The sequence below is a fragment of the Lactuca saligna genome, chromosome 4 (assembly GCF_052625555.1).
Source record: "Lactuca saligna cultivar CGN05327 chromosome 4, ASM5262555v1, whole genome shotgun sequence".
Taxonomy (NCBI): domain Eukaryota; kingdom Viridiplantae; phylum Streptophyta; class Magnoliopsida; order Asterales; family Asteraceae; genus Lactuca; species Lactuca saligna.
The window spans coordinates 269,022,516-269,094,604 of record NC_136420.1 but is presented as its reverse complement, the minus strand read 5'-3'; the positions used below and the strand labels follow the sequence as shown (position 1 = coordinate 269,094,604).

The 72,089-nt window shown below is 37.8% G+C and overlaps 3 protein-coding genes and 2 long non-coding RNA genes across 11 annotated transcripts; 2 read left to right on the top strand and 3 right to left on the bottom strand.

The window, feature by feature from the left end:
• Nucleotides 1-30,863: 30,863 nt before the first annotated feature.
• Nucleotides 30,864-31,845, bottom strand: IQD20 (IQ-domain 20). The gene is made up of 2 exons (XM_078987246.1): nucleotides 31,364-31,845; nucleotides 30,864-31,269 (listed from the first exon to the last, which is right to left on the bottom strand). Exons 1-2 carry the CDS (start codon nucleotides 31,616-31,618, stop codon nucleotides 31,102-31,104), a joined length of 423 nt encoding a protein of 140 aa, XP_078843372.1. The 5' UTR covers nucleotides 31,619-31,845; the 3' UTR covers nucleotides 30,864-31,101.
• Nucleotides 31,846-35,292: 3,447 nt separating this feature from the next.
• On the bottom strand, nucleotides 35,293-37,238 carry LOC145043597 (uncharacterized). 4 transcript variants are annotated; one of them, XR_013681074.1, is made up of 5 exons: nucleotides 36,713-37,238; nucleotides 36,552-36,630; nucleotides 35,836-36,370; nucleotides 35,614-35,707; nucleotides 35,293-35,533 (listed from the first exon to the last, which is right to left on the bottom strand). It is a non-coding gene; the product is annotated as an uncharacterized LOC145043597 (long non-coding RNA). The 4 variants fall into 4 exon arrangements; XR_013681072.1 differs by having other exon boundaries at nucleotides 36,735-37,236; XR_013681071.1 differs by having other exon boundaries at nucleotides 36,552-37,238.
• A 10,425-nt stretch (nucleotides 37,239-47,663) lies between these two features.
• Nucleotides 47,664-52,271, top strand: LOC145039128 (uncharacterized). The gene is made up of 5 exons (XR_013679746.1): nucleotides 47,664-47,721; nucleotides 48,388-48,453; nucleotides 48,784-48,853; nucleotides 49,646-50,292; nucleotides 51,084-52,271. It is a non-coding gene; the product is annotated as an uncharacterized LOC145039128 (long non-coding RNA).
• A 1,241-nt stretch (nucleotides 52,272-53,512) lies between these two features.
• LOC145043596 (protein S-acyltransferase 10-like) lies at nucleotides 53,513-57,166 on the top strand. Its single transcript, XM_078992300.1, has 11 exons — nucleotides 53,513-53,792; nucleotides 53,860-53,974; nucleotides 54,292-54,366; nucleotides 54,459-54,527; nucleotides 54,690-54,827; nucleotides 55,073-55,106; nucleotides 55,221-55,330; nucleotides 55,431-55,517; nucleotides 55,640-55,723; nucleotides 55,850-55,915; nucleotides 56,778-57,166. The coding sequence occupies exons 1-11, from the start codon at nucleotides 53,699-53,701 to the stop codon at nucleotides 56,953-56,955; spliced, it is 1,050 nt and encodes a 349-aa protein (XP_078848426.1). The 5' UTR covers nucleotides 53,513-53,698; the 3' UTR covers nucleotides 56,956-57,166.
• A 4,381-nt stretch (nucleotides 57,167-61,547) lies between these two features.
• Nucleotides 61,548-66,280, bottom strand: RNEE/G (RNAse E/G-like protein). Of its 4 annotated transcripts, none has more exons than XM_078992297.1 (11): nucleotides 66,114-66,280; nucleotides 65,285-65,554; nucleotides 64,017-65,197; nucleotides 63,173-63,490; nucleotides 63,051-63,092; nucleotides 62,845-62,969; nucleotides 62,627-62,774; nucleotides 62,480-62,552; nucleotides 62,303-62,415; nucleotides 61,942-62,214; nucleotides 61,548-61,854 (listed from the first exon to the last, which is right to left on the bottom strand). In XM_078992297.1, the coding sequence occupies exons 2-11, from the start codon at nucleotides 65,490-65,492 to the stop codon at nucleotides 61,669-61,671; spliced, it is 2,667 nt and encodes an 888-aa protein (XP_078848423.1). In that variant the 5' UTR covers nucleotides 65,493-65,554; nucleotides 66,114-66,280; the 3' UTR covers nucleotides 61,548-61,668. The 4 variants fall into 4 exon arrangements, with proteins under 4 accessions (XP_078848423.1, XP_078848424.1, XP_078848422.1 ...); XM_078992298.1 differs by having other exon boundaries at nucleotides 65,285-65,543; XM_078992296.1 differs by having other exon boundaries at nucleotides 65,285-65,540.
• Between the last annotated feature and the right edge of the window lie 5,809 nt (nucleotides 66,281-72,089).

Genomic DNA, 72,089 nt, shown 5'->3' with positions numbered 1-72,089 from the left:
TATAGTAACATTATTAGGACCTTAAATTAATTATTTGGGCTATTATTATGAGTTATATTGAGTGTTATTTAACGTTTATATAATAGTTATAATAGCTAGACTATTAATTAGTCGCGATTAATGTTAAAACTAAACTCTAGTGGTATTAATACTAGGTTTTGGTCAAGGAAACAAATTGTTTTGAGATAACGAAGTGTTATTCAAGTACCGAGTCACCACCTAATCAAGTGAGTGCGTAGTTACTTTCAGCTTAGACATAGATATTAAGTATTTTATATAAATTACGTGTTATGTGTGGATATTATCTGAATACTAGCTATGTATGTTGGATGAACGTTTTATACAGGTTTTCAATGATTTAAACTGTATATATATTTTATATCTACAAAATGTGTTGGGTAAAACATGGGTAGATGTAATAGTTGTTGTGTGACAAAATAAAATAATGAGAGGCCTCGTTATAGATGTTATTGATGATCCAGTCATCTAGCGGAGTATAGATGACGACCACGGATTATGTAGACAATCCAGTGAAACACTAGCAGGCTCGCAACCTGTAGGTGTTTATTTGAACGGTTTGTTTATTTGAACTCTGTGCTCACTTGATGTACTCCATCCCCCACATGGTTACCTTAAGGACATTTATTGCTGAGGAATCCCCTTAGCAGTAGTTTCCATCTCGATGATAGTCCTTAGACTAGGTCCCTTGTGTTAGATGTCTTAGGGACGTAAAGTAAGGATAATGGGAATGGGTAATCGAGTTTGTTTGGTTTGATAAAGTCAATAAACTTATTTATTGTGGGTTGAAAACCATATGTGCTCACCAGGCTCCCAAGCATGACCCAGTCAGTTTCTTGTATTACAGGTAGTGGCGCATGAGCATAGATGTGATGTCTTGGGATGAGAGATTAATTGATTTTAGGCATGTAAATACGGAATAATGTAGTAAGGCCTATATTGCATTGTTTATGCTTATGATCTGTATCGCACATGACATCCCGAGTCTTTTTAATGAAATACATTTCTATGGAAATGCTTTTGATAAATCTTTATCATATATTGTTTTGGGACAAATTCCGCAACACTTTTATTTAAAATATTACTCTGATTTTTAAACAAAGAATAAACAAAATCGGTCTTTTCTGGCCATGAAAATGGGGATGTCACACTTTCTTTACTATGTATTCAACTGTTACGATACTACATGAAGTCATCCGCCCCCAAACGCTTCCATCATTCTGGTTTGGGGGTGTGACAACTTGTGAATCTCGTTTGCTTGGAAATATGAACAAGTCACCCTTTACTGGTACTTGTGGAAGGGGTGAAGGTCCATTGGATCTCATACACATCGATGTGTGTGGGCCCTTCAAAACCGCCTCAAGGGATGTAGGTTGCTTCTATGTGACTTTTACTGATGATTACAGCTGATATGGCTTTATCTAATTAATCAAGCATAAGTCAGAAACCTTTGAAAAGTTCAAAGAGTTTAAGCAGGAAGTGGATAATCAATTGGGCATGAAGATAAAGATGTTGTGATCCGATCAAGGAGGAGTGTATCTTAGTATCGAGTTCCTAGACTATCTTAAGTAATGTGGAATTGTTTCACAGTTGACGCCACCTAGGACACCGCTGTTAAATGGTGTAGCTAAGAGGCGCAATTGAACCTTATTGGACATGGTTCATTCCATGATGAGTCGAGCTTCATTACCTATCTCATTCTTGGGTTATGCCTTAGAGACTGTCACCCATATCCTTAATCTAGTCCCTACTAATAAGGCTGCCAAAACACCTCACGAGATGTGGACAGGGAAGGTTCCCTCGTTAGATCACAATAAAGTTTGGGTTTGCGAGGATTTCATGAGACGCGAGACTCACGACAAGCACGAACCTCGTAGTGAGCGATGTATTTTCATCGGCTACCCACAGAAGTCCATTAGATATCTCTTCTATAGACCGAGTGACAATGTTGTCTTCGTTGCAAGGAGAGGGGTCTTCCGAGAGAGAGAGAAATCATATGCCAAGAGGACAGTGGGAGGAAAATTAACCTTGAAGATCTTTAAGAGTTAAGTGATGAAGGAACCTCAAACACTAGCACTCAACCTGAGGAGGAAACTCTGGTAGAACCAATTGACGTGTTTCTACCTCTAATGCATTGCAATAGGGTTAGTGTTCCACCTGTGTTATATGGTTTTCATATAATAGCTGAAGGTAATACATTTATCAGTGATAGCACAGTGATAAATCTAGATGAACCTAACAACTACAAGAAAGCCATGGCAGGCCCATAGTCTGCGAAATGGAAAGAGGCAATGCACAGCGAGATTCAGTCCATGTAGGAAAATCAAGTTTAGAACTTGGTTGATAATGTAACGGGTCGTAACACAGTCGGGTGCAAATGGATCTTCAAGAAGAAGACCGACATGGATGGGAAAGTACACACATATAAGGCACAACTAGATGAAAGGGTTGTACTCAAACTCATGGAGTTGACTATGATGAGGCCTTCTCACCAGTAGAGAAAATTATATATATATATATATATATATATATATATATATATATATATATATATATAAGGTTTATGCTTGCCATAGCTTCATTTCATGACTAGGAAATATGGCAAATAGATGTCAAAACCACTTTCCTTAATGGAAAGTTGGCAGAAGATGTTTACATGTGTCAGCCAGAGGGTTTTGTCAATGCAAATTACCCTAATAGAGTGTGTAAGCTTGAGAGATCCATTTTTGGATTGAAACAATCATCTCGTAGATGGAATCTTTGTTTCGATGAGAAAGACAAAGCGTTTGGATTTTCGAGAAGCAAGGATGACTCTTGTGTGTATGTCAAAGCAAGTGGGAGTATAGTTAGTTTTCTGGTGTTGTATGTGGATGACATACTACTCATAGGAAATGACATCCAAACCTTGCAAGAAGTTAAGTCCTAGCTTGGGAAGTGTTTCGCTATGAAGGACCTTGGAGAAGCTGCCTATATTCTAAGAGTAAGGATATTGAGAAACAGGAGTAAAAATCTAATAGTACTTAGTAAAAGTACCTACTTGGACAAGGTGTTGAAGTGTTTCAGCATGGAGAACTCCAAGAAAGGTGACTTACCTATCCAAAGCAATACCAAACTGAGTAAGACTCAAAGTTCGACTACATAAGCTGAGATAGTAGAGATGATTCGAGTATCATATGCTTCCACGGTTGGCTCGATCATGTATGCTATGACTTGTACTTGACCTGATGTGGCCTTTGCTTTGAGCATGGTCAGCATATCAAGGGAATCCTGGTAAAACTCACTGGACTGCAGTAAAGAACATTCTTAAGTACCTACGAAGGACTAAGGACTGGATTCTTACCCTCGGTGTAAGTGATGACTTAAGAGTGAAAGGGTATTGTGACGCCAGTTTTAGACCGACATATATAATTTGCGCTCTCAGTCAGGCTGGGTGTTTACCCTAAATGGAGGAGCAGTAACATGGAAGAGTTCCAAGCAAGAAACTATAGCTAATTCAACGTGCGAATCTGAGTACATCACGAGCGAAGCATCGAAAAAGGCAATATGGTTGAAAAACTTCATTGGAGACCTTGGAATTGTGCCATCCATAAAGGAGCATGTGAAACTTTTCTGTGATAATAGAAGGGTTGTTGCCTCAACCAAGGAACTGATAGATCATGGTAGATCCATGCATATCGACAGACAGTACCACTTCATAAGACATCAAGTAGAATAAGGACACCTTGTGGTGAACATGATATCAATCCAGCAATTCCCCTTATGAAGGGATTGAGTAAGCTTAGGAACTTGCAGCATGCAAGGGTTATTGGGCTAACAGACGGGATTGAGTAAGGTTAGGCACTTGCAACATGCAAGGGTTATTGGGCTAACAGACTGTAACACCGAGATTTTCAAGACAAATTTTTCATTTAAAATAATCATTATATTAGAACACTTGTTTAAAATCTCATTCATAATTGAATTACAAAACATAGTTTCATTCTCACTCGAATAGAAAACCAGGATCCTCAAAAATATGACTCTTTCTCTGGTGTGTACAATCGAGCCGGTGTCGTCCCGTGTTACTGAAAGAACCTGAAAACAACATAACACAAAACACTGTAAGCACGAAGCTTAGTGAGTTCCCCAAAATACAACTTACGCATATACGCCTTTCCAGGCCCTGACCTTCCGGTCCACAACACAATGCCTTCCGGCCCATGAGATAATCGCCTTCCGGCCCATAACGTATTGCCTTCCGGCCCATAACATATTGCCTTCCGGCCCATATAAACATACACAACACGCATAACAATTAACTTACCACATAAAGCACATATATCACACAACATATCCGACCTTCCGGTCACATAACATATTGCCTTCCGGCCCATAACATATTGCCTTCCGGCCCATAAACATACACAGCACATAATACATTTAACTTACCACATATAGCACATATATCATATATCATATCCGACCTTCCGGTCACATAACATATTGCCTTCCAGCCCATATAAACATTCATAGCATGCATAGCAATTACCTTACCATTTATGGCACGTATAACACATATCATATCCGACCTTCCGGTCACACAGTCAAACCCTTCCGGGTACAGTATAGTGAGAAGACTCACCTCGTGGATACTGGAAATTAGCAACTCCTGAAATCACTTGCACTTGATCCGCCGAGCTACAAGCTCCCTATAACATCATATATCTCTTATTAATACTTTTATCTTTCACGTTAACTGACCCTAAGAAATCACACACAGGTCAACTCTGGTCAACAGTCCACGGTCAACTCGACCGGACTCGGTGAGTACTCTGGCGACTCGGCGAGTCTAGTCGTCCTCCAATCCTCTAAGGTTTCCCTTCTACTCGTCGAGTATCCTCCTTGACCCGACAAGTTACTCCTGGAAGAATCGCGGGGCCACCCCGACTCCACTCGCCGAGTCTGAGGAACAACTCGACGAGTCCCAGTTATTCTTCAAGCTACTCGCCGAGTCTGCTCATCTAACTCGGCAAGTCCATGCCATGCAGCCGCTCAAACTGCTTCCTAAGGTCAGAACTGCTCCGACCATTCATAGGTCTGGCCTTCCTCGACTGGTCCATTACATAAGGTCTTCATTTAGGTGCTCATGCTACACCCCGAGACTTATAATTCACATGTTGACCTAAGGCATAAGGATTTCAATCCAAAACCTTCCTCAATTCCCGAAATGCCCAGACATGGGATATTCTGGACCTCCAAAGGTCCCAACACAGGGTTCCAATCGTTTGGGGACTAAGGTAACATTCAATCTATCCACAAAAGGGTTCCATAAACCCTAATCCTCTAAATTCATCACCATAGCAGAGTATACTCGAATTCATACCTGGATAATGTATTCTCTGTGTCCCCAATCCTCAGCATGTGACTCCCTTGCTGTTCCTTTAGCCAAAACCTTTTCTTCCTTGCACAACAACTCCTTCCAACTCACCAATGGCCTTTAACCTTACTCCAGATGCACACAATCGGTTTAGGGTTCCTCTCAGAAGGCTAAAACGAACAATGACGGCCAATGATCCCCTTTTATACGTCCCAAACCTGAACGGCTAGGGTTTTTTGCTAAACAGCGCAGACTCGCCGAGTCCCTATCTAGACTCGTCGAGTCCAGTCGCGAACCCGTGACCATGTCTGCGATCCTACTCAGCGAGTCTGGCTCCAACTCGCCGAGTCCCCCCTTAAAACACCCCAAAAATATAATTTTAACAATACTTGAGATTTCGGGCTGTTACACAGACGATATTAGTTTTAGTGATTAGATAAATATTTGAAACTTGTAATAGCTAAACTGTAATTGGCATTTGATGATTAAATAAAATGAGTTTTATTTATAAGTAAAGTTATTGTCTTGTGTCACTTATTTACTATTGTTTCACTTTTTCATGTTTTGACTTCCAGAATAATAAGATTATTCAAACTATCCATAGTCGATCATACTTTGGAAGTAGGTTATGAGGCTAGACTGTCATGAGTTGCCTTGTAGATTTTCTAAGGTGGTAGACATAGCAAAAGTTTGCTACACCATTCATGAGTGCTCCTGAAATAAAATTTAAGTATTGGATTAAACCCACTCTCACATGAATCACTTCATGGAATATGTCATGAGTGATTATGAGACGATAATATCATATAGTCTTCAAACCAAGATATATGAGTTGTTGACTACCAGTTGGTTGTGCATTGATGATACATAAACGCATAAGTAACTTGATGTTATAAAACGTATCGTTGTGCATGATTTAACGAGTAGTTAGTACAAGCATATAATGTCGAAGAACAGAGGAATATATGATCCCTTATCTAAAGGATGTGTCACTAACTAGCTCAGAGTTTGACAACGGTTTTTGAAAGCTACGATTGCTCAGTTGAATTCTGAAATTGCATTGGCAGTTATGGTTATTAGACTTATCCAAGTGGAAGACTATTAGATTTGGTGTCTAATCCAATAACTATAACTGGGATGCACTTGACCTAATAGTAGCATGGTCCTTTTGGGTTGCTTTCACCAGTGCAATTTGATAGGATGAACTTTTGAGAATAAGGCTATTTTTGATTTATTAATACATTATAAGTATAATATATTAATTGAGAAATCATATTATTTAATTAGTATTGATTAAGATTTAATTTGAAATTAATTTTGTGGTCAAAAGAGAATAATTAAATATACGGGGACTGATTAAGTAAATTAATGATTATTATAATGTGGGCTAATGTTTCATGGTTAATTAGGATGGGCTAAACCAATATGATAGTCCATGAATAGCAATGGAGGTTTAACCCATGGAGCCTAAGTAATATGAAAGGTCATGGTGCATTAGGGTTTACATGGATGTAACCCTAGCCTTTGTAACACTATAAAAGGAACCCCCTAGACCCAAAAATCAGTTGCCCCATTCATTCTAAGAGAGTGATCATTGATTTTGAGCTAACTAGCATATTCTCTCAAGTCTTCTCTTGCATTTAGTGACCGTGACACATTAGAGGCATCAGACTTGAGGGGTTAAAGATTTCAAGGCCAAGAACTTCAAACTACATAAGAGGTATTCATTAAACTATGAGTTTTATATTGTAAGTCCTCTATTGTATGCTAGATAGGATGTATGCTTTGGAAAAATGAAAAAGCATGTATAATTAGAGAAAACATAGATCCAAAGCATCTAGGGTTACATGTGCACCATAGGAGTGTTATAGTGCTTAAAACCCAACAAATTCCAACTCTAGCATAGCATCGAATGTTTCCTAAGCTACAAGGCATCATATATCAGGACAAATTATCCTACAAACTCCTAAAAGTATCCCTAGCCTTATCCTAGAATGAAAACATTCGCATCATATAACATATCAACATCTATGGGTATTTTGGAAATCACTTACTTGAGCTCAGCCGATTGCACGCATCATACCCCGTTTTTTATTTTATTTTTTTTTAATCCTTTTAGAAATTTTTTTTCCTTTAAAATATTATCATCTCCTCAGTTTGAGTTCAGTCACACCTAAGAGTATACCTAAATCTCTCAAACCAAGGCTCTGATAGTAGCTTGTAATGCCCCAAAGATTTTAAGGTAAAATTTTCATCTTTAGTTTAATCAGAAACACCAATTATCTTTTTCCAAACATTCAAAAGTATGTCGTAATAAAACAGTTATCATAGTATAATTCCAAAATCATCAAGTTGCAGAAACATGGGTGGATATGTTGCGCTAAAGCCAGGGCCTTCCATTTTCAACCAGAAGTACCTGAAATCATAACCATGAAAACCGTAAGCACAGAGCTTAGTGAGTTCCCCAAATACCGCATACCATACATATTATTGGGCCTAGCCCGTTTATTGGGCCCAACCCACCAAAATGGGCCCAACCTTACCAAACAAATGGACCCATCTCAACATACAAATCCAAGAGTCAAATTGATAGCTAGCATCCTATATAACATACATTAGGCCTATCCCTTCCCGATACATGGGCCTAGCCAAACATATAAATGGGCCTAGCCCATCATACAATGCTCCTAGCCCAACATACCATTGAAGAGTAAAAAAGACAACTAGCATAACATATCCTAGTGGGCCGAAATTAGTGCCTTCGACCCACGGGTACTGTGAGGAGACTCACCTCAATCCAAGAGAACCAAGATACACGCTTTGCTATTCCCAGAAGCCTTACACTAAACATATACGATTATCCTTAATTAATAATTAAGACAACTCCAAAAATCCAAATTCCAACCTATATTTTATTCTTCCAATGGGTAAAAGACCATTTTACCCTTCCCATATTTAGTCCAATAATCCCTGACCCAACCTCCAAAAGGCCTAACCTAGACTTATCGGGAGTACCTGTAACGCACGTAGATCCAGGCTAGTCACTTTAGAGGCAATAGGGGTCGAAAACAACTTTTCGATAAAAGATTATTAAGAATAAATAATCTCAACTAAGTTTTAGTATATGTTACAAGATTTCTGTACATATAAAGAGTGTCAAAATCCGAGTTATAACGAAGAAGTTATGACCCGTCGAAGTTACGCGACGGAACCGACACGATACCGGGAGGCATAAATTTAGATCGGTCAATTTTTAGCCAAAATAATCTAAATGATAAATTAATATATCGTTGATAGGAGTTAAACAATAAAAAGACAGTCGAAAACGGAGCTCGTATGCGAAAGATATGGACGAAGCTTAGTCCCTACTCTTCGAGCGTTGCGAATTCGATACAGTTTTGTAAATCTGAGATAGAATGAGAACTAGCCGACAGGATCTAAATGAAAGATGTAGTACTCGTAAATACCAACGCATTGATATAAAGAACGTCGATAATAGAGCTTGTATGCGAAAGTTATGGACGAAGCTTAGTCCCTACTTTTCGAGCGCGACGAATTTGATACAGTTTTGTAAATCCGAGATAGAACGAGAATTAGCCAACGAGATCTAAATGAGAGTTGAAGATCTCATTAATAGAAACTCAACAGTAAAAAGACAGACAAAAACAGAGCTCGTATGCGAAAGTTATGGACGAAGCTTAGTCTCTACTTTTCGAGCGCGGCAAATTCGATACAGTTTTGTAAATCCGAGATAGAATGAGAATTAGCCAACGAGGTCTAAATGAAAGTTGAAGATCTCATTAATAGGAACTAAACGGTAACAAGACAGACAAAAATGGAGCTCGTATGCAAAAGTTACAGACGAAGCTTGGAGACTACTTTACTATACAATTCCTATAAATAAGAGATGAACTCTTCATAATTTCCTCACACCTTCAAACCTTTCTTTCTCTCTCTAACTTCTCTCTAACCTCCCAAAACCCCTCCCAAGTCTAGGGAACCTCCCTATCATGAGAAGAAAGCCCTGGAGTGCTCGACGTCTCCGACAAGAAAAGCTTTCGGGTTGGAAAACGCTGCTCCAGCGAAGCCCGGTTTTTAATAAAAACCCGCTGTAAGTGAGTTACGCCTATACTATATTCAATATAGCTTTTATTTAATTATAGTAACATTATTAGGACCTTAAAATAATTATTTGGGCTATTATTATGAGTTATACTGAGTGTTATTTAACGCTTATATAATAGTAATAATAGCTAGACTATTAATTAGTCGCGATTAACGTTAAAACTAAACTCTAGTGGTATTAATACTAGGTTTTGGTCAAGGAAAAAAAATTGTTTTGAGATAACGAAGTGTTGTTCAAGTACCGAGTCACCACCTAATAAAGTGAGTGCATAGTTACTTTCAGCTTACACATAGATATGAAGTATTTTATATAAATTACGTGCTATGTGTGCATATTATCTAAATACTTGTTATCTATGCTAGATGAACGTTTTATACATGTTTTCAATGATTTAAACTGTATATGAATTTTATATCTACAAAATGTGTTGGGTAAAACATAGGTAGATGTAATAGTTGTTGTGTGAAAAAATAAAATAATGAGAGGCCTCATTATAGATGTTACTGATGATCCAGTCATCTAGCGGAGTATAGATGACGACCACAGACTATTCTAGACAGTCCAGTGGAACACTAGCAGGCTCGCAACCTGTAGGTTTTTATTTGAACTGTGTGCTCACCAGATGTACTCCATCCCCCACATGGTTGCCTTAATGACATTTATTGTTGAGGAATCCCCTTAGCAGTAGTTTCCATCCCGATGATAGTCCTTAGACTAGGTCCCTTGTGTTAGATGTTTTAGGGACGTAAAGTGAGGATAACGGGAACGAGCAATCGGGTTTGTTATGTTTGATAAAGCTAATAACTTATTTATTGGGATGAGAGATTAGTGGATTTTAGGCCTATAAATACGGAATAATTAAGTAAGGCCTATGCTGTATTGTTTATGCTTATGATCTGTATCGAACATGACATCCCGAGTCTTTTTAAATGAAATGCATTTCTACAGAAATGCTTTTGATAAATCTTTATCATATTTTGTTTTAGGACAAATTCCGCAACACTTTTATCTTAAATATTACTCTGCTTTTTAAACAAAGCATAAACAAAATCGGTCTTTTCTGACCGTGAAAATGGGGATGTCACAGTTGGTATCAGAGCATTAGTTTAAGTGAACTAGGAATTTGTAGGATTTCTAGACTTAAACTTAGAATGCTAAGCGATAATTGTGAGGTGTGAGCCCTAGCTTATTTTAGGAATTATGTCTAAAATGCTTTTATGTGTTAAATTCCTTGTGTCTGACATGCTATTATTTGTTTGGATCTATGGTCTGTTGCCGGCCGGATCTGGAAACCTTATGTGTTTAGGATTCTAAGCGTTTAACTATGATATTAAAACTAGCATATAAACGTTTCGGAGTGATAAGGATGATTTAAGCGTCAATCCTAAATAAAGATCTAGATTCACCTTATTAGGTGTATAGATCAAGATGGAAAAGACCCGTAGCGGAAACGTGAATGCAAATGGGAACCGATATCAGCCCCCAGTGATACAGCAAATACCAGTCGTAGTAGAAGTTGCACCCGAGCCAATCACGATGGTCGGAGTGCAAGCATTGATCCAGATGATGTTGGATCGTCAAATGGAGGAAACAAGGTGTTTACTTCAACAATATCGAGAGGAAATTACGATGCCTATTGAACAGCCCGAGCTGAATGAAGAGCAGTTTGAGGAAGGAATGACAGTAGGACCGTTGGTCAAGCTGATCCCCCGGTGATTACGAGGAACAATCATGATGAAGGAGTCGAGAGGAATGGATGAAAGTACAAAGATTTTCTAACTTGCAAGCCATCGACTTTCACTGGGAAGGAAGATCAGATCGGGGTCATGGATTGGATCTCAGAGATGGAATTGGCCTTCATGACATGTGGTTGCAAAGGCAAGCTACAGACCACGTTTGCAGTACGTCAATTCAGAGGAGGCACCGTTCTCTGGTGGAATACCCTAGGGAAGACTTTCAGCCCCAATGAGCCCCTACAACTAGCATGGGTAGAGTTTCTGGTGCAATTTAAACGAAAGTACTACTCAGCTCAAAACTTACTCGAGCTAGAGAACCAGTTCCTGACCTTGAAGAAAGGAAGCATGACAATTGATGAATACACCAACAACTTCACAGAGAAGATGGAGTTTGCCTTGCGCCTTGTTCCAGATGAGCTGACGAAAATCGACAAGTACGCAAAGGGACTTCCATGGGTGTATGCGGTGCCAGTGCGTCAGGCACCTACTCTGGAGGCAGCTATCTGGGCTGCCAAGTCTGTGGAAGATATGATTAAGGGAAGAGCTGCCAACAAGATTGAGGTTGGCGAAAAGAGGAAGTTTGAGTGGTCTACGAGGCCCAATAAGAAGATCAAGTCTGGTTCAAAGGAGTTTAGCGGAGGAGGAAACAAAGTGAAATGGTGAGAGAAGTGCAACAAGAATCACTTTGGGAAATGTAACAAAGAAGTGACTTGCTACAAGTGTGGGAAGACCGGAAATTACGCCAACGAGTGCACCGCCAGCAAAAGGGTGTGTTATGAATGCTGTGAAGAAGGGCATGTTGCTAAGGATTTCCCGAAAAAGAAAGAGGCGGCAAGACCAAACATTCCGCCAAAACCAAAGGAAAGAGCATTCCATATGATCTTAGACGAAGCAGCTGACGATGCAAGGAATCAGGAGTGAGGATGGATACATGGAGATCAAGTTATGAAGAAGCCATGTAGATAGTGTCATATGGTGTCGCCTATTAGAGGCATAATCTAGGGTGAACTTGAACACCCATGTAATCGTTTCAAGGAATAATATAAAACCATCGTTTTGATATTTTATATGTTAAGTTTCTATGTGATTTTCTTGTATGGTGACTTGGAAAACTACGGGACAATACTTGGGACGAGTATGAGTAGGTGTGAAAGGTAGTAGAGGCCTATACTACCAGAAGCACAGGACTCACACTTGGTCAGGGAAAGTCACAAGGTTACCAAGAAACTAGTAATTGATTTTGTTTTATTCAAGTATGTCATTACCATTATTTCGGTAATGACTAAGAAGACTGTTGTTATCCCGACCCTAGTGGTCATATCACATTGAGTCCGACTACGATGAGTAGGTTACGTGGTTCAGAAAACCAAGTTTGATGTAGCGTCCGACTTAAACCAAACGATTGAAATCAAAGCGATCAATAGAAGTATCACGCTCGTTGTTAAAGAAGTTGGTAGCTATAAATGCTACATGTTAAAATGTGATTATATCACATTAGACGATGAAGGAAGGCATATTCCATTCCAGAATTTGACTCTAAGATACCTGAGTCGAAGCATTGCTACATACGATGATAGGTCATTAGAATATGACACATCAGTCAATTGTAGTAATCAAATTAACTTATCCTAAGTTTGTTAAGAAGAAGAAGGAGTCTCTATGAGGTTGTGACACGAAGGTCATGATTGAAAGTCCAACGAGCAGGTGCAAGACCGAGCACCGCCTGCAGTCAAGGAGTCCAAGAGTTAGATACTCGTTCGAAGCGACATAGAAGCTACAGTTATTACCTAGGATGAAGAGATAACGTATGGAGTCATTATACAATCCTGTTTCGTTGATGATTTCGGGACGTAATCATCCTAAGGGGGAGATAATTGTAATGCCCGTAGATCCGGGCTAGTCAATTTAGAGGCAATAGGGTTCGAACACGACTTTTCGACAAAAGATTATTAAGAATAAATAATCTCAACCAAGTTTTAATATATGTTACAAGGTTTTCGTACATATAAAGAGCTTTGAAATCCGAGTTATAACGAAGAAGTTATGACCCGTCGAAGTTCCGCGACGGAACCGACACGATACCGGGAGGCGTAAATAGTGAATTTACGATAGAGCAAGATTTATCCTTAGCGATCTAAATGAAAGTTGTAATATATGTTAAACTGATAGTGTGCATAAAAAGAACATCCAAATCTGACTTCGTATGAGGAAGTTATGATTTTTCTCAGATTTAACATAGCAGTGCACAACCCGAAATCTGAATTTTAGATCGGTCGATTTTTAGCCAAAATAATCTAAATGATAAATGAAGATATCGTTAATAGGAGTTAAACGATAAAAAGACAATCGAAAACGGAGCTCGTATGCGAAAGATATGGACGAAGCTTAGTCCCTACTCTTCGAGCGTTGCGAATTCGATACAGTTTTGTAAATCAGAGATAGAGTGACAATTAGCCGATGGGATCTAAATGAAAGATGTAGTACTCGTAAATACCAACGCTTGGATATAAAGAACGTCGATAATAGAACTCGTATGCGAACGTTATGGACGAAGCTTAGTCCCTACTTTTCGAGCGCGGTGAATTTGCTACAATTTTGTAAATCTGAGATAGATAAGGAATTAGCCAACGATGTCTAAATGAGAGTTGAAGATCTCATTAATAGAAACTCAACGGTAAAAAGACAGACCAAAACGGAGCTCGTATGCGAAAGTTATGGACGAAGCTTAGTCTCTACTTTTCGAGCGCGGTGAATTCGATACAGTTTTGTAAATCCGAGATAAAATGAGAATTAGCCAACGAGGTCTAAATGAAAGTTGAAGATCTCATTAATAGGAACTCAACGGTAAAAAGACAGACAAAAACGGAGCTCGTATGCAAAAGTTACGGATGAAGCTTATAGACTACTTTACTATATAATTCCTATAAATAAGAGATGAACTCTTCATAATTTCCTCACACCTTCAAACCTTTCTTTCTCTCTCTAACTTATTTATAACCTCCCTAAACCCCTCCCAAGTCTACGGAACCTCCCTAGCACGAGAAGAAAGCCCCAGAGCGCTCGACGTCTCCGAGAAGAAAAGCTTTCGACTTGGAAACGCTGCTCCAGCGAAGCCCGATTTTTAATAAAAACCCGTTGTAAGTGAGTTACGCCTATACTATATTTAATATAGCTTTTATTTAATTATAGTAACATTATTAGGACCTTAAAATAATTATTTGGGCTATTATTATGAGTTATATTGAGTGTTATTTAACGCTTATATAATAGTAATAATAGCTAGACTATTAATTAGTCGCGATTAACGTTAAAACTAAACTTTAGTGGTATTAATACTAGGTTTTGGTCAAGGAAAAAAAATTGTTTTGAGATAACGAAGTGCTGTTCAAGTACCGAGTCACCACCTAATCAAGTGAGTGCATAGTTACTTTCAGCTTACACATAGATATGAACTATTTTATATAAATTACGAGCTATTTGTGCATATTATCTGAATACTTGTTATCTATGCTGGCTGAACATTTTATACATGTTTTCAATGATTTAAACTGTATATGAATTTTATATCTACAAAATGTGTTGGGTAAAACATAAGTAGATGTAATAGTTGCTATGTGACAAAATAAAATAATGAGAGGCCTCGTTATAGATGTTATTGATGATCCAGTCATCTAGCGGAGTATAGATGACGACCACGGATTATTCTAGACAGTCCAGTGAAACACTAGTAAGCTCGCAACCTGTAGGTGTTTATTTGAACTGTTTGTTTATTTGAACTCTGTGCTCACCTGATGTACTCCATCCCCCACATGGTTACCTTAAGGACATTTATTGTTGAGGAATCCCCTTAGCAGTAGTGTCCATCCCGATGATAGTCCTTAGACTAGGTCCCTTGTGTTAGATGTTTTAGGGACGTAAAGTGAGGATAACGGGAACGGGTAATCGGGTTTGTTTGGTTTGATAAAGCTAATAACTTATTTATTATGGGTTGAAAACCCTATGTGCTCACCAGGCTCCCAAGCCTGACCCACTCAATTTCTTGTATTACAGGTAGTGGCGCATGAGCATAGATGTGATGTATTGGGATGAGAGATTAATGGATTTTAGGCCTATAAATACGGAATAATTTAGTAAGGCCTATGTTGTATTGTTTATGCTTATGATCTGTATCGAACATGACATCCCGAGTCTTTTTAAATGAAATACATTTCTACGGAAATGATTTTGATAAATCTTTATCATATTTTGTTTTGAGACAAATTCCGCAACACTTTTATTTAAAATATTACTCTGATTTTTAAACAAAGCATAAACAAAATCGGTCTATTCTAGCCGTGAAAATGGGGATGTCACAGTACCCCCCCCCCCCGATGTACGGCCCACTGATGCACAACCTACAAGTCGTTGATGCCTGATCCCTACATTATGGATAGCGTACTTCTACCTACGCCCATCGTACTCTTAGAGGGCCAAAAATCAAAATAAACTCTTAATGGTTAAGACAAAAGCATCCAAACATAGATCTGACCCTTAAAGAGTGTCTTAAGTCATAAAGTTCTTGAGTTTATGACAATACATGGCTTAATGGGGTCCAAACCATAATCTAAGCTTCCTAATCCTCATAAAAAAAGGTCACCAATACTTGCATGAGAGGATAAAACTCCACAAGATCCAAACTTTATGATTTAATGACCATAACAAGGATAAAGTATGAGGATTAAAGGTATTGGAGTAGCTTCTACTCATAAGAACCAGCATCATGGGACCAAATCACGATAAATTACCACCCAAAATTATATCTATACAAAGGAGCTATCAAGATTGAGACTTTATGCCTCCAGAAGATGTAGAAAGGAAAACCAAGCCTAAATCTACAAGCTCCAAGCAATCCAACTTTCCTTCAAGAAGCTCCTTCTTCTTTAATGAGCACCAAAACACATGAAATCACACCAAGAACTTAAGAATCACTCTAATGGGGGCTAGGGTTTAGGGTTTAATTTAAAGGGAAGAGGGTTGACTTAAGGCCATTAAATATGGTCTAAGACTCTAAATTACGGTTTTCACCTGACTGCAGTATGCCTTGCATACTACTGGAACGCACAACATACTCAATAGGCCATTCGCGATCTTCCTACCGAATATGCCTAGCGTACTCCTATTTACGCCTAGCGTACTAGACTTATCCTAAAAACCACCAAACTTTCGAAGGCCATAACTACTTCATTCTAAGTCAGGTTTCGGCAATCCTTATATCTCCGGAAAGGTAATGAGAAGCTCTACACTTCTATCAACTTACACTTCCAAACGTTAATCCAAAGTTCATAAAAGGTCCAAACTATCACTTTACGGTTATACCCTTGGGCTCCAAAAAACAAACCAAACCCTCATATTACCTAATCTATAGTATCCACATTCAAAGGGGTCTAAACCTCTCTTTCCCCAACACCTAAAAGCCTTATGATAATTGTTCTTCGGGTCATGACCTCGATTTAGGAAACTCTTCGGAACAAGTTTTTACACAACAAAGAGTGACCTAGTCTCAAACTATCACTCAAAATACCCAAAACTCACCTAGGTCAAACTTGGTCAAAAGTCAACTTAATCAGTCTTCATGTTGTGGCTAGCCTCTAGCCACGTCGTGGGGACTATAGGACAAAACAGTCGCAAGGCTGCCATCCGCCACGTCGTGTGATCCTTCGTCATGCTATGAGGATTGTTCAGAGCAGCTTAATCCAATAATCTCTTAATCCATAAAACTAACCATTAAACCCTTCCATAAGGAATTCTCTCATCCAATGGACAATAAAAATTATTTCTTCATAGACGTGCATGTCCAATGCATGTCTTGAACTCAAGCTAGGTCAAATAGAGTAATAAGGGGCCAAGATCTCATGCAAGAGTCCAAAACTATATAAAAGTCCATATCCAGCACTCCTAACAACAAAAGGACTCTAGGGATTCATAGAGTTGGCAACATTACAGAATCCCAACACTCCAACGTGTCCCAATAGAAGAATAAGGCATAGAAACGTAGATCTATGCATAATAACTTAAAAGCATGAAACTTGGGGACTTACAAGAGTCCAGAAGATGCATAATAAGATGATGAGAAGACTTGCTTGCTGAATCCAAGTCCAAATGATACATTTTTCTTCTCCCAATCCCCAAAAATCAACACAAAATGATTAAAGAGCAAAAATAGAGGTTAGGGTTTGCTTGTAGGCTCAGAGAGTGTGATGGAGGCTAAGGGTGAGCAACCCTAGCCATCAAATTTATTTAAATAGGGGAACAACTCTGCATATTAGGGTTTCTCATTAAACAGTCGTCATGTTGTGGCCATTTACTGCCATACCGTGTCGGTCATTTAAAATATATGATACATCGACCATTACCACGTTGTGGGATTCCTTCACCGTGACTTGGTCCCACCAAAATCCAAAATACATTAAATTTAAATACCTCTAAGAATCTAGACGTTACATGTTTGTTCCAATATCCGGGTGGATACCTATTCCAACAGGTTTAGATATCGGAGTTGTGTGTTGTTTGGTTAGCATAGTGTGTCTGTTAAGTATTGAAACTTATGTATGCTTATGTTTATCATTATGATCTATCAATTTAGTTATTCATTTCCAACTTCCCTATGCCTGTAAATAGGGAAGTTATTGAAACTTATGTATGCTTATGTTTATCATTATGATCTGTCAATTTAGTTATTCATTTCCAACTTCCCTATGCCTGTAAATAGGGAAGTTAAAAGAGAAACTATCGTATTTTTTCTAGATTCTCTCTAATGGAAAATTGTTCTCAAATTCTCTAAGGTTCTTTCTAATAGAGAAGACATTTTTGGGAGAATAGTACTTTGCATCTTGTATCGAATTGTTCTCAGATTCTCTCTAATGGAAAATTGTTTTTGTTTACATTTTGTCTTCTTAATCTTTCAACTATTTCAATCGTGTTTATGAGATCAAAATAGAATCTATATTTCCTTAAAATATTAACACACGTTGTATCCCCTCCCAGGGTTGTTGTTGAAAGTCGTAAAAATGTTCTCCCTAAAGCTTCGTCTACATTGTAACTGTGTGGATAGTTATTATCTGGTATGACTCTTCCGTCAAGGTGGTAGCTAGAAACCACATGTGGGGGTGTCAAAGTGTATAGATATATACATAGTCTTCCTTGCTCGCTTAGAATTAGCGGTTATAGGTCAGGTGTCTTGCTAAGCATTACAGTTCGGTGATGAAAACGTCTTATGTAACCCATCAAGTGAACAAATCTAAATGTTTGTGTGTGTCTTAACTTTAAGCGTCAAAGTTATCAAGCAAAATTTTGAGATAGTATAATCACTGTTTAAAATTTATAATCAAAATTGACCAACAAAACTACTGCAAATGTTTAAACACGAGATTTTTGGGCAACATAACCACTACAAATATTCAAGAACCACATTTTTTTGCAACATACCCACTTTAAAAAAGTTTTTAAGTAGGTTTTATTCAAAGCATAACCAATTGAAGTTATGTAAATGAAGTTCCAACATTTACATATATCGGTTATAAATAAACACTAGTTTATTAAACGTATATAAAAATATTTTAAATTTTTAAAAACAATAAATGATATCTTTAAATTTATATAAATAAAAATAACATTTAAAATGAAGTATTATCCCCCAAAGACATTAAGGAGTTTTAAAATGGGATCATGAATGCTCACACTTGAACCGTGCTTTAACCATTGCATTTTTGTCGAAAAAATTGGATCGCGTCTAAAATCAATCAGACAAAGTTTCCTTTACGAGAGGTCGAAAAATGTCTTGAAAGTGAGTCGGAACAAATCTTTTTTGTGGAAAAACCTTATCGGAAAATTGCATAAAAACCATCGGAAACTGCTGAAAAACCGCATGGAAAACCACCAATAGTAGCAACGTCGAAGAAAAGATGGTTGTTAGAGTCGTTTAGGTGGTCGTCTGAGTAAGGGGAGGGAAGTTGCTTGTCAACGGGGTCAAGAGGAGTCGGTAGGTGGCTGGAAGTGTTGGTCGGCGACGGCATTACGATAACGGTTGGGTGGTTTGTAGTGGCTCTGACCAAGAAGAGAGAGAGAGAGAGAGAGAGAGAGAGAGAGAGAGAGAGAGAGAGAGAGAGAGAGAGAGAGAGAGAGAGAGAGAGCAGGTGTGATGGTCAATGTTGATCCTCTCTCCTATTTATAGTAGATTTTGGGTGATGTGGAGTGATAGAATTTCAACAAATGGCGTTGCCTCGAACCACGTGCCGCTAGCCGACGAAAATTGACATCTCGTGTTTTTTTCTCTAAAACACTAGTTAGATGTCTGTGAAATTACAATCCATAATATGTACAAATATTCACCTAACGAATAGTGTAACTATGTTAACAAAACATGAAACGACCCAAAAATACGATCCAAAAATTTTTTGTTTTTAATATAATCAAAACTGTAATCAGAGTATCATATAATAAAACCATGCGTGATGTATTCCAAAACATAATAAAATACTGAGCGGAGAAGTGTATCATGCTACATCAAATCAAACAACTAAATCAATCCCAGGCTAAAGCTGAGGCGGTGGTGTGTGCGATGCCGTCATCCCGAGCTCTTCCCTTTGCTTGCGGAAGTACCTGAAACCAAAACTGAAACTGTAAGCACGAAGCTTAGTGAGCTCCCCCAAAATACCACATACCATACAATAACAATATCATGTAAACACATATCGGGCCTTGCCCACTGCATCGGGACGAAGCCCGGAACTGCATCGGACCGAAGTCCGGAACTGACTGGGACCTTGTCCCCTGCATCGCACCGAAGTCCGGAACTAACTGCATCGGACCGAAGTCCGGAACTGGCTGCATCGGACCGAAGTCCGGAACTGACTGCATCGGACCGAAGTCCGGAACTGAGCATAGCATAGCATATCATAACAACTAGCATGAACACCTATACTGCATACTACATCGGGCCGTAGCCCGTAACACATAATACATAACACATAAAACATAGCTCACAAATCCTGTCTGAGCCACGAAGGCATCAAAAATACTAACTACTGCATCGGATCAAGTCCGGAAACTACTGCTAACTGGACGGGCCGGCATTGTGGCCTTAGACCCGTCCCTACTGGAAGGAAACTCACCTCGTAAACTGGCGGCTGAGTGTGTGTCTCTGAAAGCTAACGGCTGCTGCTCCTGAATCTCCTCGGCTACAAGTCCATGAACACACTCAATCAAATACTAAACACTGCACTTGGGGTAAAATGACCCTTTTACCCTTGGTCAAAGTCAACTTACTTTTGGGGCTGACTCGCCGAGTTGGGCCGCCCAACTCGCCGAGTCTCACTCTCACTTCCAACTCATACTCACTGCGACTCGTCGAGTGTGGCATCGACTCGACGAGTACCCTCTTGATCCAAGAACTCAGACAATCTTCATCCGACTCGCCGAGTCGTATGAACAGACTCGACGAGTTGTTCTTGATCCTAAGGAGATTGCCTTGGACTCGCCGAGTTGTATGAACAACTCGTCGAGTCCCTCCATCACTGAGTCTACCCTCAACTCGCTGAGTCCACTCTCTAACTCACTGGGTGCACTCGGCACTGCTAAAAACGAAGGAATCGGGGACTCGCGACCCGACTCGCCGAGTCGCTCATCCCGACTCGCCGAGTCGCTGCCATGCAGCTAGTTTTTACTCGATTTCTCTTGAATCCAACACATGCAAATGATAGATCTGGGTCCAATAAGCTGTTTTACCACGTAAAGTTTCCAACTTTACGTGCACAACCTCATGAATAAGGGAAATAGGGCTAAAAGATGCACAAAATGAGTAGATCCATGGCTAATATGCAATGTAACTCCAAAAAGACAGTAGATCTGGGCTCTACAACACCCCAACATTCAGATCCAAAGGTATTTCGACTTATTAAGACATTCATGCAAACATAAGGCTTGGAACAAACATCAAATTGCTCTTAGAAGAGCTCTAATGGAAGTTTAAAGCATATAACAAGAAGGGAACTCCGAAAATACCTCAATAAACTCAGATTTGCCCTTGGATCTTTGCACTACAACTCGTTTCCTTGCTTCTTTCTTCTTCTCCTTCTTCACACCTTCACAAAAATGGCACCAAATCACTTATAAGCTCTCAAGGGAGGATTAGGGTTCTCTCACTGTGTTCTCAGGGTGAAAGTGGCGAGAATGAGGCTATAATGTGGTTTAAATAGTGGGCAAACCCGGGGATTTAGGGTTTCACCCAGACGGACGGACTCGCCGAGTCCGGGATATGGACTCGTCGAGTCCCCGGCTCCCGCGTGCACAAAATACGCGACCCAACTCGGCGAGTCAGGCTAGAACTCGCCGAGTCCCTCTTGAAAACTTAGACAATTAACAATTAATTAACATACCGGGAACGGGTCATTACAATTCTCCCCCACTTGTCTCAGACTTCGTCCTCGAAGTCTGCTACGGTTGGATCTGCGAATAACTCCGGGTAGTGCGTTCTCATCTCTTCCTCAGCCTCCCACGTCCATTCAGATCCCTTCTGGTGCTGCCACTGCACCTTCACTAGCTGAATGACCTTGTTCCTCAAGGTCTTGATCTTCCGATCCAGAATCGCGACCGGCCTCTCAATATAATTCAGGCTGCTATCAACCTGAATATCCTCTAGGGGAACGACTGCTGAATCATCCACCAAACACTTTCTCAACTGCAACACGTGGAAATTGTTGTGGATCTGACTAAGCTCCTCGGGAAGATCTAACCGATAAGCAACCCGACCCACCCGGGCCATAACCCTGAAAGGACCAATAAATCTGGGGCCCAGCTTGCCCCTCTTCCGGAACCTGATGACACCTTTCCAAGGTGAGACTTTCAGAAGAACCATATCTCCCACCTGGAACTCCAAGTCCGAACGCCTCCTGTCAGCGTAGCTCTTCTGCCGACTCTGCGCAGTCTGCAGCCTACTACGGACCTGCTGGATCAACTCAGTCGTCTTGAGTACCACTTCGGTGCTCCCGACGACTCGCTGACCGACCTCGCCCCAACAAATCGGGGTCCTACACTTCCTGCCATATAACATCTCAAAAGGAGGTCGATCAATGCTCGCATGATAACTGTTGTTATACGAGAATTCCGCTAACGGAAGATACGTATCCCAACTGCCCCCAAAGTCTAGAACACATGCCCTAAGCATGTCCTCGAGAGTCTGAATCGTCCTCTCGCTCTGCCCGTCAGTCTGAGGATGGAAAGCGGTGCTGAAATGGAGACGAGTACCCATCTCGTCGTGGAATCGCTTCCAGAATCTGGACGTGAAGCGAACATCTCGGTCCGACACCACCGATACCGGCACTCCATGACGTGCCACAATCTCTCGCACATAGATATCGGCTAACTTTTCCGCCGATATACTCTCCTGAATCGGAATAAAATGGGCACTCTTCGTCAACCGATCCACTACTACCCATATCGAGTCCACCCCGCGTGCGGTCCTAGGGAGTTTGGTGACAAAATCCATGGTGATGTCCTCCCATTTCCACACGGGAATGTCTAACGGCTGCATCTTGCCGTGGGGTCTCTGGTGCTCTGCCTTGACCTTCCGGCAGGTCAAACATCTCTCCACATACCAAGCGACATCTCGCTTCATGCAGGGCCACCAATAATCAGATCGAAGATCTCGATACATCTTCGTCGCTCCTGGATGGATAGAAAATCGAGACTTATGAGCCTCGTCTATCAATACCTGCCGTACTCCACCCCAGTACGGTACCCACACCCTACTATGAAGCGTCAACAAACCCTGACTATCGTAATCAAACAATGCTACTCGACCCACTATCCTCTCACATTTCTGCCTCTCCTCCTTGAGGCCCTCCACCTGAGCCTCCTTGATCCGCTCCAACAGCGGAGTGATCACTGTCATCCTCATGCACAGATCCCTGATAGGGGCCGCCGACACTTTACGGCTTAGGGCGTCAGCCACCACGTTGGCCTTCCCTGGATGATAAAGGATCTCACAATCATAATCCTTTAGTACGTCCAACCACCTCCTCTGCCTCATGTTCAGACTCGGCTGATCCATAAGATACCGCAAACTCTTGTGATCCGTGTATATAGTACAACGGACCCCATACAGGTAATGTCTCCAAATCTTGAGGGCAAACACAACTGCCCCCAGCTCCAAATCGTGGGTAGGATAATTAGCCTCGTGAGGCTTCAACTGTCTCGAGGCATAAGCTACCACATGGCCTCGCTGCATCAATACTGCTCCCATACCTGTGATCGAAGCATCACAATAGACTACGAAATCCTCTACTCCCTCTGGCAAGGTAAGGATCGGGGCCTCGCACAATCTCTGCCTGAGAGTCTCGAACGCCGCCTGCTGCTCAGGCCCCCAACGAAAAACCACCGACTTCTTGGTTAGTCGGGTGAGTGGCACTGCTATCTTGGAGAAGTCCTGAATAAATCTCCGATAATACCCTGCCAACCCTAGGAAGCTCCGAATCTCAGAGGGAGACCTCGGGACCTCCCACTGCATCACGGCCTCAATCTTGGCCGGATCTACCAAAATACCCTTCTGGTTGACGAGATGGCCAAGAAACTGCACCTCGCGCAACCAGAACTCACACTTGGAGAACTTTGCGAAAAGTCTCTCCCTCCTCAAAGTCTCCAACACCTCCCGCAGGTGCTCCTCGTGCTGCCCCTGAGTCTTGGAATATACCAAGATGTCATCTATGAATACTATCACCGACCGATCCAACATCGGTCTGCACACGCGGTTCATGAGATCCATGAACGCGGCTGGGGCATTGGTGAGCCCAAATGGCATCACCACGAACTCATAATGACCATACCGGGTCCTGAAAGCAGTCTTCTGTACATCCTCATCTCTAACCCTCATCTGATGATATCCAGAGCGTAGATCGATCTTGGAGAACCAAGACGCTCCCTGAAGCTGATCAAACAAATCATCTATCCTCGGAAGTGGGTAACGGTTCTTCACCGTTACTTTGTTCAACTCCCGATAGTCAATGCACATCCGATGCGACCCATCCTTCTTCCTCACAAATAAGATCGGCGCTCCCCAAGGCGAACTGCTCGGCCGAATGAAACCCTTGTCTAACAGCTCCTGAAGCTGTGTAGACAACTCCTGCATCTCAGGGGGAGCTAGCCGATATGGTGCTTTGGCTATCGGAGCCGCACCAGGAACTAGATCGATCCTGAACTCAACCTGTCTCTCTGGAGGTATCCCCGGCAAATCCTCGGGAAACACATCCGGGTAATCTCGAACAATAGGAACATCATCAATCGTCGTCTTGCCCTTCTCCCGGGCATCCAAGACGTATGCGATAAAACCGGCGCAACCCTGCTGAACATAGCGCCTCGCCCTTGCGGCGGAACAAAAGATCGGACCACGCTGTGGCCTCTCGCCCTGAATCACTAACTCTCCCCCACTGGGAGTGCGAACCCTCACTAGCTGAAGCTCACAATCAATCACCGCCCCATTGGGGCTCAGCCAATCCATGCCCACGATAACTTTATTCCCTCGCAGGGGAATAGGAACCAGGTCCACTGAAAACTGCTCATCGAATATCTGAAGAGAACACCCTCTATGCACTCTGCCGACCCTCACGGTCCTATCATCTGCTATCTCAACCTCTAACGGACAATCCAGCTCCCCTGGAGCTCTGCTAAATTTCTTGCTAAGCGCAAGCGATACAAATGATCGGGTAGCTCCCGAATCGAACAATACCAAAGCAGAAATGCCGTTCACCAAGAACGACCCTAAATAAAGCATATCATCAAGAAATATACAAACGATAACAATAATAATCAAAAGGTGAAGGAAAGATACCTACCCGTCACCACATCAGGAGTCGCTCGCGCCTCCTCTGCTGTCATCTGAAACGCCCGGCTCTTCGCTGCTGGTGCATCAGGTCGGCCTTGCCGGCCATTTGTAATCCTCAAGGTGGCAGGGGCAGGTGCAACCACCTTCCCTGCTGCAGCTAGACTGGGACACTGGGACTTTTTATGTCCCCTCTGATTGCACTGAAAGCAAATCAGGTCTGATGCTGAAACCGCAGTAGCAGGGGCCGTACAATCCCTACTTATATGCCCAATCCGACCGCACTTGTAGCAGCCGGAACTCCCTGCCTTTCACGCCCCCTCGTGCATCCTCCCACACTTGCCACACCGACCGTGGCTCTGCTGACTCCTGGACCTGTGATCTGAAACCTTGGGCTTTTTGCCCGCACTACCTGAACCCGAAACCGCCTCCGGTTTCCTCTTCCTCTCCATCTCGAGATCAATCTCCCTCTCCCTGGCTCTAGCAATCATGTCGTCCAGCGTTTTACAACTGGACCGGCTCACAAACATGCGGATATCACTTCGCAACATCTCATGATAACGGGCCTTCTTCATCTCCTCATCGGCTGCATACTGAGGAACAAGAAGAGCCCTCTCCCTGAACTTGGCGGTGATCTCCGCCACTGACTCGGTAGTCTGAGTAAGATCCTGGAACTCCCTGGCTAGCTGCTGCACCTCAATGACTGGTGCAAACTCCGCCCTGAACCTGGTAGAGAAATCAGTCTAGGTCATAGCATCCAACGCCGCATCATCCCCGATGGCGTGTCCGACCTCCTCCCACCAATCCCGTGCCCTGTCCTTCAGTAGACAGGACGCCAATCTGACCTTGTCCACCTCGGGACATCTGCTAGTGCGGAATGCGTTGGCCACATCCGCCAACCACCTGGTACTCGCTATGGGGTCCCGTGCCCCATGATAGTCTGGAGCCCCGCATGCCCTGAACTCTCTGAACGTAAGTGTGCGTGACCCCATCACGGCCGCCATCTCAGCACGGAAAGTACTCAATCGCTCATCCATCAGCTCTAAAATACCCTCCTTGATCGAACCGAAGATCACAGGAGTCTGCTCTAGTATGATGCGGGTAACCTCAGAAGAAAGGAACTCTCTGGTCTGCTCATCCATCTGCCCGACCTCCGGGCCTGATCCCGATCCTGATCCCCCTCCGGCATCTGAGCTGCCGCCTGCTGGTCTCGGGCGCAAAACTACCATTCTGAAACATATCATAACAACATCAGAACATTGAAATATCTCAAGGGATCATGACACTGCTACTAGCTTCCTGGTCTTGTCTTGGCCTCCCTTGATTCGAGTACGGATCCTCTGCTTTCAGTAGTACGGGCCCATACTACCTTCCACATCTATCCGTACTTTCCTCAAGAACTGCCTTGACTCCACCAAGTCACTTCTACTACTGCTATTCTCTGCTACTCTCATCCTAGGCTTGCCCTAGGAAAATCTCAGGCTCAACACAACTGGTCCTCAGCTGCTGAAGGTTTCCTCATAACGCCAATTAGCCATTACCTAAACACCATCACATGTGATGAGGATCAGATAATCCTTCGAGTAAAAGACCCGTCCCTATAACGGTTGGACTCAAACAAGAGCTGCGCAATAGGGCCAGTTCCAGTACTCTGAGATTATTCAATCCTAGTCACATGTGGTGTGACGTGTTCACCTAATGGCTAACTCCCATCACTCGGAACCCCACTAAGCACAAAGCAAGCAGCATTCGGACACGGAAAACAGACTCAAGCAAACTATTCTCATAACAAGAAACTGCACTAGCATAAGATGTTAAGCTCCTGCTATCAGGCATAACCTAATCAGGCTATCCTACTGCTGTCTACTCAGTACTAGCATGCAATACTCATAAAGCTGTAACACATAAGCAGGCACATAAGGCATTCTCCTAAATCCTTAGTCCTATACTAGCATGCTGTTCTACTAAAACTGAAATTGAACAAATAACTTGTATGGGTAATTTGGGAGTACTTACTTGAGCTCGGCTGACCGCATGCACACACCTCTATCTTGTTTTAAAAAAATTCTTCCTTTCTAAGTACTTTCAAAATTCTTTTTATAAAACGTTTTTATTTTAATAAAATCTTTCATTTCCCTTAGTTTGAGTTCAGATACACTCGGAAGTGTATCCGAATCCCTCAAACCAGGGCTCTGATACCAACTTGAAACGACCCAAAAAAAATTTGTTTTTAATATAATCAAAACTGTAATCAGAGTATCATATAATAAAACCATGCGTGATGTATTCCAAAACATAATAAAATACTGAGCGGAGAAGTGTATCATGCTACATCAAATCAAACAACTAAATCAATCCCAGGCTAAAGCTGAGGCGGTGGTGTGTGCGATGCCGTCATCCCGAGCTCTTCCCTTTGCTTGCGGAAGTACCTGAAACCAAAACTGAAACTGTAAGCACGAAGCTTAGTGAGCTCCCCCAAAATACCACATACCATACAATAACAATATCATGTAAACACATATCGGGCCTTGCCCACTGCATCGGGACGAAGCCCGGAACTGCATCGGACCGAAGTCCGGAACAGACTGGGACCTTGTCCCCTGCATCGGACCGAAGTCCGGAACTGGCTGCATCGGACCGAAGTCCGGAACTGACTGCATCGGACCGAAGTCCGGAACTGGCTGCATCGGACCGAAGTCCGGAACTGACTGCATCGGACCGAAGTCCGGAACTGACTGCATCGGACCAAAGTCCGGAACTGAGCATAGCATAGCATATCATAACAACTAGCATGAACACCTATACTGCATACTACATTGGGCCGTAGCCCGGAACACATAATACATAACACATAAAACATAGCTCACAAATCCTGTCTGAGCCACGAAGGCATTAAACATACTAACTACTGCATCGGATCAAGTCCGGAAACTACTGCTAACTGGACGGGCCGGCATTGTGGCCTTAGACCCGTCCCTACTGGAAGGAAACTCACCTCGTAAACTGGCGGCTGAGTGTGTGTCTCTGAAAGCTAACGGCTGCTGCTCCTGAATCTCCTCGGCTACAAGTCCATGAACACACTCAATCAAATACTAAACACTGCACTTGGGGTAAAATGACCCTTTTACCCTTGGTCAAAGTCAACTTACTTTTGGGGCTGACTCGCCGAGTTGGGCCGCCCAACTCGCCGAGTCTCACTCTCACTTCCAACTCATACTCACTGCGACTCGTCGAGTGTGGCATCGACTCGACGAGTACCCTCTTGATCCAAGAACTCAGACAATCTTCATCCGACTCGCCGAGTCGTATGAACAGACTCGACGAGTTGTTCTTGATCCTAAGGAGATTGCCTTGGACTCGCCGAGTTGTATGAACAACTCGTCGAGTCCCTCCATCACTGAGTCTACCCTCAACTCGCTGAGTCCACTCTCTAACTCACTGGGTGCACTCGGCACTGCTAAAAACGAAGGAATCAGGGACTCGCGACCCGACTCGCCGAGTCGCTCATCCCGACTCGCCGAGTCGCTGCCATGCAGCTAGTTTTTACTCGATTTCTCTTGAATCCAACACATGCAAATGATAGATCTGGGTCCAATAAGCTGTTTTACCACGTAAAGTTTCCAACTTTACGTGCACAACCTCATGAATAAGGGAAATAGGGCTAAAAGATGCACAAAATGAGTAGATCCATGGCTAATATGCAATGTAACTCCAAAAAGACAGTAGATCTGGGCTCTACAACACCCCAACATTCAGATCCAAAGGTATTTCGACTTATTAAGACATTCATGCAAACATAAGGCTTGGAACAAACATCAAATAGCTCTTAGAAGAGCTCTAATGGAAGTTTAAAGCATATAACAAGAAGGGAACTCCGAAAATACCTCAATAAACTCAGATTTGCCCTTGGATCTTTGCACTACAACTCGTTTCCTTGCTTCTTTCTTCTTCTCCTTCTTCACACCTTCACAAAAATGGCACCAAATCACTTATAAGCTCTCAAGGGAGGATTAGGGTTCTTTCACTGTGTTCTCAGGGTGAAAGTGGCGAGAATGAGGCTATAATGTGGTTTAAATAGTGGGCAAACCTGGGGATTTAGGGTTTCACCCAGACGGACGGACTCGCCGAGTCCGGGATATGGACTCGTCGAGTCCCCGGCTCCCGCGTGCACAAAATACGCGACCCAACTCGGCGAGTCAGGCTAGAACTCGCCGAGTCCCTCTTGAAAACTTAGACAATTAACAATTAATTAACATACCGGGAACGGGTCGTTACAATTGGTGGGTTGCACCTGATCCTACATCGGCTTGGAAGGAGAACGAAACATCTACTTATAAGGGGTGTGGATACCTTCCTTGACACAACGCGTTTTAAAGCCGTGAGGGCAGCAGATCCCGTAAGAACTCTGCAGTTAAGCGTGCTCGGGCGGGAGTAGTACCGGGATGGGTGACCCCCTGGGAAGTCCTCGTGCCGAGTGGCCCAAAACGAACAATATTGTGATACGTGCCAGAGGGGGATGTTACAAATGGTATCAAAGCTAGGGCACGGGTCGATGTGTTCGACAGGGACGTCGAACCCTATAATGGGGGGTAAAGGTGGGTTGCACCTGATCCTACATCAGCTTGGAAGGAGAACGAAACATCTACTTATAAGGGGTGTGGATACCTTCCTTGACACAACGCGTTTTAAAGCCGTGAGGGCAGCAGATCCCATAAGAACTCTGCAGTTAAGCGTGCTCGGGCGGGAGTAGTACCGGGATGGGTGACCCCCTGGGAAGTCCTCGTGCCGAGTGGCCCAAAGCGGACAATATTGTGATACGTGCCAGAGGGGATGTTACAAAACATTTAAAGGGTATTGTCGAAGGATTACTAGTTTCAGTGATTCAACCGTCTTACGTGGAAGTACTAAAACTTTGTGGGATTGGAATTCCAAGAAAGGAATCAAATACTAGAGTATTTCTTAATTCATAAATATTTGTTATCATGTTCGTCTAAAGAGTCGTGTAGCTAACCTAACGAATCGTTTGAAGATTCGTTAGCGAGAAAACCAATATCCATCTTTCCTTTTTGGTTTGTCTCAAAATAATAGTCTACTTCTAAAAATAAATAACATTTTTACCAAAATACCCCTTATTATTACTTTACCAACTAAGCATTCAATGAAACATTAAATACAAAGTAAGGACAAAATTGTCATTTTATTATATAAAGTTAGTGGTAATTAATGTTTCCTTAATTTGTGTGTTTTTTGTCTATTGACAATAATATTGGGACGGAAGGAGTATTATTTTTTTTTCCTTCTTATCCACATCGGTATTCTAGTTTTTCGGGCAAAATGAGTTAGCATTAAAATCAATGGTTAATGACGAAAGAATCACTATATTTTATAATTATTTTCCGGTATAACAACCAAATTCTTATCGGCATTAAAAAACCACCCATTTTTAGATTAAAAAAAATAATCACGACCAATATGACCTGCATAAACTCACGAATTTTTATTTTGTGCTAAAAAAATCAACCATAAATTGATGGTTAAAATTGATTTTTGGAAAAATACATTTTCTTTGTTTGTAATTAAACCAACTCTAATAGGTAAGAATGGTCGCGCTACAATGTTTTACAAAAAAAACATAGTTTTTTTTTTTTTTTAATTTATTAAAAATTGATGGTTAAACCGGATATATAATCATTGTTTAATAACATGAAATAAAATCTTAACTAATCGTAATCTCATTGTACATAAATCTTCCACAAAATTTTTCGCCACACCAATCCATCAATAGTAAAAAGCTATCATGCATTTTGGTCGTCCTATTTATTTCAGGGTACTGGTACGACCACCATAGGAGATATTAGTAAGGTCATGCATAAAGAATACAGAATTATCAATCAAAATAGCATGGTAGTAGAATGCTGTATTGTCATAGTTTCATTTTTGCCTTAAGTTCCAAAGCTAGGTTCCATTACAAATACACAATTGCGAGATTTAAACTCAGAACTCTCGCACTTTCACATTAATTAGAAGTAATAAGCTGAAGCTGGCGAGCCCGAACTACCACCTGAAGCCGTGCGAGTGCATGCATGCATTCTAATGCTATACGAGACTGCCTCCGAACATAAGCTCCTCGTACTACTGCTTGCAGCTTCACAAGACTCCTCAACGCCTTATATGCTCTCCGTGCCTATGTACGAATCACAATCATTAATTATTCCGTTTTATAAAAGAACTTTTAATTCAGTGTTGAAACAAAGAAAACATAATTTGAATAGACGTACGAGGTGCCTTCGAAAGCAAGTTTGGATTTTAGTGGCTGCAGCCATTTCTTTGACCAATGGGGTGTCACAAACATTATCATCGATTGTGACGGGAGTTGATGGTGGTGGTGATGGAGGCGGTGGTGGCGGTGGTTGCTCTTGAGAAAATGTTGTATTGTTGGTATGGAGGACAATGATGGTCTCGCTGGGACGTGAAGACGACCGGAGAAACTTTCTACGGACAACACCAAACCAAGATCTTCGGGGTTTTGCCATTGAAATCTGTATGCTCGAGGACCATTGTAGCTAATGATCGACTGGTTTTAAAGAAATGAATATGAAAGTAGAGTAGTAGACGTAAAGGCCGGAGATGTGCGCCCCATATACAGGTTTTGGCCATACTTGTTTGCGTGTATGAGAACGTGAGGGCATGAATGATGATTTATGAATTCGTCTATGAAAGCGATATGGTGTTTTTAAAAGGTTTCAAAGCTTTAAAATAGTTTCCTAGTTGGCCACCATGCTATTTTTGGGAAAGTCAATGCATTTATTTATCTGACAAAATTGCAAAAATAGTTCCTTTGTATGTAAATTTTTGGGGTTTTAGTTCAAACCCCGATTTTTTTGGATTAGTGGTCCTTTTGAGCTAGTTTCGTTGCGGATTTGGTCCCTCGGTAAATTGAAATGACTATAATACCCTTCTAATTTACTTTTTATGTTTTTTTCTATTTAATTTAAATGAAAAAGAAAATAATTAATTAATTTGGACCCATCTATATATATATATATATATATATATATATATATATATATATATATATATATATATATATATATATATATATATATATATATATATATATATATATATATATATATATATATATATATACAGCTAAGAAAAAAAAACCCATGTATCTTCTTCTCCCCACTCACCTATAACTCAAAGCCATTAAAAATCAGATTAGCAAAAAGGATGATAATATGAAAGTAATGAAATTGGTGGTGTGTTGGGGTTTATCAAAAGGAAAGAGAAATGTTTTGGTACTCGATTCGGTTTTTTTATTAATAGAGCTAAAGGGGGAGACGGAGGATCTGTGTGATTTGCAGGTGACGAATGAAAGTACAAAGGGTTCTTGGTGGGTGATTTCAGAAGTAGGCGGTGAGAGGGGATTAAGTGCAAGATGAAGAATGGGGTTTAGATATCAGAGAGGGTCGTTGATTTGGACCTGGAAGACGAGAGGAGTGGATAGAATACAATAAAAAACATCACTCCTCCATTACTAGCAGCTGCTTCATCTTCATCTAGTGGTAACCTCTCCGGTGAGATCTCTACAGGTATTCTGGTGATCTGCTTATTATTTGTTCAAGAACTGAGCATAACTTAATTCAAAAATCAAAGTTGCAGGTGGTTGAGTAAGATGATGATGGACCACAAAAAGAACCAAACCCACCAGAGTATTGTGAAACCAGAGCCGGAGCCTTGTGAACTTCTCAAAGTGTCCAAGAATATATAAATCTACACTTTTGTTATACCCTGAAGATAACTTTTACACGTGAAAGTTCTTTTGTTTTTTCTATCAATTTTCATAGTGCTTTGATAATTAGCCTCCCACCTTTCCCTACTGATCATCGTCTCTGTCGACATCCTCCCATAGCATCTTCTTTTTACCAGTAACGTGATCTTAATTTCAGGTATGAGCTGAGATGATCAGAAACAAATTGGCATGAGATTTGTTTGAGAGGATGGATTAAGGAATAAAGGCATGTATTGGGTGACGATTCAAGCACGAATTTACTAGATATTCTCGAATTAAAATTAAGGCCAGCAACAATTATCTATATTTTTAGATACTAACAATCTTAGTGTCCAATTTTCAGGGAATCTTTAGAAATCCAAGTAACAAAGGAAATTTTTTCATTGGTTTGGGTTGTATATCCGAAATGGGATGTGTCTACTAATAAATTACATGTTGAAGTAGAGTGTTGTATCTCGCACACAAGGTGTTTGACAAAAATCCTCAAAAAAGAGATCATCATTGTTTTTGACCGGCCTCTGATCCTGTATGTTTACGTCAGAGAGAGAGAGGGAGAGCGAGCGAGAGAGAGAGAGAGAGAGAGAGAGAGAGAGAGAGAGATGTCCTTTATTATTATTTTAATTGTTAAAATAAATAAATAAATATTAAATTTTAAGAAAAATGAAAAATAAATACCCCAAGGGTATTATAGTCATTTCAATTTTAGGAGGGATTATTTTCACATACAAACCACTCCAAAAGGACCATGAATCCAAAAAACTCAAGGTTTGGACTAAAACCTCAAAGATTTGCATACCATAGGGACCATTTTTGCAAGTTTGTCGATTTATCTGGTTATAATTTAGATATTGTATTCTTATAGAAAATATTAATCACAACTTTTAAAAATTAGAAGTTGTTAAAATAAGAGCAACAAATAAATATGTTATATCTCATCTTTCTCATAAAATTTATTTGTAATTCACTAGGTGTGAGATTCATATATTACATGTGTTTAATTTAAAAATAAAAATATGAAATTTTAACAATTTGAAAATTTTAAATTTATAAGAAAAATAAGAAAAAATTTGAAATTATTAAAATTAATGAAACTTTAATATATTGAATACATTACATATATAAACATTTTCTTAATATATATATATATATATATATATATATATATATATATATATATATATATATATATGACCTTACACATTAAATGTGGAATTTTAATTTAATAAAATAAGAAATACAATAAAATGACAAAGTGGAAAATAGAAAATTTAAAAATTCTAGAAAACATCAAGTATCCAAATGAAAAAGAAGAGGACATATGACAAAAAAGCCTTCATTTATTATAATAGATTTGAAGTATTAATTTAAAAAATAGATTAAACTATCTTTCTTAAAAACAAGCTTAAACAAGTTATGACTAAAATCAAAGTTATAAAATTGTTAAAAGATAAATATACGAAGATGGTTTACTCACCAGCTCTGCTGCAGCTTTTGTACATCCCCTACCATTTCCATTGCTTCTACCACAAGCCACTCCAAAATGATAAAATCATAAAACACTTCTAGAATTGTATACTTTCACTTAATATCATTCAAAGTTATTACCGTATTATTATTTCATTAATTTTAATCTATAATTAATCAAATTAATCTATAACTAGATGGGGAACCCTGGCGTTGCGAGGGTCGGATACAACAATTTTTTTCGTTCTTTGCTTTTTGAAAATGTTATTCGATCAACTATTTGTTTATAGTTTGATTTGTTCATTCATTCCCTCTTTAACTGATCTATAAATAAATAAATAAATAAATAAAAACCATCAATGAATCTATAAACAAAACTAATAAAGTGATATTTAGTAAATAGATTTACAAATATTTATGTATCTTTTAAAAAAACTATAAAGTTTCCCATGCTCCACATGGGTCAAGGGTTTTGATTTGTGTCGGTTAATTTTTTTAAGGTTTGTTTTAGGAGATTGTAAAGTCTCCTCTGCGGCAAATAAGCTATATAATAGATTAGAAGTATGTTCTTTCGTTTATAAATCCATATCTATACATAGACTCTAAAAAAAATTTGCATCCGACACAAACTTTTGTTAAGTAACTGACCTAACTGCAACTTGATTAATTTTAACCGGAAGCGTGTTTTGCCTATTTTTATTTCAAAATTGTGGTGACTTGATAAGATAATGGAAGATATGGTAGATAACCTGACCCATTTTCAATTCCTGGCACCACTAAGCCTTTGTGGCCATGAAGGTTCGCCTACAGTGACTCCAGAGCATGAAGCAAAGCTTTATGTTTGCAGCGGGGGATTAATCGGTGCGCGAAAGTTGACCCGGAAACCCTCGTTAGGAAGTTCCCTTTCACAAAAAAAAAAAAAAAAAAAAAAAAAAAAAAAAAAAACCCTTGAAAAGTTTAACTATCTACATCAATCTTAAAAAATCATCAAAACAAAACATGCCTATGAACACTTCAAATCTAAAAACATAAGAATCAAACATTTTTCAAAATAGGGAAAACAACATCTGAATATATGACCATTTTGTCCTCTTACGTTAAAGGTACATCACATTTTCTCCATGTTTCCTCCTTTACCTGCCAACATCATATCTAAGCTTCTTGAATGCCTTCAATTTTTCTTTATTCCCTAAATGAATAAGTAAGATTATTGTACGTTTACATATAATCACGTATCTTAATCATCATTTATAAAAACATTAGTTTTACCTTCAATGGTGGCTGCATCTTTCTTGTAAGTAATGGTTTTACATATGTCGATAATCAGCATCTTCCATTAACTTTTAAGGTGGTTGGTGCAAATCTAGAAAAAAAAAAAAAAAAAGGTCGATGTTTTATACAGATTAAGATGCTACTATAAATAACAGCTACTAAACAAAATATGAATAATAAAATATACATACTATCAAGTCAACTGGAAAGTAGATTTACCTGATTGTTTGAGTTACAAACAGTACTTAAATTTTTGAGGTTGCCCTTTAGTCTATACTCATCATTGTCAATCGTCCTCCCCGAGACCAAAAATTAAAATTCCATTATTTATAGTGTAAATAAAGTTCTTTTGTATAAAGTTCTTTCCTTGGATAAATTATCCTTGACTTTTGTATAAATTTGATCTTTACCGGTACTTTCTGAATATTGACCAAATTTACTAAAATCAAGAATAATCACATGCAACACTTAAATTGGTTCCTATAATCCATGAACCTCTTCAACTTTATAAATTTTATTATGTCTTCTGTTTCCAACCTCGACATCTCAATTCCCCAAATTTATAACTCTTATCTGTTCATTATCAAGGTGATGTAATTTATGTACAGGGGGCGTTTTGGTTATCAAATAACTATACCTCAAATATATGAATAATGATAGTGAGAGATCAACATAAGTGATGACAAAGAAACATGTTGAGGAACTGATGTCGGTGGATGACAACCCTCTAATCCCTTTTACAGTCTTTTACGGTCTGAGATTCAAACAACCCCCAAAAAAAGTCAACATAAGAATAAAAAGGCTACCATAAGAATAAAAAAGTTAATTTAAAAGTAATAAACAGGAAGATGATTAATCTGATGGAAAATCGAACGAAAGTCAATTGAAAGCCCTAACTGCCAACCAGAATTCGAATTCATGAAAAAGAAGTTCACCTGCAAAAACCTCTTCACAATAACCCTTATCATCGTTCTCCTCCATACTACTTATACCCATAGGCCTACATTCGAAGCCCTGAAAGCAGCAATCATACCATAAGACGGTGAGATTTCTGGCAAATTAATCATTGGGTAGGAGAACAATGAAGGAGAATAGCTTATCAAAGTCACATGTCGAACCCTATCGGAGGTACGCGAAGGTGGCGACCTCTTCTCCACCGTCTCCACAAAATGGGTGTGTCTAAGTCGCTTCGCTTGTTGAGAGAATACCCACCAGAAAGAGGAAGTAGAAACGTGACCCTACTTTCGAAATCAGATTGCAAGCCCTCCAAGAATACCTTTCAGAATACCCACAAACAGACAGGGAGGAAGTAGAAACGTGAAAGAGGAAGAAACATTACCTTCTCGTCATTAATTAAGAGAAATAGAGGCAGAGAGACGTTTGGCAGTTCGTTCTTCCTTCCACCTCGATCGATTAAAAAAAGAACAGTGGTGGCACCGCTGGGGATCGATGATGATGTAGAGAACATAGAAAGAAAGATCTTAAAATCTGGAAACCAGCGAGCAGGTGGTTGATCGAGATTCAAACACGCAATCGCATTCATCTGATCGCTCACTCCTTCTATAGGCTTTTTCTTAGCCATCAGCTTTCGGAATTTTGAAGGGGAAATAAATGGCACTCCTGAGAGGGAGATAAGGCGGTGGAGAAAGTTGGTGGGTTAGGCGTAAACGAACTGAACGATCGGCGAATCGTCCGTCAACTGTTCGGCGGAAGTTCGTTTATGTTCGTTTATTTAATAAATGAACGAACATGAAAAAAAATTATCGTTCGTTTAGTTAAATGAACGAACATGAACAATGGCCTCGTTCGTTCATTTATGTTCGTGAACATTCGTTTACAATGTTCATTTACGTTCGTTTATGTTCGTTCGTTTAAGTTTATTTATATTCATGTATATTCAATTATTTTTTATTATATTGCTATATTATATGTTCGTTTATATTCATATATGTTTAACTGTGTTTTTTTTATCTTTGTTCGTTTATGATTGTTCGTTTATGTTCGTTTAGCATGTTCACGAACATAAATGAACGAACATGAACAAACTAATTTGTTAAACGAACGAACATGAACAAGAAAATCTCGTTCGTTTATCCGTTCGTGTTCGTTTGTTGTTCGGCTAACTTAAACGAACGAACATGAACAAAACCTTGTTCGTGTTCGTTTGGTTCGTTTACAGCCCTAGGTGGGGGTGCTTATGGCGGTGGATTGTTTGAGGAGTAACACGCACACTAATCCATCACGTGCCAGCAAGGAAGAAAAGAAAAACAATTAAAAAAAACATAAAAAATCAAGAACTGTTAAAAAATTTGTATATATATATATATATATATATATATATATATATATATATATATATATATATATATATATATATATATATGAATGCTTAACTTCTTCTAATAGCTATTTAAATCTAACCTAATAAATAAAGATAAATTTGTCAAATGTCAAATTCTTATTGAATTTGACACATATCATTTTCTTAAAATTTTATAATTATTTTTTTTTCACTTGTCATTTATGTATTTTTTTTCATTTTTATTCAACTTCCACCTATTAAATATCACGTCATAGTAATTAATGTGAATTAATGTATATATAAACATTCTGTTTGTGAATTCTTATTAATTAGTTTTATTAGTATAGATTCATTAAGACAAATTACATGAATGATTCTTGTGGTTTATTCTATTTATTGTATTTATTTCGAAAATTTACTTTAAAAAAATACTTAATTTTTAAACATTCATATTCAACACGATTTTTTAAACATGATAATACTTTTTATTAGTATAGATTGAATTACTTATTCATCATTTCATTTATATTTATTTTCTAAATTTTACTTTAGAAAACACTTAATGTCTATACCTTATATTTAACTTTTTTTAATCAACCCGTGTAATACACGGGTTTCATACCTAGTATTTTATAAAAAGAAAATTGAGTGACTAACTCATATAAATATAAACAATAGTGTGATGAATTTTGGAAATGGTCCCTAATGGATCATATTTAAAACGAAGGTCTCAAAGAACCTAAACAATATCCAATCCTTCCTTCCTCTCAATATTGATCAAATAACCCCTGAGGCTTCAAGTCCTCTGTAGCACCTGGTTTCCGGTACGTACTCCTTGCAATTTACATTTTTAAATAATGCATTTTTGCCTTGGACTCGGCGAGTTGATGGGCCAACTCGCCGAGTAGGAGTGGGATAAGGCGCGAGGACTGGACTTTGGACTTGGCAAGTGGCGAGTAGACCCTGTTTGGGCAAAAACCCTAACCCGGGTGTTTGCACCCTATTTAAACGCTCTAACTTGGCCTCCTTTGTCCCTAACACTTCCAGAGAGCTTTAGAGCGAAACCCTATCCCCCATATTGTTCTTGAGAGTGTTTTTGGCTTTGTGAAGACGGATTGGAGCTTAGAAGAAGAAGGAAGAGATTGAAGTGTGCAAGGAGGGGAGGTAGATTCGGAATCTACACTGTGAGAAGCTTCCATTAAGGTAGAAAAGTTCTTACCTTGATCACTAGTTCATTATATCTCCTTTTTGTCCCAAATTAGTGGTTTTCAAGCCCTAAAACCTCAAGCTCCATGTGTTTATGCTCTATGTTCTGAAAGGACTCCGGATTTGGACCTTATGAGTGTATTAGAAGTATAAAGTTTCTATGGTTGAAGTGATTGAGGTCCCCATTGAGTGTATGACCTCATTAAGAGCTTGGTTTTGCCTTTTTGAGCTTATAGGGCCATGCATGCACGTAAAGTTTGCAACTTTACGTGATAAGCATGCCCAAGGAACATGGATCTATGGTTTGGAAGCGTTGCATGTCTCAGGTTTGGTCTGTATGGGGAATGGGTCATAGGGACTTGGCGAGTCCCAAGATGGAACTCGACGAGTTCTATGAAGATGGCCATAGACTCGGCGAGTTGGATGAACAACTCGGTGAGTCATATGAATATTGCCTGGAACTCGACGAGTTGTTCTTCAAACTTAGCAAGTTGTTCTTGGACTCGGCGAGTCGGATCGCGAGTCGGTTCTATAGTCCTAAGTAGTGAGTTAAGGGTGACTCAGTGAGTGGGAATATGGACTTGGCGTGCAGGACCAGGTTAGTAGGAGAAGGACTCGACGAGTCCGTGCCATGACTCGGCGAGTCCAATCAAAATTATGAGTGGCTAATATATGTTTATGGATTTGTAGTTCAATCATTTGATTTGAGGGTATTTATGAGTGGCTAATATATGTTTATGGATTTGTAGCTGAAGGATTTCCGGTGCAGCATTCAGACGTCCGGCAGTCAAACTTTTGGTAGCTACTTTTCGAGGTGAGTTTCCTACCAGTAGGAATGGGTCTAAGGCACCAAGGCCGCCCGTATAGAAGATATGATAGTATCGGAGTGTGGGCAGAGCCCGTATCTCATAGTTGAGTTTGATGATGATAAATTCTAGTGTGGTAGACTTGTTTATACTTGTTGTCTGTGTGATACTTGTATGTTATGGTTTAGTAGCGGAGTGTGGGCGAGGCCCGTATCTCCCAGATAGTGGAGTGTGGGCGAGGCCCGTATCTCCCAGATAGCGGAGTGTGGGCGAGGCCCGTATCTCCTAGATAGCAGAGTGTGGGCGAGGCCCGTATCCCCATGAGTGTGGGCGACGCCCGTATCTCTTAGTTGTTCATTATATGTTTGTATGGTATGTGGTATTATGGGGGAACTCACTAAGCTTCGTGCTTATATTTTAGAGTTTTGGTTTCAGGTACCTCTTCAGCGAAGGGGAAAGAGTTGGCACGGTAGCGTCACATCATACACTGTAACGCCCGCAGATCCGGGCTAGTCAATTTAGAGGCAATAGGGTTCAAAAATGACTTTTAGACAAAAGATTATTTAGAATAAATAATCTTAACCAAGTTGTAGAATATGACACAAGCTTTCCGTACATATAAAGAACGCCGAAATCCGAGCTATAACGAAGAAGTTATGGCCCGCCGAAGTTTTACGGCAAAACCGGCACAGCACCGGGAGACGTAAATAGTGAATTTATGATAGAAGAATTTTTAGCCTTAGCAATCTAAACAAAAGTCGTAGAATATGTTAAACTAAGAACATCAATAAAAAGAACGCCCAAATCTGACTTCGTATGAAGAAGTTATGATTTTTCTAAGATTCGGCTTAGCAGTGCACGGCCCGAAACTCGAATTTTAGTTCGAGCGGTTTTTGGATTACGCGACCTAAATGAGAGTTGAAGGTCTCATTAATAAGAACTCAACGGTAAAAAGATAGACGAAAACGGAATCCGGATAAAGGAGTTATGAACACTTCGCGGTCATTTAACAGTCTAAACGCCTCCTACTGTTAAATTTGAGATCGGTCGAGAATTAGCTGACGGAGTCTAAACGAAAGTTGTAGATCTTGATTTTACCTACGCGTGAATATAAAGAACGTCGAAAACGGAGCTCGTATGCGAAAGTTATGATTTTTCTAAGTTTGAAGGCTGATACGCGATAGGGGGTGACGTGGCACCACCAGAATTGGACACGTGGCACCACCAGAAGGCCACCACATGGACCAACTCGGCGAGTAGGTCCCCCCTACTCGGCGAGTAGGCCAGTCAGCACCCCTATAAATAGAGGTGTCGGGTTCCATTCATTCTCACACCTTCAACCTTCTTCTTTCTCTCTCTATACTCTCTCTCTCTAAGCTCCCTTAAGCCCCTAAAAGCCTAGGTAAACCCCCTAGCACCCGAAGGAAGCCCCGAGGCTCCCGGAGTCCCGAGAAAAAGGGTCTTTCGGCTTGGAAACGCTGCTCCAGCGAAGCCCGGTTTTGCGAAAAACCCGCTGTAAGTGAGCTATGCCTACGCTATCTTTAGTATAACTTATGTTTTAATATAGTAACATTATTAGGAACTTATAATGAGAATTTGGGCTATTATTGTAACGCCCGTAGATCCGGGCTAGTCAATTTAGAGGCAATATGGGTCGAAAACGAATTTTCGGCAAAAGATTATTTAGAATAAATAATTTTAACCAAGTTATAGTATATATCACAAGGTTTCCGTACATATAAAGAACGCCAAAATATGAGTTATAACGAAGAAGTTATGGCCCGTCGAAGTTTTACGGCAAAACCGGCACGGCACCGGGAAGCGTAAAAAGTGAATTTACGATAGAGCGAGATTTAGCCTTAGCGCTCTAAACGAAAGTCGTAGAATATGTTAAACTAAGAACATCGATAAAAAGAACGCCCAAATCTGACTTCGTATTAGGAAGTTATGATTTTTTCTAAGATTTAGCATAGCAGTGCACAGCCCGAAATCTGAATTTTAGATCGGTCGATTTTTAGCCGACGGGATCTAAATGAATGTTGTAGCACTCGTAAATACCAACACGTAGATATAAAGAACATCGATAATAGAGCTCGTATGCGAAAGATATGGACGAAGCTTAGTCCCTACTTTTCGAGCGCGGCGAATTCGATACAGTTTTGTAAATCCGAGATAGAATGAGAATTAGCCAACGAGGTCTAAATGAGAGTTGAAGATCTCATTAATAGGAACTCAACGGTAAAAAGACAGACAAAAACGGAACTCGTATGCGAAAGTTATGGACGAAGCTTAGTCCCTACTTTTTGAGCGCGGCGAATTCGATACAGTTTTGTAAATCCGAGATAGAATGAGAATTAGCTAACGAGGTCTAAACGAAAGTTGAAGATCTCATTAATAGGATCTCAACGGTAAAAAGATAGACAAAAACGGAGCTCGTATGCAAAAGTTACGGACGAAGCTTAGAGGCTACTTTACTATAAAACTCCTATAAATACAAGGGTGAACTCCTCATATTTTCTTCACACCATAAGCCTCTCTTTCTCTCTCTAACTTCTCTCTAGCCTCCCTAAACCCCTCCCAAGTCTACGGAACCTCCCTAGCACGAGTAGAAAGCCCCGGAGCGCCCGACGGCTCCAAGAAGAAAAGCTTTCGGCTTGGAAACGCTGCTCCAGCGAAGCCCGGTTTTTAATAAAAACTCGCTGTAAGTGAGCTACGCCTATACTATATTTAATATAGATTTTATTTAATTATAGTAACATTATTAGGACCTTAAAATAATTATTTGGGCTATTATTATGAGTTATATTGAGTGCTATTTAACGCTTATATAATAGTAATAATAGCTAGACTATTAATTAGTCGTGGTTAACGTTAAAAACTAAACTCTAGTGGTATTGATACTAGGTTTTGTCGAGGAAAATTGTTTTGAGATAACGAAGTGCTGTCTGAGTTCGGAATCACCACCTAATCAGGTGAGTGCATAGTCCCTTTCATCTTACACATAGATATGAAGTATTTTATATAAACTACGTGCTATGTGTGTATATTATCTGAATACTTGCTGTCTATGCTGGATGAACGTTTTATACATGTTTTAAAGGATTTAAACTGTATACGTATTTTATATATACGAATATGTTGGGTATGATGATGGGTAGATAAATGATGAGAGATAGAAGATGATGTGAGTATACATTGGCAACTATAGACTTAGTGCTTATGGGACAAACACCGGTAGCTATGGACTTAGTACCTGTTAGACGTTGGTAGCTATGGATTTAGTACCTGTTGAACATTGGTAGCTATGGACTTAGTACCTATTAGATAAAGACTGGTAGCTATGGATTTAGTACCCAATGAATAGACTATAACAGCTATGGAATTAGTGTTTTATGAACGAACATTGGCAGCTATGGATTTAGTGCCAGTCCTAGAACCCTGGAAGTAAGGGACTTCGGAATAAACGAATGAAGGATAGATGACTCTTAGGATAAATCCTTAAAGAGTAAAGAAGATAATGGGGATGGTAATTGGGTTGATTGTTTGATTAAACATAATAATTATATTATTGTGGGTTGAAAACCCTATGTACTCACCAGGTTTCCCAACCTGACCCACTCAGTTTATGTATACCACAGGTGACGAAATGAAGTGACATTACACTGAGAGATTTAAAGAGGTGTAGATCACTAGTGTAAATAAATGTAAGTTCTGTTTATGCTTATGTTTCTGTATTAACGATGACATCCCAAACGTTTTAAGATGAATAAAAATACGTTTCTTCGAAAATGTTTTAATAACGTATTTATCGTGTTTTTCTGGGAACAAATTCCGCAACCTTTTTATAAAATGAAGTACTCTGATTTTTATAAAGCATAAACAAAATCGGTCTTTTCTGGCCGTGATTTTGGGGATGTCACAGTTGGTATCAGAGCATTAGTTTAAGCGAACTAGGAATATGGATTTATTTCTAGACTTAAACTTAGAATGCTAAGCGATGATTGTGAGGTGTGAGCACTAGCTTAATTTAGGAATGATGCCTAAATTGTTTTTATGTGCTAAATGATTTGTTATGCTATAGTTTGATCGGATCTATGGTCTGTTGCCGACCGGATCTGGAAACCTTATGTGTTTAGGATTCTAAACGTACGAATACGATATTAGAACTAGCATATAAACGTTTCGGAGTGATAAGGATGATTTAAACGTCAATCCTAAGTAAAGATCTAGATTCACCATATTCGGTGTAGAGATCAAGATGGAAAGAACCCGTAGCGGAAACGTAAATGCGAATGGGAACCGAAACCCACCCCCAGTGGTTCAGCAAATACCTGTTGCTGAAGAAGTTGCGCCTGAGCCAGTCACCATGGCTGGAGTTCAAGCCATGATTCGGGCTATGTTAGCTGAACAAAGGGAAGAAATGAGACAGATGTTGAATAGGGACGAAGCTACCGTACGTGTTGAACCGACGGAGCCAGTTCCCGAGCAATCTGAGGAAGGGAACTACAGCCGCCAAGTGAGTCAAGTAGGGACTCAAGGTGAGCAAAGGGATGGGCCAGAAGGGAGAAACAACAAGGATGGGCGAATGTACAAGAATTTCTTGGGTGCGAAACCACCAAGCCTCTCAGGAAGCCCGAAGCCGGTTGAGATTATGGATTGGATCTCTGAGATGGAGATGTTGTTTGAGAGCTACAGCTGTAACGAGAAATAGAAGACTGTCTTCGCAGTAAGACAGCTGAAAGCTAGAGTCTTGAGCTGGTGGAAGCTATTGGCAGATACGATGCCATGAGGAGAAGCCTTAAGGATGTCGTGGGAAGAGTTTTTGGAGCAGTTGAAAATGCAGTACTACTCGGAGGTAGATCTGATAGACCTAAACAACGAGTTTCAGAACCTGAAGAAAGAGAAGATGAGTATTGACGAGTATGCCACCACATTCACCGAAAGGATGAAGCTATTCCCCTACTTGGTGCCTATTGAACTCTCCAAGATTGATAGGTTTGCTAACGGACTGCCCATGGACTTTGGCCCAATGGTCAAAATGGCAACTACTTTGAAAGCAGCTGTTAAGGCAGCTAAGAACGTAGAGGCCCAGATAAGAGAAAAGGTTCTAGAAAAAGATAAGGTAGGAGAGAAGCGGAAGTTTGAAGGATCTTCGAGGCCGAACAAGGAAAGAAAATTCTCAAAGCTTGGAGGAGCAGATGGAGGTGAAGCAAGATGGTGTGATAGATGCAAGAAGAAGCATGGTGGAAAGTGCAACGAAGAAGTGACTTGTTACAAGTGTGGGAGGACTGGTCACTATTCCAAAGACTGCACGCATAATGACAAAGTATGTTACGAATGTGGAGGCAAGGGGCACATGTCCAGAGACTGCCCAAGGAAAATAAAGCAGCAAGACCAGAAACGCCACCAAGGCCGAGGGCATTTCACATGATCCTTGACGAGGCAGAGAACCATGGAAGGAATCAAGAATGAGGACTTCTTACCCGAAGATCGGATTATGCAGTAGCCATAGTTTCGTACGATGTAGCCTAGTAGAGGCATAGTCTAGGGTAAACTTGAACACCTATGTAATAGTTTCGAGAAATAATGAAATCTTCGTTTTGTTATCTGGTGTGTGAAATTGTTGTGTGATTTGTTGCATGGTGACTTGGGAAACTGCGAGATGATACTTGGGACGAGTATGAGTAGGTGTGAATGGTAGTAGAGGCCTATACTACCGGAAGCACATGACTCACACTTGGATCAGGGAAAGTCACAAGGTTACCAAGAAACTAGTAATTGATTTTGTTTTATTCAAGTATGTCGTTACCATTGTTTCGGTAATGACTAAGAAGATTGTTGTTATCCCGACCCTAGTGGTCATATCAAATTGAGTCCGAATACAATGAGTAGGTTACGTGGTTCAGAGAACCAAGTTTGATGTAGCGTCCGAATTAAACCAAACGATTGAAATCAAAGCGATCAATAGAAGTATCACGATTATTGTTAAATAAGTTGGTAGCTAGAAATGCTACATGTTAAAAGATGATTATATCACATTAGATGATGAAGGAAGGCATATTCCATTCCGGAATTTGACTCTAAGAGACCTGAGTCTAAGCATTGCTACATACGATGATAGGTCATTAGAATATGACATATCGGTCAATTGTAGTAATCAAATTAACTTATCCTAAGTTTATTAAGAAGAAGAAGGAGTCTCTGATAAAGAATGAGGTTGTGACACGAAGGTCATGATTGAAAGTCTAACGAGCTGGTGCAAGACCGAGCACCACCTGCAGTCAAGGAGTCCAAGAGTTAGATACTCGTTCGAAGCAACATAGAAGTTACAGTTATTACCTAGGGTGAAGAGATAATTTATGGAGTCATTATACAATCCTGTTTCGTTGATGATTCCGGGACGTAATCATCCTAAGGGGGAGATAATTGTAACGCCCGTAGATCCGGGCTAGTCAATTTAGAGGCAATATGGGTCGAAAACGAATTTTCGGCAAAAGATTATTTAGAATAAATAATTTTAACCAAGTTATAGTATATATCACAAGGTTTCCGTACATATAAAGAACGCCAAAATATGAGTTATAACGAAGAAGTTATGGCCCGTCGAAGTTTTACGGCAAAACCAGCACGACACCGGGAAGCGTAAAAAGTGAATTTACGATAGAGCGAGATTTAGCCTTAGCGCTCTAAACGAAAGTCGTAGAATATGTTAAACTAAGAACATCGATAAAAAGAACGCCCAAATCTGACTTCGTATTAGGAAGTTATGATTTTTTCTAAGATTTAGCATAGCAGTGCACAGCCCGAAATCTGAATTTTAGATCGGTCGATTTTTAGCCGACGGGATCTAAATGAATGTTGTAGCACTCGTAAATACCAACACGTAGATATAAAGAACGTCGATAATAGAGCTCGTATGCGAAAGATATGGACGAAGCTTAGTCCCTACTTTTCGAGCGCGGCGAATTCGATACAGTTTTGTAAATCCGAGATAGAATGAGAATTAGCCAACGAGGTCTAAATGAGAGTTGAAGATCTCATTAATAGGAACTCAACGGTAAAAAGACAGACAAAAACGGAACTCGTATGCGAAAGTTATGGACGAAGCTTAGTCCCTACTTTTCGAGCGCGGCGAATTCGATACAGTTTTGTAAATCCGAGATAGAATGAGAATTAGCTAACGAGGTCTAAACGAAAGTTGAAGATCTCATTAATAGGATCTCAACGGTAAAAAGATAGACAAAAACGGAGCTCGTATGCAAAAGTTACGGACGAAGCTTAGAGGCTACTTTACTATAAAACTCCTATAAATACAAGGGTGAACTCCTCATATTTTCTTCACACCATAAGCCTCTCTTTCTCTCTCTAACTTCTCTCTAGCCTCCCTAAACCCCTCCCAAGTCTACGGAACCTCCCTAGCACGAGTAGAAAGCCCCGGAGCGCCCGACGGCTCCGAGAAGAAAAGCTTTCGGCTTGGAAACGCTGCTCCAGCGAAGCCCGGTTTTTAATAAAAACTCGCTGTAAGTGAGCTATGCTTATACTATATTTAATATAGATTTTATTTAATCATAGTAACATTATTAGGACCTTAAAATAATTATTTGGGCTATTATTATGAGTTATATTGAGTGCTATTTAACGCTTATATAATAGTAATAATAGCTAGACTATTAATTAGTCGTGATTAACGTTAAAAACTAAACTCTAGTGGTATTGATACTAGGTTTTGTCGAGGAAAATTGTTTTGAGATAACGAAGTGCTGTCTGAGTTCGGAATCACCACCTAATCAGGTGAGTGCATAGTCCCTTTCATCTTACACATAGATATGAAGTATTTTATATAAACTACGTGCTATGTGTGTATATTATCTGAATACTTGCTGTCTATGCTGGATGAACGTTTTATACATGTTTTAAAGGATTTAAACTGTATACGTATTTTATATATACGAATATGTTGGGTATGATGATGGGTAGATAAATGATGAGAGATAGAAGATGATGTGAGTATACATTGGCAGCTATAGACTTAGTGCCTATGGGACAAACACCGGTAGCTATGGACTTAGTACCTGTTAGACGTTGGTAGCTATGGATTTAGTACCTGTTGAACATTGGTAGCTATGGACTTAGTACCTATTAGATAAAGACTGGTAGCTATGGATTTAGTACCCGATGAATAGACTATAACAGCTATGGAATTAGTGTTTTATGAACGAACATTGGCAGCTATGGATTTAGTGCCAGTCCTAGAACCCTGGAAGTAAGGGACTTCGGAATAAACGAATGAAGGATAGATGACTCTTAGGATAAATCCTTAAAGAGTAAAGAAGATAATGGGGATGGTAATTGGGTTGATTGTTTGATTAAACATAATAATTATATTATTGTGGGTTGAAAACCCTATGTACTCACCAGGTTTCCCAACCTGACCCACTCAGTTTATGTATACCACAGGTGACGAAATGAAGTGACATTACACTGAGAGATTTAAAGAGGTGTAGATCACTAGTGTAAATAAATGTAAGTTCTGTTTATGCTTATGTTTCTGTATTAACGATGACATCCCAAACGTTTTAAGATGAATAAAAATACGTTTCTTCGAAAATGTTTTAATAACGTATTTATCGTGTTTTTCTGGGAACAAATTCCGCAACCTTTTTATAAAATGAAGTACTCTGATTTTTATAAAGCATAAACAAAATCGGTCTTTTCTGGCCGTGATTTTGGGGATGTCACAATTATTATGAGTTATATTGAGTGTTATTTAACGCTTATATAATAATAATAATAGTCAGACTATTAATTAGTCACGGTTATCGTTAGACTAAACCCTAGTGGTACTGGTACTAGGTTTTATCGAAGGAATATCGTTTTGAGAGTATCGAAGCGCTGTCCGAGTGCTGAGTCACCACCTACTCAGGTGAGTGCATGGTCCCTTTCATCTTACACATAGATATGAAGTATTTAATATAAATTACGTGTTGTGAGTGCATAGTCCCTTTCATCTTACACATAGATATGAAGTATTTTATATAAACTACGTGCTATGTGTGCATATTATCTGAATACTTGTTGTCTATGTTGGATGTGCGTTTTATACATGTTTTAAAGGATTTAAACTGTATACGTATTTTATATATACGAATATGTTGGGTATGATGATGGGTAGATGAATGATGAGAGATAGAAGATGACGTGAGTATACATTGGCAGCTATAGACTTAGTACCTATGGGACAAACACCGGTAGCTATGGACTTAGTACCTGTTAGACGTTGGTAGCTATGGATTTAGTACCTGTTGGGAATTGGTAGCTATGGACTTAGTACCTATTAGTTAGACACTGGTAGCTATGGATTTAGTACCTGTAGGAATTGGTAGCTATGGACTTAGTACCTGTCGAGCACTGGTAGCTATGGATTTAGTACCCGATGAGTAAGATATAGCAGCTATGGAATTAGTGCTTTACGAACGAACATTGGCAGCTATGGATTTAGTGTCAGTCCTATGACCCTGGAAGTAAGGGACTTCGGAATAAACGAATGCAGGATAGACGACTCTTAGGTTAAATCCTTAAGAGTAAAGAAGATAATGGGGATGGGTAATTGGGTTGATTCTTTGATTGAACATAATAATTATATTATTGTGGGTTGAAAACCCTATGTACTCACCAGGTTTCCCAACCTGACCCACTCAGTTTATGTATATCACAGGTGACAAAATGAAGTGACATTACACTGAGAGATTTAAAGAGATGTAGATCACTAGTGTAAATCATTGTAAGTTCTGTTTATGCTTATGTTTCTATATTAACGATGACATCCCAAACGTTTTAAGATGAATAAAAATACGTTTCTTCGAAAATGTTTTAATAACGTATTTATCGTGTTTTTCTAGGAACAAATTCCGCAACCTTTTTATAAAATGAAGTACTCTGATTTTTCATAAAGCATAAACAAAAATCGGTCTTTTCTGGCCGTGATTTTGGGGATGTCACATACACACCCCTTGTTTTCCGCATTATGAGATTGTTCTGGGATTTGTACTCTGACACTATGGTTGATTCCATGTATTGGTTTTCAGACACGTAACATGATTTAAGAAACAATATGATCAAATGTTGTTTATTTTCAAATGATTTGCAATGTGTTTAATTAAAAATGAAATTTTTGGACAAAAAAAATTGGGTTGTTACAAGTTGGTATCAGAGCCCTGGTTTGAGGGATTCGGACACACCCTTGGGGATGTCTGAAATCAAATCAAGGGATTAAAGGGTTTCAAAAAAAAGTTTTTTAAAGGATTAAGTAAAGAGTTTTACGAAAGAACGAAGGGTGTGATGTGCGCGACCGGCCGAGCTCAAGTAAGTATTCCCCAAAATACCCATACAAGTTTATGTTATGTTTAGCAGTTTCAGTAGAACGGCATGCTAGAATAGGACTAAGGATCTAGGAGTGATGCCTTATGTGCCTACTTTATGTGCTTCATCTTATAAGATTTCCATGCTAGTATTGAGTAGACAGCAGTAGGATAGCCTATTTAGGTTATACCTGACAGTATGAGTTTAGCAATGTATGCTAGACCCGTTTCTCTCTATGAGGACGGAATTACTTGAGGTTGTTCCCTGTTGTCTGAATGCTTCTTGCTTTGTGCTTTGTGGGGCTCTGAGTGATGGGAGTTAGCCATTAGGTGAATACATCACGTCACATGTGACCGGGGTTGAATAAACTTAGAGTGCTGGATTTGGCCCTATTGCGTAGCTCTTGTTTGAGTCTAACCGTTGTAGGGACGAGTCGGTTACTCGAAGGATTATCTGAGCCTCATCACATGTGATGGTATTCAGGTAATAACTAATTGGCATCACAAGGAGGCCTTCAGCAGCTGAGGACCGGGTAGGGTGGAGTTAGAGGTTTCCCTAGGGCAAGCCTAGGATGAGTATAGCAGTGATCAGCAGTGGTGAAAGGGATCTAGTGGAGTCGAGGCAGTCCTTGAAGAAGGTACGGATAGATGTGGAATGTAGTATCGACCCGTGCTACTGAAAGCAGAGGATCCGTACCCAAAATAAGGAAGGCCGAGACAAGCCCAGGGAACTTGAAATAGATGTGATTCCTTTAGAAGTATCAGTACCACTAATGGTTACCGTGTCTATTGCAGAATGGTGGTACTACGTCAAAGGCCAACTGGTGGCAGTTCTGGAGAGGGATCGGGTTCGGGATCAGGTTCTGAGCCAGTAGATGAGAGGCTACGCGAGTTCATCACGTCAGAGATCACCAGAGGCATCCTTAAGTTGACCCCCATCATTTTCGGGTCGATCAAGGAAGGGATAGTCGAGTTGATGGAGGACCGCCTCAGGGCATTCAGGAGTGACATGACATCTGGCCAGTCAGGATCTCGCATACTGTCCTTTAAGGACTTCAGGAGCAGTGGTGCGCCGGATTTCCATGGGGCGAAGGACCCCATTGCTGCCAGACGATGGATTGCGGACATTGAGTCCGCACAGCTGACTAGCTTCTGCCCGAGGGGTCGAAGGCGAGATACACAACAGGGTGTTTGAGAGACAAAGCTAGATATTGGTGGGAGTCCGTCGGTGACTCGTTGGGAGCCTCGGTTGTTGAGGCTATGACCTGTCGGACTTTGTGATCAGGTTCAGGGCAGAGTTTGCGCTGGCTGTCGAGCTTCAGCAGCTGGCCAGGGAGTTCTTATACATGAGACAGACTACAGAGACTGTGGTGGAGATCACCGCCAAGTTCCGGCAGAGGGCATTACTGGTGCCCCAGTATGCTGGAGATGAGGATATGAGGAGGACCCGCTACCATGACATGCTCTGTGCTGACATCCGAGAGCATGTTAGCTTTTTAGCTTGCCCTACCCTAGAGTCCATGATTTTTAGGGCAAGGGAGAGGGAGATTGATCTGGAGCATATCCGGAAGAGGAAGGCAGAGGCAGGGCAGGTGGCTGGGGCTTCGGGGAAGAAGCCCAAGGGATCAGATGGTAGGCCAAAAGGCTAAGGAGGACCAGGCCGCTGCGGGAAATACGGCAGGTCACACGAGGGAGCATGCAGATTGGGATCGGCGGGCTGCTACAAGTACGGCAAGATGGTACACTTTAGCAGGGATTGTACTACCCCTGCCTCGATTGTTTAGACATCTGAGTTATTGTGTTTCCATTGCAACCAGAGGGGCCACAAGAGGGCCAATTGCCCTCAGTTGACAACAGCATCAGCGCCTGTGAAGGCGCCGACTCCAGCGACTCTGAGGATCATAGATGGCCGACAGGGCAAGACAGAGGCTCCAGTAGTGAGGAGTCGGGCCTTTCAGTTGACTACCGAGGAGGCACGCGCCGCACCCGATGTGGTGACTGGTATGATTCTTTATTTATGCTTTTATGTTATGATGCTGTAATGTTGATATGTTATGTGTATGTGCTCTGCTTAGGACTGTTCCATGTGAACGACATTCCAGTTCAGGTGTTGTTCGATTCGGGGCACAACACACTTCCGACTTCTAAAATCCGTAACTTTCACATACGACCTCCGTTTTTGACGTTCTTTATATCCACGCATAGGTAAAAATAATATCTACAACTTTCATTTTGACTCCGTCGGCTAATTCTCGACCGATCTTAAATTTAACAGTACGAGGCGTTTAGATTGTTAAATGACCGTGAAGAATTCGTAACTCCTTCATACGGACTCTGTTTTCGTCTGTCTTTTTACTGTTAAGTTCCTATTAATGAGATCTTCAACTCTCATTTAACTCACCTAAGCCAAAAACCACTCGAACTAAAATTCGAGTTTCGGGTCGTGCACTGCTAAGCCGAATCTTAGAAAAATCATAATTTCTTCATACGAAGTTAGATTTGGGCTTTTTTTATGGATTTTCTCGGTTTAACATATTATACGACTTTCGTTTAGATCACTAAGGCTAAAAAGTCCTCCATCGTAAAATCACTATTTACGCTTCCTGGTGTCGTGCCGGTTCCATCGCGAAACTTCGACGGGTCATAACTTCTTCGTTATAACTCGGATTTTGACGCTGTTTATATGTACGGAAACCTTGTGACATATACTACAACTTGGTTAAGATTATTTATTCCAAATAATATTTTGCTGAAAAGTCATTTTCGACCCCTATTATCTCTAAATTTACTAGCCCGGATCTACGGGCGTTACAAGAAAACCCTCGACAAAGTGTTTAGTTTTAAAAACCCTAATTTCCACTGACCATTTTGATTTTAAGAGTGATTACATGGCAGACGTGTGGTTAATGCCATGTAATCATACATAATTGGGTTTAATAGCCACATATACATACCTAATTTCCACATCACCCGTTTTTTTATTTTTAATTATAAAATACCGGGATTACCTCTTGTATCCGATTGCCAATAGTAAAATATATACACGAAACACATATTAATGATATTTTTTATACAAGAAAATGAATGATATGTTTTAAAAAAGGATAAAAAATAATTACCCTTACAAATCATTTCCCTTTACCCAAAAATATATTTGAAAATTGGCAAAGAAGGGATTAAAAATACAATTATCCAATTAGTATACCTACCCCCATCCCACCCATTCCACCCCACCCGACCCTACTCCTCCCCAATCTTGACCTGCGTCATCGACTGCTTTTCGATTATCCTAAGCTCTCCTCTTATTCCGAGCTGCTCCAAAACGCTGCTGCAGTGTTCCTGATATGCAATAATCATAAGCTCAGCTAAAAGCTGTTTGGGGGGGTTTTTGTTTCAGGTCATTTACTCGAATGACGATCATGGGTTGTTGCGTTCTCTCTCGTGACACATCGGATCGTTTCTCCGACCGATGCTTCAACATCTTCCCCTGTCTCTCCGATCCCGGTAATACTCATACCTCCTTTCATACATTCAACTGTTCAAATTTAATTTGTGGTAATTCTGATCGCAGTTAGAAGATCTACGTTGTGTATGAAACTGGCGTTGGTGATGCTTCATGTAATCTTCGTTGGTTTTCTTTTCATATTGGATGAAGATTTGATAGAGAAATCAAAACAACAGCCTTGGTAAGCAGAGACGGATTCACTGGGGTACACACTTTTATACTATAACCTAAGTAAGGATCATTTGGTATTTTGCATATGATTTCAGCTGTTTAGGGCTTCGAAAACCAAAATTGTTGTTACTGATTTTGTGAAGATTGTATGTGATAATTAGGGGCTTACTGATTCGCTTTGTTTCGACTTTATCTACATGTTTGTTTCATTAGAGTTTGAAAGATTAAAAGCTTAACATTCTCAACATATCTTTCGATTCTCTTCACTTGTTTCATTATTCTTCATGTTATTAACAACTCACCTCAACTCAAACCTCTTTTCTACAGGTACACATCCATGTATATGTTGCTGGTTGTTGTTACATTAGTTCAGTATTTCTTTACATCTGGTTCTTCTCCAGGGTATGTGATGATAAACTTATATTATGTATTTAATAATTAATACTTTAATATACAATCTTATCCTTCTGTATAACAATTATATACATGCTCAGGTATGTGCTTGATGCAATGAGAGAATATGCTAAAACAGAAGCCTCATTAAGAGCATCAGAAATCTCAAAGTAAGCACTTATTCCAACTTTAAGGAAGGGTTAGATTCAAGAAACAGCAAAGTAATTTCATTGAATTGTTGAATTATGAATGCATGACAAATTGACAATATGTCAATATCTAATTGTGGTATCTTTCTTTGTTTATTGATGATGTTAAATGATCAAGCAAAGACAACCTGCTTCAAGCAAAAATGGGAGTGTAGTTGTGACTATTGACAACAACCAATTTGGAGAAAATCTTTTAGGGAATAACCCGATGAATTGGACAAAAATGGTGATGGAAATGTATCCACCTGGAACATCTGTAAGGTATAAGAAATTAAGAATCTGAATTCTCATCTAATTCATCTTGTCATGCATTTGTGCAAAAGACGTGAATGCCCTTCTTATTCTCATATTCAAAAAGCCCTAGAAAGCTTGTTCCTCATTTGCTTAAAAGAAAAGTTTGTTCTTTTTCTAATGATCTAAAAGCGGAAAACATGGAAATTTCCAATTTAGTCCCTCAACCAAAATTAGTAAGTGAACCAATTACTAACATCTTCTGTTTATTTCAGGACTTACACATGTTCATACTGTAGTGTTGTGCAGGTATCTCTCTTTTTTGCATCTTAATTTCATATGACCTAATTGTTTTTTTTAATGAAACTTCAATTGTTGACTAAAATAAAATTCTTGAAAAAAAAAATTGTAACTTTATTGCAGCCTCCAAGAGCAAAACATTGCCATGATTGTGACAGATGTGTTCTTCAATTTGATCATCATTGTGTTTGGCTAGGAACATGTATTGGCCAAGGCAACCACTGTAGATTTTGGTCTGTAATTCTAGTTTTTACATGTTTAATGCAAGAAATAGCAACATACTTTCATTTATTTTTTTACAATTATTTATTTTTGGGTTTATATAATTGACAGGTGGTATATTCTTGAAGAAACAGCCTTAAGTATTTGGACAGGTGTTTTGTATATTAAGTACTTACAAACTCACATAGAAAAGGCTTGGTATGTTTTCCTTTTATTTAACCACATTTACTTCTTAAAAAAAGTAGATGAAAAAAAAAATCTCCTAAAAAATATAGATTTATGTTGTTCAATGTTTTATGTTCATTGTTTTTAAATTTCAGGTTGGTAGATGTGATCATGATTATGCTGTTGTCTATCTTGTCAATTGCATTGATATTCCTTCTTCTTCTCCTTCTATTCCATAGGTGAGTTAATCTCTTCAAAGCTTAATGCAAGAAAAGAAATAGCAACAAAAGACGAGAATACCCTCCATCATTGGAAATAATAAAAAAAAGCTAATTTGTTTTTTTTTTTTTTTTTAATCTTTTTAGTTATCTAGTTGTGACAAATCAAACCACATATGAGTTGGTGAGACGAAGGCGTATACCATATATGAGGTTAGTCCGTTACATTATTATTATTATTAATATTATTATTATTATTTGGTAAAGTGAAAAATGGGGGCAAAGTTGTGAAAAGGTTAGCACTTAGGCTCTGTTTGACACGCCACAGCTAGTTGATAAGCTAGCTTATTTTTCAAGTTTTTTTATGTTGTCGTGTTTAGTAAGCCAAAAAGTAGCTTATAAGCTAGCTTTTTTAAAAGCTACTTAGACTAGCTTTTTAGGAGCTTTTTTAAAATTTTCCAAATACACCCCTTAATTAATTATAGAAATGCATACTCTTACATGTCATTTTATGTAATTTTATATATTTCAGCTAGCTTTTCAGCTAATTTTACCAAACGTTATTTTTTATCAGCTAGCTTTTATCAGTTCGTTTTTTATTTAACAGCTAGCTTTTCAACTATCAGCTAACAGTTAGCTTTTCAGCTAATACGCCAAACATAGCCTTAGGCTATGTTTCGCTTATTACCTGAAAAGCTAGCTGTTAGCTGATAGTTGAAGCTATCTGTTAAAAAATGGTATTTGGTAAAAGTAGCTGAAAGATATAAAATGACATTTAAGAGAATGTGTTTCTATAATTAATTAAAGGGTATATTTGGAAAATTTTAAAAAAGCTTACTACTCTAAGTAGCTTTTTAAAAAACTGGTTTATAAGCTACTTTTTGGCCTGCAAAACATGACAACTTAAAAAAGCTTAAAAAATAAACTAGCTGTGGCGCACCAAACAGTCTTAATGGGTGAAGCTTCATTTCCTCTAGCTTTATTAATTCGTTCTTTTTGAATCATGTCAAATCAGTATTAAGTCCATTAAGTAAAAAAGAAACAGAATCTGACAATTTTATGAATTAAAATGTAGGGCGATTCCCGAAAGAGTATATCCATTTAGTAAAGGTGCATGTCGAAATTTATACAACTTTTGTTGTGCAAGAACAAGTGTATATGCAATGGAACAACTACCAAATGCACTTGAGCTAGAGCAAAAATCGGTACCATATACGTGTTTTGATGTTATGAAATGTAGATGTTGTTGTTGAAAGTGTTGTTACTTGTGTGCATGTAGCAAATTTTTCAAAAAAAAAAAAAAAAAAAAAAAAAAAACAAGTTTGTAGTATTGATCATTTGATAATGTTGTTTGTTTTTGCTTGATTGAGAAAGGAAGTGAAATGTAGCGGCGTTATATTTGGATTTGATTAGTTGTAATATGTTTGTGATATAATTTTTGGTTAGGAAAGTATTTTGCTTAAAGTGATAATTGAAATAAAGTGTGTTGTTATATATTTTAGTGAAAAATATAAAAAAGAAACACTAGGCTAATATTGTAAACAGGGTGTGCTTTTATTATTTCATCGTCTTTTCCATTGAGCAATTGTGATTTATTGATTTAACCACTAGGCTAATACTGTAAATAAATAATAGTTTGATGGCTAATTCAATAATAAAATGGTGAAATTTTAATGAGGGACATCTTTTACATGTTTGTTTTGTATGTGACATCCATAAAATTTACATGTGGGAATGCATACCGCATCTTTAATTATATTCAACGAGCAAAAAATAAATCTTGAAGTTTACTTGTTGATGTACCTCTACGACCGCGATAAACAGAGATAACCACCTGCATTTGAGTTTTTCCATTTTTTCTCCTTTCTTTATTTTTTTTGGCTGGCATTATATTTTTGGAAGTGTAGATACATTTTCTATATTTTGATATTTTATTTACCATAATGTAACCAAGTCAGAACCTCGTATTTTGAGCTCAATCTATTATTTGTTCGATTGAATACTTGAAAATGATTTTTATTTTGAAACTGCTAAATTTACTGATTAATAACTATACTAATAAATCTAATTTTTATTAGGGAAATCTTCAGAAAAGTCTTATTATTTTGAAAAATTAGTGATTAAGTCCCAAGTTAATTTTGTTTTTAATATAAAATTCCAACAAACCCGTGAATTTCTCCACTTTAACTTTTTTTGACATGTTCATGATGAGGACAAATCATTAATTTTCCAAAAACAATGAGATTTTTTTTACATATTTTCTCAAAATTTATATATGCAATATAAATGCATTTTTATGTATTTATGTCTTTTTAAGTATTTTTTATTTATTTGTGTATTTTTTTTATGTTTTTTATTTACTTTTTTTTTTTTATGTTGTTTATGTATTTAAAATGTATAAATATATATTTTACGTATTTATATGAATTTTTAAGTATTTTTACATACTTTTATGTGTTTTGATACATTTTTTCCCGTATTTATTATTTTTTAAAAGTATTTTTTTTTACGTATGTTTAAGTATTTTGGAATGTTGTTTTTACATATTTATGTATTTTTACTTATAGTTTCATTGTAAGCCAATTATTAGACCTTGTAAATAAAGGAAAAAAAACACTCTAGCACTTTAAAAAAAACATTTTTCAAAGACAGACATTAGCAATTAACGCCATTTTTGTAGGTAAATTCTTCTGTTTTTTTTATTGACTTCAGTTTTTGGATGAATAAAGTTTACGAATACTCTTTATTATTAACGACAAAGACATTCATAAACTTTGTATATCTACAAACTGAATTCAAGAAAAAATGAAAATTTTTACTAGCAAAAATGGTGTTGACTACTAATGATCATCTTTGATAATGTTTATTCATTTACAAGGTTTAATAGTTAGCTTACAATGAAACTTGAAATAAAAAATATATATAAATACACATAAAATTTTTGAAAATACTTAAAAATTACATATACATATGTAAAAAAAATATGCTTATACATTTAAAATTCATAAAATTATGTAAAAAAACTATATAAAAAGTTTTAAAAATACATAAATATGTGAAAATTTTACCAAAATTTATAAAAGAAAGTAAAAAGTTATATAAATACTTAAAAAATATATATACAAAACTTTAAAAAAACATAAACACATTATATATATATATATATATATATATATATATATATATATATATATATATATATATATATATATATATATATATATATATATATATAGGTTCAGGTTCATTTGAGACCATTCTAATTTTGTGAAACCGTGAGACTAAATCTAAAAATAATTTTAAAATGGAAAAATCCAAAAATTCTTTTTTTAAATATTATTTTCGGAACTTGAATTAACTAAAAAAATATAAAAAATATAAAAAAAATTGAAAAAAATAAAAAAAATTCCGTTTTTTTTTTGAAAAATACGTGAAATATTCTAAATAGAATATTACACTGACATATTCTAAAAAATAATTTTAAAATGCAAAAGAAATGGAAAAATCTAAAAATTCTTTTTTTAAATATTATTTTCGGAGCTTGAATTAACTAAAAAAAAATAAAAAAAAATTCTATTTTTTTTGAAAAATACGTGAAATATTCTAAATAGAATATTATACTGTACATATTCTAAAAATAATTTTAAAATGCAAAATAAATGGAAAAATCAAAAAATTCTTTTTTTAAATATTATTTTCGGAACATGAATTAAATAAAAATAAATAAAAAAACAAAAAAAAAATAAAAAAAAAAAAAAAATAAAAACATGCGTCTCACGGTCTCACAAAATATAGGTGGTCTCAAATGAACCTAACCCTATATATATATATATATATATATATATATATATATATATATATATATATATATATATATATATACACACACACACACACACGTAAAAATATTAAAAAAATCATAATAAAAAATAAATAGATACATGAAAAATATCAATATACTTAAAAACTCATATAAATATGTAAGAAAATACATTTATACATTTAAAATACATAAAAAAAACTATATAAAAAACTTTTAAAACTTAAATAAATACATAAATACATTAAAAAAATATAAAAATACGTAAAAATATTTAAAAAACTGTGTTTATATATTATAAACAAATTTTGATAAAATCTATAAAAAAAATCTCATTATTTTGGGAAAGTGAAGAAACTTGTCGATTTCTTGTTTTTTTTTTAAAAAAAAAAATTGAGACTTGATCTTCACTTTTCCTAAAATAATGTGATTTTTATGCATTTCCCAACTTTTTAGTTTTTACCATGTTATTTTCAATTTATGATGAATCATTAATGAATAATTTATTTTGTTAACACTATATCGATGTGCATTGCTTGTGAGAATATCGTTAGCCTAATCTATACATATAAATATAAATATATGTGATTTACATAAACAAAAATATTTTATTGGTAACATACCTCACAATTGTAAATACTTTGGTCAGCTCCTTTTGTTAATTATATTATCTTTTTGAATCGGGCACAATAAAAATTTTATTGAAAGAGTCTATTTACAATAAAAAATTTATGCATAATATTTACAAATTATAACCCTTTTAAGTTTTAGCCTTGTTTACTCTATTTTACCCCTATTTATATTGTTAAACCTTATATCTTATGCTAAATTATAAAATATATAATTATATATTGAATTTTAAGAGAGATAAGTTAAAAACTTTTTGTACAAATAAATCATTAATACTTATCAAAAATTGAAAACTTAAATTATGGAAAATTATTAAGAAATTCAATTTGGAGCAAAATAATAATTTTAAAATATTAAATTGATGTATATAAATTAATTTACTTTTTAAATTAGACACCGATAGTAATTAGTTTACATCAAATGTATGAACAAACAATATAAATATAAGGATTAAATATAAATATTTTATTTAAAAATGATAATTTTTTTATTATATATTAACTAATAATAAAATCTAATAATTATTTCTGCATAATTAATTTATTCGCTAGAAAAACTATTTATTATAGCCGCTTTGCGTGGACATACATCTAGAATCATATTAATTATTTAAATACAACACATATTACATTATAGTAACTCTATGTGGAAGGATTTTTATTTCTAATTGAAAAACAAGTAAAAATAAGGTAATTATTTTGGACACCATGAGGTATTTGGGAAAGAGTTCCCCACCCTCTCCTTTGCCTCTACCCAAGAAAACTAAACCGAGATAAGCCAATGCTTGAATGTGAATTATTTATAAAAAATACTCAAATAGGTGTAAGCCCCACGGGAGGTCTTGACACCATACATTCCATTCCCCCTTGCTCCCCATCATCTACCTTGACCTAAGGGTACATGTTCGTTTCCAAAATCAGACTGAATGCAATCGAAGTGATTTAATAGAAACCAAAATTATGGTTTCCAAGAACCAATAACCGGACCATGAGTATGTCAATGGTTCCTAGTTATGGTACAGTTAGTTGGGTTATAGAACAGAATAGTCCGAAAATCGCTAGATAGTCTAAAATGGAACCAATTATGAGTTTGGAACCAAAATAAACAAATTTTGAAGGAATATTTATAATTTGTTTTTATATTTGTATTTACATGTCACTTTATTGATAATAGAACATAGTATCATAAAATACACAACCATATTTTATTAGAAGATTATTTCCAATTATCAATCCCAATATAATAATTAAAAAGATATATATTATAAAAATATTTACAAAGTTGGAACCATTTTCTTGATAAACTTGAAACTTCACAACGTTGATCATCATTCTTTCCACTTAAGAGATAACGATCCAATTCTATCATCATTAAATAACATTTCAGATATGTAAATAACGAAAAAACCCTATTATTTGTCATTACCAAATAATATTTATAAAACTTTGTTTAACAAAAAAAATTGAGACAGCTAAAATCACCTCTCTCTCTCTCTCTCTCTCTCTCTCTCTCTCTCTCACTTGCCACCAGTCTTCCATTTCTTGATCGGAAAGATGGTGACTTTCCGCCTTGGCGGACGCGGATCTCTGGCGGCATGTGGTGGCTGAAATGGCCGACTCATTTGTTGATCTTCATCTCTATGATCCTTGAAATCCGCCAGTGGTTTTATCTCAAATCCTCCTCGAGTAAACCCTCTTGCAACCTGTTATCATCGCATCAAAATCAAATTAGTTATTTTTTCTAATTCAGATATTATATTATCCCCAATTGCTTTCGATTACGCATATACCTTAAGCAAAATCCATACTCTAAGAGAACTACTTAGAATCGCTAATCGTGTCCTCTTTCCCGAAGTCAAATAACTCCCCATATATCGGTCAACCATCAGAACAAATTTCGGCCAAGTTTCAGGTTTTCCAGGATCTGCCCTTTCCATTCTTGCAAGAAATCGACAAATTTCACGTTCGATTTTTGAAAATGAAGTTTCCAAAGCTTCGACTCTTCCAGTTGCATGACAACATGAACATGGCTCACTTATCATAAATGTCACACTAGGTCGCACCTGTTACGAGTTTTAAAAAAAAAAAATTAAATTAAATAACGAATCATATTTTTTTAATTTTATTAAGTTTTGATACATAGTTACATACCCTTTTTCTAGTGATCTCCATGAGCCCATGTCTAGAAAGTTCCGAGACTTTAACCAATGATCGATCTCTCTCAACTGCTTTTTTAACCTCTTCATACACCAATCGTTTATTTGCTGAAAAAAAAAAAAAGTAAAAAAGATATATAGAAAGAGATAAATTAGTTAATTACAGACTTACAATCATCCCACATATCAATGAAATCGACCACAATAATTCCACCAATATCCCTCAATCTTAATTCCCTAGCAATCTGAAACCATATTTTACATAAATATGAATTCTCATCATAATAAAAAGAAATTGACGAAACTGCCCTTGGCTTACTTGTTTAGCAGCTGCAAGATTGACATCAAGAATGGCTTTCTCCTGTGAAGTTCCATGACCAAGCATACATTGTCCTCCATTCACATCAATGGAGACTAAAGCTTCTGTTTGTTCAATTACTAGATAACCTCCATTAGAGAGTGACACCCTACAAAATGTGTTTGTATTTTAAAATCCAATAAATATTTTTTCTTGCATTTAATGTAAGTGATTCTCACCTTTTACTTAACATGTTGTTCAATTCTTCCTCGATGTTGTACTCATCAAAAAGTGGATTCTTTTTAGTGTATAACTCAACACGATTGCAGAGATCAGGAGCTATTTCTTGAAGATAATTTGTAACCTAAATGTGTGCATCACAAATGCAAATAATTTCAAATATTTATTTTTGGGCAATAAGCATTTAAAAGTAATATAATTATACCTCATGATATATCCTTGGAGAATCAACTATCATGTTCTTAACCTGAAGACAGAGACAAATAGAGCATTAATACACACATACAATTGAGGATTGAGGAATAAAAAGATATTTCCGATTTTAACCTTGTGATTAAAATAGTCTTGGACTACTGATAGTGTTTGACCCATGGCTCGATGTAACATAGCAGGAATTGCACCTTCTACACCTTCATCTGCAGCAAGGGCTGCAGATGTTGCTTGTTCAGTGATACCTTTCCACATTAAAAGCAATCCATCAAGATCTTTTTCAAGTTCTTCCATTGTATGACCTGCAGCAACTGTCCTCACTGTAAGACCAAAACCAGGTGGCTGCAATGTCTTTGCTATCACCCTCAATCGAGTTCTCTCCAATCCTGAAATCTTCTTCGAAATCCCAATTCTATCACAACGTGTCAACAAAACCTGAAACATAGTTTTAAATTTTCATTTCAGAAAACATAATCAAGATCTTCATTCACAAGAAGATGAGAAACCATAAGCGAGGTCTCAGGTTCAAACCCTGGCATCACCTCTCTTGATCTGGGAACACTCTGATTTACCTTCCCCCCATGTTGGTTCTGGGACCCATTGGTGGGGTCGCCTAGGGGTGGTGTATACCGTATAGTGTATACCCTTTCTTTCATTGTAAAAAGGGTATACACATGGCGTATACCCTTTTTCAGTATAAAAAAGGGTATACACAAGGGGTATACCCTTTTTACAATGAAAGAAAGGGTATACACTATACGGTATACACCACCCCTAGGCGACCCCACCAACGGGTCCCACAACCAACATTGGGGAAAGTAAATCAGATTGTTCCCAGATCAAGAGAGATGATGCCAGGGTTTGAACCTGAGACCTCACTGATGGATTCTCATCATGTTATTACAATTTACAAGTTAACATCAAATGTAACAACCAAAATAGGAATAACATAGTCACATACCCAAAATCGGCTTCTTAACTTTGGATAAGCGGTCAATGTGGGCCCTTTGGTACCCAAACCCTCTTTGACAACTTGCACAATTATTTTAGTACCCTTTTGAACTTGTGCCCATTTACTTTCATTTGCGCATGGACCCTTGTTACTATCAGTAATCTCAGTCATGGTTTGATGATTTGAATCATGAGAAGTTTCGATTGGTTGAAATATATTCCTTTTTCCGTTAATACACACCACAGAGTTAACCACACCTCCATTCACATCTTCCGGAAAGTCTTCAGGCACATCAAACTCATCATCATCCATGTCATCATCATTCTCCTCAATGTTATCGATAACTTCTTGTTCTTCTGATTTGGGTTTGTTGTTCTCATTAACTCTAGAATGTTCTAGAAGCTCAACAAGCAAAGACCCATCCACGGATCTTGGCTCTTTATGGCGGGAAAATGGAGGAAATATAAAGGGCTCCACATGATGACTTATTCCAACAAGAGAAGCTCTGGGGTGACCTATGTTTACAAATGCTCCTCCCATGTTTGGAACTAGTTTTGTGACTACTCCTATATATACACTATCACAATGAACATTGTTTTTTATAGGTTCTAGTAATATTTCAACCAGTTTTTCATCTTCCATTACAGCAACCCTTTGCATTGTACATAAAGATGAGTTTATCAATATAACTGTATCAACAGATACCCCTTGTTGTGTACCTTGCATACCTACCCTACCCTCATCATCAAGAAACAATCTTTTTGGTATTTCCTCAAGCTCATTAACAGGTTTCTCACTTTCTTTCTCATTTCCAACAGATACCCGTGTCAATTTATCAAATATTTTTTCAATTCTTGGACTTTGATCCTTTGGCTTGATGTTTTTTTCCACATTGTTTTCTAAAGATACATCAATGGTGGGAGCCTTGATAGATAACCATGGCTCTTCAACAGGGTACTCTCTTTCTGATATATTATTTTCACATGTTGAATCATTGGAAGAATCTATTTGTCTATCATATTGGGAAAAGATGGAAGCTTCTAGAAGCCAGGGTTCCTCTACAGGCTGATAACATCTGCTGTATGGTTCATAAAGTTCAGAACTGAAATCATCCTCAAAATCAAGATCACCCAACAATTGTTTTGAAACCACAAAGTCACTTCCGGAATTTTCCAATTGTTTTGCTTCATCTGTCAAATCACTGGAAGCATTTGAGTTTTCAGAAGCATATAAACAAGTAAAGTTTATAGGAACATTGTCATATGGATTTATTATACCTTTAGCTTTAGCAGAAATCAAAGGTTGTCCAGGTAGCCATGTTTCCACCATCCATGACCCAAAGATATTCTGTGAAGGGCTTCTGCTACAAGATCTAGTCAATGATCTTCTCACCAAAATCTTTCTGCTCTTTCTACTACTAACTAAATGCAGTGAAAGAGAAACTTCACCTCTTAACATCCACAAGGTTTCACATAAGGATTGCATACCTCCCTTGATAAAACACCTACACACAAAACTTCCTCGACCATGTATCTGCTAGAATCAAACTAACCACATCAAGGTTTATTATAATAATCATTCAGTGGCTAAATCGATAGAAATTTATAGTTCAAGGTCGAAATGTTGTATAGATTTCTACTTTGTACTTCAATCAGGTACAAAAATTATATAATGTTAGTGCTAAACTTTAGAACATAACCCATATGAGTTTTGCATTTGGAGAATACAAAAGGGCAGTGTCAAAATCCAAAACTGTGTCTAGTTTCGGGAACTTAGGGGTAATTGATTGAATTCTTAATTCACGCATGTAGATATGAGCTTGCAAGATGACGAAATTAAGCTTCGCATTTCTACAAACAGTTGGTGTGCAACCATGGGTACTGAAGCTGAACTAATAAAAACAGCTAAACGAAGTACGTTAATACACATTAATCAAAAAAAGATTCACGGAATTGGCATTAGACAAAAACCAATAGAAATTCAAAGATTGTTGTGTAATAACAGATAGATTCAGACATCAAAACCCGGAGAAAGATAGAGCGAGAGAGAAAACGAAGAAGATGCAGTTATGAATAAGAAGAAATGAAGGGTAGAGAGAGAGCATACGTGGTGGGGTTCTGCAAAAAGAAGTGAAAAAGTGAAGCAGGTTGAAACGGCTAGCTAGCTTGCCTCCACGAAGATAAGGAAGACGCGAGGGGTCAAATTCCGTGAAGTTTTTTGTAGGAGGTCAGATGACACATAGAAACTGTATACAACGAGAGTGAAATTGAAAAAGGTAAATTACAAAAATCGTTCCAATGCTTATATAAACATTCTGGATTAGGTCCCTCAAAGATTTTTATTGCGGATTTCATCCTTATGGTTTCTGTTTGTTTTGACCCAAGTCCCTGTAATTAACATTGTTTACTTTTTCCATTAAATAGATGTAAAATTACTATTTTACCTTTAGTTTTACATTTTCTAACAAATTGTTATTCATTAATGGTGGAAGTTTCTTAAAAATAAAACAATAGACCTAACCTTGTATCAATAGTATTGGAAAAAAAAAGCAACAAAACGAGAGTTAAACTTCATTCTAAAGCCACCATCGTTTATCAAGTGGACTTCTCTTTGTAGTTGGTGAACGAGACACACCATAGCTTGGTGAAGAAAAAGTTGGACTCGAGTTAGTAGGATACTTGAGTTCTTTATTTAGTATTCTTCATCTTCATCTTTACGTTAGAGGATATACGACAATTGTTGACATTGACGAGTTTAGTATTAGTTAAGGTGGGTCCTTTGACCCACCAAACTTTTTAAGCTTAATAAAAATTTATATAGCAAAAAAAAATGTGACCTACCTTATAAAATTTAGGGGAACTACTTTAGTCGGAAAAAAATAAAAATTCATACCTCAATTTTAAAGGCCAACAATTCATATCTTATTATCCAATCAAATACTTAATCTATTTAAAATAACCCATTAAACAATAGTTTATTAAAAATTGTAATTAAACAGAAGAATTTAACTTTATTTGTTTAAGTATGGAGATTTGAAACGACATTGATTTTGTGATTGATGTCCTTAACATTTCCGGTGTCCTTAACCAAACAACTCTCACCATCTGCATGGTTGCCTCCTTCCGATGGGCGCCATCGCCCGCTGTCTAGACTCACACTCCAAAAGGTTTGTACAATTCTCAGTTCACAATTGTATTACTTTGGTATTTTGTATAACTTTGTTTATTTACGTTTAGTAGTTTTCTTAATCAATTTTCATGTTCATTGTTATTTGTTAATGTATTTGCTAAATGACAATTGTTTAATGTTTTCCAAATTCCTAAGACCTTTATTATTTGATTCATATGGGTCAATTTTGTAAACGTATTTGACGATTTGACGATTTGCCGTTTGATTTTTCATTTTTTTGGTTTTTATTTAATACCTTAACTACATTGATCACCTCAAAATATCAAGCATTTGATTCACCTTTGACATTCACAGTTATGAATTTGTCAATGATTTTGGAAATTGATTCTTTGTTCTTTGCTTAACTACATTCACTTCCAAGTTCCATAATTGTTGATTTGATTTCCAATTGTTGTTTGTTTCCATAATTGTTGATTTGATTTCCAATTGTTGTTTGTTTAACAAATTAGAATCGATTCAAGTTTTTTAAAAAATAAATATGAAAAAATAGTCGAAGAAGGTAATGAGCAAAATAAGCATAGGGCTTTTTCATATATAGTTCGTAAGAACTTTTAATCTTTTTTTTGTTTATAAGAACTTTAAATATTTTTTCAGTGTTAAAAAAAATCAAGAATGTAAATTCTGGTTTGTAAGAGCATTATTATTATTTTTTTGCTTATACGATCCGACCCACTACTAGTATTTTTGACTTTTTTTTATTTATGTCGGTTTTACTTAAATAATGAATCATATAGATTTTTATTCTAAACTCGCCACCGAAGGTTGATGGTGAGGTAGTACTTTATTGTTCATCATTGGCAAGAGAAATCGGGTTTCTTTGTCAATGGAGGTGATGGTGAGATGATAATGATGATGACTAGAGTGAGTGGTATCCTATAAAATAATAAAATTGAATAGTATATAATATTTTATTAAATATAAAGGTTAAAATTGTACTTTTATGTCAATTTAACGAAAAAAGGTAAAACATGTTAGTGACATTCAAAACAAGTTAAAAGTACAAGGATGAAATCAACAACAAAATTCTTCTTGGTATCTAATCCAAAAAATTTATATAAGTTCAGGAAGATTCTTGTAACTTACCCAATTTAAAATGAAAATTTTATTATAGACTAAATGACATAAATAGTCCTTGTAGTTTATAAAAAGTCATGGTTTCATTCCCTAACTATTTCTTTTGATATGAATGGTCCCTATGATTTTAATTGCTCGCATAGTTGATCCATTATATATATAAATATAAAAAAACGACTTTTATGCACTTTTTTTTTATTTAAATCTTCTTTAAATTATTTCTTGTACTTTTTGTTATTAATTAAATGAAAGAGGGCCCACTCCCACCAAAATCGTCACTTCCATTCTACTCGCAATCGAGTCTTTCTTTCCAAAATCTAAAACCTAACGTTAGAATTTTGTCAAACTTCTAATTAGAGTTAGGTTTATGCTTGTAGTTTTGTCGGAGTTAGGTATGTTTATTTGGAGAGCATTTATAAAAATTTATACTCGATCAGTCTTTTGCTATAATTTTTCTATTTGCCATGTTCTCACAATTCTGACTATGAAGAGAAATGACGTAATCATAATCAAATTTTGAGAACGAAATTAGCATTTTCATATATAGAATTTCCTTATGTTGAACCATTCCAACATAACATTCATATATACACTTGACTAAATTTGATTAAAATCTCAATCTAAGCTTTTAGAATTGGAATGAAGTATAATTTCCTCTCCCTTAATTATAGCAAAACAACTTTTCAAACCCTGCAACTTTGCAAATTAAAACTTTTGTTTTCTATAATTAACATTGCTAACTTGCAACACTTATCATAAGAATCATGCTCCCACTAACATGATAATTATATCCTTATTAGCATAACACTTATGCTCCCACTAGCTTTGACATGTAGCCAGAAATAAGTTGGACTTCTAGAAATCAATACTTTATTGACTTTCATTACCGAAGTTCAGATTTCTGATACGAGATGCTTCGATAAGACTTTATCTAAGCTTCCCAAAATCATACACCTTTTCTTAGATAGCTCACATGTGTGTCTAAACAGTTTTAGAACTATAAAGAGGGATGTCGTAATCATAGTCTCAATTGTTTAGACCTTTGTCATTTCTCACAATTCGAACTATGAAGAGGGATATCGTAATCATAATCGAACTTGAGAAATGCAAATATCACAATTGCTAAATATTTAAAATCTACTTAGTGAAAGCGTTTCCTCACCATCATTTTCATGAATCAGAGACAAACCTTATGACACTTAGATTTTTATGGTGTATGTGTTCCTATCCATGTGAACTTGTCAAAATCATAATCACAAGACTAGGTTAGCGACAAATCCAAACTGATATGGACTGAACTTGTTCAATCTTAATTTCTTGCCATCTGGCAGCACTAGGCCTACCATTGCTTCTAGGTTATTATGCAAACAAGAACTCACAAGCATAGTCAACTTTAACTGGAATAGGCACATAAATAAGAATATGTCAACACAATAGGTTACAAACCTCAAGTCGTGGGCTAGTGATTAACAATATCCTTGATTAGTTCTTTAAACTCTTCAAGATCTTTAAGACTCCCACTGACCTCTTGACATATAAGATTCACTTTGTTAAGAACCATTCCTTGAGAAACAAATATTCAAGAGTTAGTACGGATTGTTATCAAGACTAACACTTTGTGACAACCCAAAATTTATTCCGTCGTTTTTAACCCCTCCTTCCGTTATGAAGCCTCGCTTTATTAAACTGTCCGTTAACCTTTTGGATTGGTTAATTAATTTGGGACTTTTATAATGACTTAGTAAGGGTTGGAACAAATTAGAAACACCCTCATAAATCCCTTGAAAAGTTTTAGTTTCAACCAAGTCAAAATACGACCATTTAATCGGGTGCGACCAAAAGCCCTGTTTAACGTCGGTATCTGGTAGATTTCCACTGAGCCCCAACTCAAACCCCTATATAAGTGTGACAACCCGAAATTTCCATTCTGTACAAACTATATCACTTCAATAGAAGTTATAGCAGTCACAGTTAACTTACAGACTTTCTGCGTAAGTTTGAGTAATTCAGGGTTTACACTTCAGGAAATATCAGGAGAGTGGGTGCACTAGGGTTTTGTGCAACACTGTTATTCCAACACTCTATTATATTAGAGATCATTACAGGAATACAAATATTTTCTTCCAAAATGTCTCAGGACTATAAATAGATTTCTGAATCAAATTCATTCACTATTCACATTTCCAACTAGAGAAAAGCCATTTTCTCTCTCACGGATCATCGTGTTTTTATACCAAAACGTGAGTAACTCTTTCTAGTAATGATTAGAATGCTTATTAAATGCTTATAACATGATTTAGATGGCTAAATCATTAGATCTAGGAGTTTACTCCCCAAGGTGTTCTTGGGCGGTAAACTCCCGAAACGAAGCCAAAACCGACCCTTGTGTTATGCTAAAGCCTTAGACTCATATGTATGCATGTTAGGAACAAGAAAACATCCATAAATCACCCAAGTTTGGGAGTTCACGGCCAAAGAGATTCATAGGCCGTAAACTCCCTTTTCACACTCAAAATGGTGTTTTAAGGACTCTAACACTTTAAGGCTTTTATCTAGACTAGTTCCCATTTAGTGTAAGGCCTTAAACACATCAAAGAACACATACAAATGAGAGTTTATGGCCCAAGTGTATCTTAGGTCGTAAACTCCATTGAAATGGACAAAAGGGGTGTTTTCATGACACCTAAAGCCCTAGACCTTTACAAGAAATTGTTACCCACTTAATGGAGGGACCAAACCACATCAAAATCACTTAACAAAGTGAGTTTACGGCCAAGACTTGGTTCTTGGGCCGTAAACTCCTAAAAAGGGCACCAAGGTGTGCCTAATGCCTTCATATGCTAGGAATAAAAGTCTAGAACCTATACCACAAGTGCAAAGGACTTAAAAGCATAAAAAACACACCATACTTAGAGTTTACGGCCGTAAACTCTAAGGGGATTGGCCTCAGGGCCGTAAACTCCTAAATGGAGTGTTTCTAGACCTTAAACCCCCTCAAGGATGGAACCACCAAGTTAGAATAGTTCTAGAAAGCATTTGGGACTTCAAAACACACCAAACACACATGTTTGGGAGTTTACGGCCGTAAACTCAAGAGTTTACAACCGTAAACTCCATGTGTGATGGTTTATGGGGAGTAAACTCTCATATAGGGTCCTTTGGAACCCCAAACACAAATACCTTGTCCCACAATATCTTAGATGCAATCCTTAGGGCTTAAAACACTTATATAAAGTGTTTATTATGTCTAGGATGTCTTAACTTTATCAATTAGTGATATAAGACTAATTGAATGCATATATGTGTGATTGTGTGTTCATTAGGATCGTAGTGTGTGTACAAGTCCTCGCTTGACACCTAGCCATCCTATACCGTTCAGTTCATCCCAATCACCAACTACAGGTGAGTTCATACCCCTAATCAATATTTTAAATGATTTTAAATGCTTTAATGGGGGGGGGGGGGGGGGAATACAAGTAGAAACAAACATGTTATTAAATCATTGATATGTATTTTATAACTGTGTTTGTCATTTAACAGATTTCACATGCTACAAAATGTGATGCATGAAATGGTTTTACATCTTAAAAGCACATTGTTACCAAATGTTTTACCTTTGAAATGTTTATTAAAATGACATCAAGTCATTGTTAATTATTGTTCAAAACCCATAAGATGTCTTACAAAAACCATTTTTCATTCTTAAACTAAACTATGTATATACACTTATATTCTTATATATGTATTGATGTTATAGTTTACATCTTTCACTTAGTTCCCCACACCCTTGAGTAGTAAGAGTGTACAAACCTACATGAT

Coding starts and splice junctions, on each gene's coding strand:
- IQD20 (XM_078987246.1), bottom strand. CDS start 31,618: ATGGCAAAACCCCGAAGATCTTGGTTTGGTGTTGTCCGTAGAAAGTTT. Junction 31,270..31,363: donor CTTGCTTTCGAAGGCACCTC/GTACGTCTATTC, acceptor ATTCGTACATAG/GCACGGAGAGCATATAAGGC.
- LOC145043596 (XM_078992300.1), top strand. CDS start 53,699: ATGACGATCATGGGTTGTTGCGTTCTCTCTCGTGACACATCGGATCGT. Junction 54,528..54,689: donor AGAGCATCAGAAATCTCAAA/GTAAGCACTTAT, acceptor GATCAAGCAAAG/ACAACCTGCTTCAAGCAAAA. Junction 55,331..55,430: donor GGCAACCACTGTAGATTTTG/GTCTGTAATTCT, acceptor TATAATTGACAG/GTGGTATATTCTTGAAGAAA.
- RNEE/G (XM_078992297.1), bottom strand. CDS start 65,492: ATGCAATCCTTATGTGAAACCTTGTGGATGTTAAGAGGTGAAGTTTCT. Junction 65,198..65,284: donor GATTTCTGCTAAAGCTAAAG/GTATAATAAATC, acceptor GTGATTTGACAG/ATGAAGCAAAACAATTGGAA. Junction 62,775..62,844: donor AACAACATGTTAAGTAAAAG/GTGAGAATCACT, acceptor CACATTTTGTAG/GGTGTCACTCTCTAATGGAG.